The sequence below is a fragment of the Chionomys nivalis genome, chromosome 8, assembly GCF_950005125.1.
Source record: "Chionomys nivalis chromosome 8, mChiNiv1.1, whole genome shotgun sequence".
In the NCBI taxonomy this organism is placed as follows: Eukaryota; Metazoa; Chordata; class Mammalia; order Rodentia; family Cricetidae; genus Chionomys; species Chionomys nivalis.
Window position 1 is genome coordinate 1,261,988 of NC_080093.1, and position 72,089 is coordinate 1,334,076.

Sequence of the window (72,089 nt, forward strand, 5' to 3'; positions counted from 1 at the left end):
ATGCTCCCAACACCCATCAGCTCTCTCTCCATCACTTTCACAGCTCAGAGGGTCTCCTGTGAGACTCAGTAGGATGCCTCAAACCTCAAACCTATCTATCTATCTATCTATCTATCTATCTATCTATCTATCTATCTATCTATCTATCTATCTTGATATAGATATCTTGATCTTTATCAATCTATTCGTTACCCTGCAGAGGAATCTTTGTCTAACCTGCCTCTTTTTGATTACATTCTCTGGCCCATCCCCAGACTGGATCTTTCATGGAAGTACAGGCTGGCCTTGAACTTACTGCGCAGTAAAAGGCAGTTCTTTTGCCTTGGCCTTCGCATTACTTATTGCAAAACTCCGGCCATTACCTCTTTTCTTATTGTCTACTTTGAAATAGGAAAGTGGGAACTGATTTTTTTTTTTTTTTTTGTCCACATTGGCTTTCCTTATCTGAGACTCTAAGCATAGCTCACCTTGCACTGGTCTGAAACCAGAAGGTCACAAGACACTGCCAATTACTAGGAATGAGAGAGGCATAAACGGCATAAGCTGTTATCAAGTCATTATCAACCTTATAACTGCATGAGCTTGTTAAGGCATGTGTTTCCAAGAAAGCACCGGGTTTGCCTTCCCAGAACACATTTAAATTTAGCCTCATTTTATAGTTGGTTTTGCAACAGACATCAGTTTCAGCCCTTCACAAGGATTTATCTACATAGCCACCGAGTTAGGTTTTGACTCTGTAAGTGTCTTTCCTTATAAAATTGAGTGGGCTTTGATACAGTTTGAATGATGGCAAACTAGAATTTTCTTGCTTTTTAAATCTGTTCAACTCATGTCATTTTAAGCAAACATTGACGCTTGAGAAAAATGTGTGAATACCAATGCATACATATTTAATAGATACAAACCTGAACCTATGAAAAAATTTCATAGTTAATAAATTCTTTCTGTTTATAAAAGACTTTTCCATCCGGCACTGTTCTCTGTTCTGCAACAAATGTTTAATGCTGATTGAGGTGGAGGGTCTGCTTTGATCTCCTGAACGAAACCCAACATTTTTTCACAGAAGACAGTCAATTAGCATTTCATTTTTTTTTTTGTCATGGAAGCAGAAGGGATCAGTGAAGGCCTAGATGGTTCTTTTTCCATGGATAATGTCCATTAATACCCTTCAGTCTCTCTGTCATTTATGGATGCCAAACATCACAGTCCAGACCTCTGCTTTCTGGAAAATACCACAACCTGCAAATCAGTCACTTATCTTTGTTGATCTCCGTGCTCTCACTGAAGCAGAGTTAGGCCCTGGCATCACGTCAAGGATGCTCAGGTAATGTTTACAGTCAATTGAGGTACAAGAGTTGTTGAAAAGATACAGAGGAGCTGCTTTCCAAGTGTCCTGTCTTATCTTGAAATGAACAACACTGAAGACAATCTTGTGTTTAATCTTAGCTATCCAGATGGTCTATGATCTTTCTGATTGCTACAGAATGATTGCAGTTGAAGTTTTCAATAGTATGTGTTCTGAAAGTGACCCGACACAGAATGTGCTAAAAGATAAGCACGTGCTACTGAGCTCAAATATGTTTGCTATCAAATACTCAGGTGGACCAAGTCACTGTTCGGTTCAGTTGAAAATTGCTTCAGGAGAGGTGGTTTGAAATCCGACCCTGGAACAGAAAAAAAAACTTGACCTGTTCCTCAAAATAGCTTCTCCACCAGGCTATATATAAAATGTAAGAAATAAGAAAAAATGTAACAAATACCTTTAAAGATTCAGTAAATAGAAATGCAAAAAGGACCTGTAGGGCGAGAAACAAAGCCACTGCAGTTTTTGAGAGAAGCCTGTCAGTTAAAAGCTCTCCAAAATAACCCATATCCTAGAAATACATTTCACTCAGATCATAAAATATCCTGTTTATAAATTATTTTTTTTAAAAAACAAAGTACAAGAACAATGAACCAATCCTTTCAAATTTTGTCTACTTTTGGTGTGTGTGTGCACACATGTGTAGGTCAGAAGACAATTTAATGGAGTCTGTTCTCTCCTTCCACCTCGACTAGGTTCCGGGGATTGAACTCGGGTCATCAGGCTTGTACAACAGCTACTTTACTCTGAGCCATCTTGCCAGCAAAGTCACTCTGATAATAATCTTTCAGTAATAATCAAGATTCTAATAATTGCTAAACTCTACCTAAATCGATGTAAGCAGTAACATTCTGAAGAATTTAAGATGATTCATGTGAGACAGCTGAAATTGGAAGAGAAATAATTTCACTTTTTGGAAAAAACAATAATTATTACTTTCAGAAAGTAGGATTTTGAGAACTCTGCAGTTAGAAGGGCTGAGGCACAGGGAGATCATGGTTTGCCAGGCCTACACCTGATAGCATTGTAGACCCAGGAGTACAACTCAGGCCTTCTGATGTGTGGGTCTATAGGCTTTTCTCATTGTCAGTCACAAGCTTCATTGGTGTCAGGAAACAGATATTATCCATTCTTCGGTTCAGGAGGTATCTAGGTTGTTTCCAGGTTCTGGCTATTACAAATAATGCTGCTATAAACAGTTGAACAAATGTCCTTGTGGTAATGTTGAGCATCCTTTGGGTATATACCCAAAAGTGGTATTGCTGGGTCTTGCGGATTTTCTGAGAAACTACCATACTGATTTCCAGAGTGGTTGTACAAGCTTGTATTCCCACTAGTAGTGGAGGAGTGCTCCCCTTACTCCATCTCCTCTCCCTCATTAGCTGTCATTGGTGTTTTTGATCTTAGCCATTCTGGTGGGTATAAGATGGTATTTCAGAATCGTTTTCATTTGCATTTCCATGATGGTTAAGGATATTGAACATTTCCTTAAGTGTCTTTCAGCCATTTGAAATTCTTCTGTTGAAAATTCTTTGTTTAGATCTGTACCCCATTTTTAATTGAGTTATTTGATATTTTGATGTTTAATTTCTTGAGTTCTTTAAATATTTTGGAGATCAACCCTCTGATGTGGGGTTGGTGAAGATCTTTTCCCATTCTGTAGGCTGCCATTTTGTCTTGTTGATCATATTCTTTGCTCTACAGAAGCTTCTCAGTTTCAGGAGGTCCCATTTATTTATTGTTGCTCTCAGCGTCTATGATCCTTGGGTTATATTTAGGAAGTGGTCCCCTTTGCCCATGGATTGAAGGTTTCTTCCCACGTGGGAAGTTTTACCCTCTCTGAGGAGTAGATTGAGGGGTGAGATGGTGGGGGGGGGGAAGGTAGAGGGAGCAGGAGGAATGAAGGGAGTGGGAAGTGGATCTGGCGTGTAAAATGAGAAAAGATAGATTTTTAAAAATAAATTTGAAAAATTATAGAAAAAAAAACGGATACTCACAGCAAACATGATGGTACCATGGAAAAGGTATCTGTCAGACAATCTAGTTCACTCCCTGGGACCCACTTAGTAGAAGGAAAGGATTAACTCCTGCAAGTTGTCCTCTGACCTCCATGTGTGTGCTGTGGTATGTTCCCCACAAAAATAACTAGCTAACTAAATAACCAAAAATATATAATTTTTAAAAAGAGGTATTGTTACAAAAATCCATCTCTTTGCACAGTTCATAAGGAGACAAGTTGTATATCTATGGACTGTTGTTTATGATAGCTGAAAAATTGGAAACAATTTAAGTGTTCTTTGGAAGGACAAAAGATCAAATGGGGTTTATTCATCTTATCCAACACCATATAACAGTTGATATAAATACATTCCTGTCCTATGAATTCATATGCATCTATTTGGTTAAGGGAACAAAGGTTGTCCAACATAATATTTTGAGGTCATAAACAAGAAATGGAAAATCTTCTACATGAAACGTCCTTGCGTGCGAATGTGTACTCTGCCCCACAGATTCGTACAGTCCCCAGCACGTTGTTCCAGTTCAAAGAAGCTGCCAATAACAGAAGTTATATTGATGCCTACAAGAAAAAGTTTAAGACTTTTCAAACTGCTTGCCCTATAGCTGTTGGTGTCATTTCCTCATGCAGGCCAATTAATGAGAGCTGCATTTGCTTCCTTTCTCTGATCATTAACTGCTTTCATTTGGGGAGAGAATACGCGGGACATCTTGAATATATACAGACATACACATATACATATATTCCTTCCAAATTAGAGGATCCATGATTAATAAATTACATAAAAAGGAAATCTGCTTTAGTGTATTTTCTGCACCCAATTAGTTAATTAGAATGCAATTTGCTTCTCTGTGCTACAGTTGGATGAGCTGGTGCTGTGGCTTTGAGGGGATGCCCTGATGCTTGCTAGGACAGATTCTGATCTTACAGATGGCTCTGAGAAGGCGATTTCCTTCCTGAAGACAGGCAAATGTGTGATTCAGACCCAGGCTTCTGGCTCAGGATTTGCACACTACATAGCGCATTGCTTCTCATGTATCACAGACTGAGACCTCACAACCTCACAAGACTGATTAATCAGCCCAGTGATGAAAATGAAACAAAATCATCTCCTAAACTCTCAATACTACTTCCTTGCTATTAGACTTCAATTCGCCAAATTAATGTCTTTTAAAAAGTGTAGTGTATGTGTGTGTGCGTGTGCATGTGCGTGTGTGTGTTGTGCATGTGTGTATGAGTTTGTGCATATATGTTTGTGTGTCAATGTCCATGAGTGTACAGGTATATACAGGTACATGTGGAGGCCTGTGGTCAAGTCCCATTTCCTTGGTGTTATTTATCTAGCTTTCCTTCCTCTCATTTATTAACTGACAAACAAAATCAACTTGATTTTTTTAAAGAAAAGGTGTCTCTCTTTTACTTGGAACTCACTAATTGGGCTAGGCTGGCTAGCCTGTGAGTCTTCAGGATCTGTCTGTCTTTGCTGTCTCTGTTTCCTGCACTGGTTTTTAGACGTGGGTTCTGGGGATCAAGCTCAGGTACTCTATGCACAGAGTCATTTTTTCTAGCTCTTTTATTTTTAACTGTGTGAAAACTTATTTACACATTGATAATATAATTCATGGTCTTTGATGTACACAATAGGTCTCACATTCACTTCAGGTGTGTGTGTGTATTAGAAGTTTGAAGGCTTTACTAATACCTTGGAAAAGCTTCTTGCTTCCCTTTGGCTTCTGCGTCTCCATCTGGAAAACAATTAACACACCCATTACATAATGCACACTGAAGCATTAACACGCTGGACCCAGTGGGCTATTTAAACACTGAGGGTTCATAATTGTCCTACAGGAGATCTGCAAGATGTGAGCTTAGAGATGCTGATGTTCAGTGGGAAAATCTGTAGCGCTTGGAATGGACTCCCTTGTGAGAATATCCTGAAAGGCACAGTACCTGCTAACTGTTTTCATCTGTGAAATCTTCTGGTGGTGTGTGTGCATGTGTGTGTGTGTGTGCATATGCATGTGTGTGTGTGTGTGTGTGTGTTGGATAGTGGCGAACAGTATTAAATTAGAATTTTCAACATTTTTCTCCTATAAAATATGTCCTTTAACTCAAGCCCTTGTTTTTGGGATTGTACTAAAGATTTCTAGACATGTTCTTAGAAGGAAAAAAATAAGTAGGTGTCTTCAATTTGGGGGTTGTTGTTCTTCACTCGTAGGGTCTTTCTATCTTTAAAAATAACTATACACACACATCTTAAAAGTAGTAAAAATCATTTTTAAGACACAGAAAGAAACCTGAACACTTTGGTAGATCACTTTGATCTCAGTTCTTATATAAATACTACTATTTTTCCATATGAGCCAACCATATACTTGGCTCAGCTGACCTATTTTTATATTCTGAACGTAGTGATGCAATAAAAAAAGAATCACTCTAGGAAATTACTTCCCTTTTATACTGCAATTCTGGACTTTGACTCTTATGGTTTGTGTGTTTGCTTTCCCAGGGAGCAAAATGATGCTATTTTCTTATTCTGACTTAAAACTATTACCCCATGATTTCTGATCTTGCTAGATAGTATATTAAACAACTTTGTCTCTACCTAGATTTTGAGAAAATTCAGCGTTAGATGTGATAGAAGCGAGGATAACCATCTCGGTTGTTCGGCTCTTGCCTTTAGAGCATCCTCTGCATTGTGTTGGAGTTTGTTGTTGTGTTGCTGTGAACTATTGCAGCCAACTTCCACCCTAGAGATGGCTGTATTTCAGCGATGAGTTTTGGAATAATACTTGTAAACAAGTTTATATTATATCATATCATTAATAAAGCTTAACGAACATTTTAAGCACTTTAAGAACATACATCTATTATTATAATTAACTGCCTATTGCTTAATTATAACCTGTAGTAGAAATGTGAGGCCTTTAAAATATAGCTTGTAAAACTTCTAAACTTAATCAAATTGGATTTCAAGATGCTTATTGTGTTTTTCTGCAAGTTTCAGGTGTCAAATTATCTCTCTCTAGAGATGCTGGTGAAATTCCACCACTGACTACTCCAATGCACTCTTTACAAAACCCTGAGAATATTTTCCTTTAAACTTGACAGCTGTCTACTCTGGGACCCAGATGCGATGCACGCAGTGTGATGGTTTTGTTCTGTGTGATGTGTTCTTTGCACACATGGCCTTTTCAAACACTGTCTCCCAGGGTTGGAAACTCTGTCTGGATATAAGAGAAATTTTAAAACTTGCCCGAAAATAGTAAACACAATACTTTATAGTTTATGGCCATTTTAAGTTTGAAAAAGCACATTCCAACCCATCATTTGTTTTATTTCTCAAAATTAGTCCTGTAAAGGGAGAAAAAGCATTTAGATAACAGATTGGCTAGCTTGCCTACTAATGCTTAGTTCTCTGAAGGCCTTTAGGAATGTCCATCCTTTTGACATAGCTACGAGATGTGGTCATCTCTCTCCCAAGTTCTCCCTGGAGAACAAAGATGTAAGTTTATAATGTGTTTGGCCGCATTCATAGCTATTCTTGGCCGCAGGCTGGACATAGTGCCTGGCAGCCCAAAGAATTTAAGAATTTCCCTAGGATGACATGGATGGAAATAGTCAACAGAGGTAGTATCTAAGTGTCTCCTGAGATAGAAAGAGCAGGGACGGCAGACATTCACAGTGTTGGAGGGAAAGCGCCACTTAAGATCACACAATAGTCCTCTCTACCCATGAAGTAGGGGCTTGGTCTCTAGGAGCACTCAAGAATGCTCAAGGAGGGCTGGAGAGATGGCTCAGAGGTTAAGAGCATTGCCTGCTCTTCCAAAGGTCCTGAGTTCAATTCCCAGCAACCACATGGTGGCTCATAACCATCTGTAATGGGGTCTGGTGCTCTCTTCTGGCCAGCAGGCATATACACAGACAGAATATTGTATACATAATAAATAAATAAATATTTGAAAAAAAAAAAAGAATGCTCAAGGAATGCTTTTGACACCATGCTCACAACCTAGGTTGGAGACCAGGTAGAGACGTGCTTCATCGGTGTATAAAAGTGGGACTCAGGGAACGAAAACGACGAAATAGTTCACAGAGAATCATGGCTGCCGGCATGGGGGACAGAACCAGATCTTCTGATGCCACCCCAAAGAGTCTATGATCGTTATGAAGCAATGGTAGCTTTGGAATCTATATGATCCCTTCGCTTTCCGGCTGTGCTCAGGAGGTCCCTTTAGGCAGTAGAAAGTTTCCTCTTCAAGACGGATGGAGACTAGCTGGATGAAGTGTGCATCTGCCACTGAAGAAGAGCTATCTGCTAAATCACTAGCTAAGGATACCAGGGCCAGGCCAGGCATAGAGCACACAGCGTAGCACACAGCCGGGACAGAGTCCTGCCTTCCAATATGAAAACTGTTTCTCTCCCAAGTGCAGGCGTTGTGCAGGGCCCAGTGCCGCCTCCCGGAATCCTGCTGTCGGCCTGGGCGCGCTGACACATCCCGAGCTAGCTCAGCAACCGCCAGGCCTGCACCCCGGCGCCCACGGTCTAGGGCGCACGCCCCAGCCTCCGCGTCCCGCACCCCGCCGCCGCGTCGTCACGGCAACCAGGGCGGCGCTAACCCCCAACCCCTCCCGGCCCCGCCCCTCGCGCAGCCCGGACTCAACATGGAGGAGACGGCCAACCCGGAAGTGGCGCGGCCGCCGCGCGCCGGGCGCTAGGAGCCGTGGGTCCCCCCGAGCCAGGCCTCGCCCCGTGCCGCCGCCGGGGTCTCCCCTGCGTCCCGATCCAGGACACGGGGCCCCGCTCGCCCAGGCCTCCGCCGCTCTCGGGGGTGGGAGGAGCCGAGGCGAGGCTGCGCGGGCGGAGGGAGCCAGGCCCGGCGGGCCGCCGACGGTTCGGTTCGTATCAGCCGGGTCGGAGGAGGAGCCGGGCTGCTCGGGGCGGCGGCCGGGCCGCAGGGGCGCAGGCCCGGGGACCGTGGCGACGCGAGGCGGCGTCCGGCTGCGCGCGGAGGCCTGGACCGGGCGGGCGGCCAGGTGATGTGGACCCCTGTGCTTCTGCGGGAGAAAGGGACCCCCGCAGCGGCGGCGTCCCCCGGCCGTCCGCGCCGGTCATTTTGACATTAGCCCGTAGGGACCTTGGGGCAGCCCTCCCCCCCCCCCCCCAATTCCCCTTAAGCTCCTGAAGTGCCCTGAAGGATGCAGTGATCTGGGAATCGGGCTCTCCCTGCGGGAGGGGCACTGCCTGGACTTCTGAACTCTGCAGAGGAAAAAAAAAACACCCATCAACAAAACCGAAAAACGTGACAAAACAAAATCCCAGAAGGATGTTGTCCGAGCAAGCCCAAAAGTGGTTTCCAACCCACGTGCAGGTCACAGTGCTCCAAGCTAAAGACCTGAAGCCGAAAGGCAAAAGTGGCACCAATGACACATACACCATAATTCAGTTGGGCAAAGAAAAATACTCTACATCCGTAGCAGAGAAAACACTGGAGCCGGTCTGGAAAGAGGAGGCCTCCTTTGAGCTGCCTGGGTTACTTATGCAGGGCAACCCGGAGAAATACATTCTTTTTCTTATAGTGATGCACAGGTCCCTAGTGGGACTGGATAAGTTTTTAGGGCAGGTGGCAATCAATCTCAATGACATCTTTGAGGACAAACAAAGAAGGAAAACAGAGTAAGTTATATAATTTGTCTTGAATGTTGGGCACTTAAATATATGGATGTACTTGTTCTTGAACATAGTATGTTTGAGGCATTGGTCTTTGGAATTGAAATAAGATCCAGTTTTAAGCACTTCTATTTGCATGACTTTGAAGAAAAATACCCTTTGCTATGAAATGATATATATATATATATATATATATATATTTAAAGTAGAGTTATTAGTGATCCGTTATTTTTCTCATTTCTGTGTGAGGTAAGCAGCTCATCATGGGATATAATATGGTGGATTTTAAGAAATACTTTTTAATAAGAGGCCTAGAGCATGAACTAGAAAATTGGAAGATTAAATCTATGCATGTAATGGTCTATGGTCTATGTTTGCTGAGCACTGTTAAGAGATAAATTACTAATAAGGGCTGTCAAAAGATAAATTCCTGATTTTAGAACTCTGTATTTCATCATTGTAAACAGTTGGCCTTTATTTTTGCCCCACCAGTTTTCAGGGTCAGTACTTCTTGATAGAGCAGAAAGTTGTTAAAAGGGGGAAAAAGTTTTGGAAGTCTGCACAAACATCTTCAGTCTTGAGCCCACTGACATTTTTTTCCCTTTGAATCTGCAGTATAGTGGGGCTATTGTTTACTAAAGAATCAGATCGGCAAGGCTGGTGTGTTTTAGACCGAATTAACCGCTGTAAGATTGGAGACAGTGATTAAAGTCTGGCGATGCAGCGATTTAATGGCTTCTTCCATGAGAACATGGCTTTTCAAACAGAACTTTCAAGCCTCAGTTAGACAGACTTAAGAAATCAGAATACAAATCAACACTAGGATATGCACTAAGTTGAAACAAGTAGCATGTTTGGAAAGGTGGGTCTCTTGCTGCATCTTTAACGTAACATGCTTTCCTGGTCTGAAGACTCACTGAGATGAGTTTGAGGAGAGGAGGGAGGATGGAACTCACCAGAGGACTTCACTTTGTCATTGTTTTCCAGTCCTGGTGCAGGTTATTACAATGGTAATTTTAAGTTCATGTTGATTTCTTACATTTAAACAATAGTCATCTTTTTTTTTCTTGTAAAACCTGCCAGCAGACTTCACTTAATAGGAATTGTTTTTGTTTCGTTTGAATCAAGTCTTTATCTAAGACTTAGTGTATGTAAGGTAAAATACTAGGAATACAAGAAGAACAAAGGGTAAATATTCAACGAGGAGAGGAGAGAAGGTTTAAATTGTATATTTAATGACTTTAAACTTCTTGATATTTAACAAGAAGCCTTTACTTTCTTCTGAAAGGTTTTTCATCATATTTAAAATGAAAATGAGTAATAACCAAATAATTTGTTCCAAATTGTCAGTTTGGGGGTGATTTAGTATAAGCTCTATAAAGTGTTTTGACTCTGAGCTTTTAAGTTTCCACAGCTTCAGATTTCTTAGCATGCTTTAAACAGTAATTTTAATATTAATGATAATATACTACAGATCTCTCAAATGTAAATTCTCCAAATTTAAGTAGGCCCAAGTGTGTATACAAAGATCCTGAGAACGAAATAGCCTTTTACAATTTCTTGTTTTATTTCCATCTTTGGCAGCTCTGCAGTTACAATAAAGTAGACCATGAACAATCTCTAATATCACAGTCTGTCTATAAAACTAAGGAGAGCTTTTGGAGGGGGATGCTTTGAAATGCTCTCAACAGAGCTGTGATGTCTCTGCATCCAAAGGGATTTTCACATGGTATTAAGCTCTTAATATTTTGTGTGGGTGACTAAATGGGAACTGTGTATTTGATGAGGCATCTTTATTGGTAATATTTCTAGATTTTTAATATATTTAATAGCTTCCTTTTCCAGCCCAGCTGCACATGTGGCACAGTAAGAGACAGACTTGAGCCACCAGTGTATTAAAAGAAAGGTATTTAATATTCTGCACATTGCTAAATCTTGTCAGCATATTCCCAAGTGCTTTCTGGAAAAGTGGAATGAGTGATGAAGGCCACCAGCTGATTGAGATGTCCCGTGGAACTGCTGGGTGTGACACTTTGTACTTTTTGATAGTGAAAGGACCGTGTTTACACTTTCCAGTTGTGCCATGAGAGGCAAAAAGTATTGTGCTTAAAATTGTTTTAACTTAGTTTTCTACTTTGAATATATTCAAATTTATATATATATATATGAAGGGGGAAGGGCTTGAGTCAAATCCTTTGAGCAGAGAACTTTTGCATTTGCCTTCTTTTAATAGATGTCTGGGTTGGTTCTGGCATAAGATATATGGAAATAGCACAATGTTTAATCATAGAATGGGAAACTTATGATGCTATTATTGAAATATCCATTGATTTTTTAAAAATAAGCTAAGTTGGTGGTGTCTTTTTTCTTAATGCTCTCAAAAATTAATAATATCAGAGTACCTAGAGTTAGGTATGAGTTGGGCATATGTAGATTTTAGGGTGTGTGTGTATGTATGTGTGTGTGTCTACCTGCCTGCATTGCACCTGCCTCCTGGCCTCTGGCCTCCTTATTGCCAGTCCTGTCCCATTTCTGACCACACAGCACCGATTACTTGGGAATCATTCCCACATGTGTGGCAGTTTTGGACATGGACCTATGCCCACTGAAAATTGAACAGAAGCCATATACCATTACAACCCAGCACTCCAGAGGTGGAGAAGAATAGGCATTAATCCAGCAACTCCCAAGTGCTGTGTCTTCATTTGTTCCTTTGAAGCCTGGGAAAACAAACACTATTCCAGGATTCTTAAAGTTCTCATTAAGGTCAGTTTCAAAACAGAATAGCTAAAGTTACTTGTCAGGCCTGCCCTTTAAATCAGTGCGTTTATCAGAGTTCTTTGCAGGGTTTTGTTTTGTTTGTTGTTGTTTTATTTCTATAGGGGGAGAAAGGGAAAAAAATCCATGTACACTTGGATTCAAATGCATTGTTTTATTCTTTAAAGCTTGCATAGGTGTTTAGAGTTTCCCACTAAAACCAAAATGTTGCAAGGCATGCGTGTTTGGAGTTGAATCTTACTGATTTTATGAAGATAGTTCTAGAAGTAAAAAGTAGAGTGACGTTTTAGTGTAAAGCAAGCTTTCCTCAAGGAGCTCTCTTGGACGAGAGAAATCCCCCCCTTTCTGGTTAAATACAGCGTTCCGTAACGTGTGGCAGCCATGTGGTTAACCTTATTAACACGTGTGCTTCATCAAGTAAGAACGAGCTTGTATTTTCTGCAGATGTTTCTCATCGGCTTTAGATGTTTTCCTCATTGGCTTCCATCTGACTTGGGGAAATGGCTTGTCATCCTCCCGGCCTCAGTTTCTTCATCCCCAGATAAGGGTGTTAAAGTAGATAATTCATTTGCTCTTATTTCCAAACTTCTCTGAGTTTTGACCACCTTTTGCCCCCTTCCATTTTGGGGACCATTGATATATTGTCCTTGACTTGGGTTTTATCAAATTGTTGTAAACTCCACATACATGCTTTTGTTGCTTGTTTGTGTGTGCGTGGCGAGGTACATTCTTATAAAGAGTGTTTGCTCATTTTTCACATAGCCTGAGATTTTAGAGTATTTCTTGGGTATCACCCATCAGAAGCATTTCTCAGACTATTGAAAATAGCTCTCTTTTCCAAAACCCTAAGTTAATTTCGGGGTGTATAGCTTTGCCTTATTTGGAGGTGTTCTGAGAGCTCATGCTTGTGTTTGGTGTGTTCCATTCTGTAGTTCATTGCTGCTTTCTTATTCCCAGTCCTGCTTAGATGTTACCATTGTTTAACCTTTTCTTAGTTCAGGGTCTTAGGAGTGCCTTCTATCATAAACTGTTCTGTTGTAAGAAACAGCTTGTTTTGGCATCAGTATGATATGTCTTAATTGATTGAGTCATTCCAGTTCAATAAGAAAGCATGGCACCTTCATGGAGCTGATACAGGTTGTTTGTCGGCTCTCTGTCCTGTCTGTGTGCCAGTCTTTGGCTTGAGGCACAGTAAATTCAGCCATCTTTTAGCTATCCTGTTGGCAAACAACAAGAAAAAAAAGTAATATAAAATTAGGTCAGAGTTGCTTTGTAGTAAAATTCATTGCACTCTACTCGAGCTGTATTAAAACAGCAGCATGTCTTCAGAAAGGGGATCCGACTCCATGGTTCGATGATGAGAACACTGGGGAGCGTGTGCAGGTTCAGGCTGTTTGCCCTGTGAAGTGACCGCTGGTGACACCAACAACTGGAAGATTCCTGGTGGATAAAAATACTATAAACAAAACCAACATAAGCCCTGCTTCTTATATAGTTCACTTGGAAATTGGCTGTGTGATACAAGATGTTCCTGAAAGCTGGGGCCGGCTTTGTTTGTAAAATCCTTTTTATTTAGCAGAGTCAATAGCTTTCTGGCACGAATTATTTGATCTTTTTATTCTTTGAAAACTTCACAAGATTTATTGTTTATCACTTCTTAACATTTTATTCCCATTTCATAATTTATTCAGGAAAAGGCTTAGTTAGATCCATTTTATGGTACTTGGAGTTTTAATGATCAGCACACTATGTATTATACCAATTATTTATATAATTCTTTTACTATAAGTCATATTTTGGAATAGATATTAAGTAATTTTTAAATGTCATCATTATTTGTCATTTTATGGTACTCAGAAATACTAAGGAGTGACGAATTTATAAGTTCCTGGCTCAGTGTCTTTGAATGTTAAACATAACCTTAGGCCATTAGTAACACTTGTTCCATATGGAAGCATAATTAGCTATTGTTGATAAGAATTTTTGATGATGATTTTTGAATTATGAGGGGGAAGTTTATCTAAAACCCTTTATATACTTTCCAAAGGCTCATTCCTTTGGTGTGTGTCACTCTACAGAAACTAGGACCAGTTTGTTTGTTTGATTTGTTTTCTTTTTAAACAATGAGTTAAACTAGAAATTTGTGGTTGACTCGTTCTTATTCAATGTGTAGATTGATGGTTAGTCACTTTACTTAAAAATATGTCTGGATATAACAGAGTTTGCTATTACCACTGTATGTTACAACCAACTTTTTCTCTTCTTTTGAAGGTGGTTTAGATTAGAATCCAAACAAGGAAAGAGAATCAAAAACAGGGGTGAGATAAAGGTCAATATTCAGTTTATGAGAAACAATATGACAGCAAGTATGTTTGACTTATCAATGAAGGATAAGACGAGATCGCCTTTTGCAAAATTAAAAGATAAGATGAAAGGGAGAAAAACTGACGGGACATTTTCTGATACATCTTCTGCAATCGTTCCAAGCACGCACATGCCTGATGCCAGTACTGAATTTCCAAGCAGTGAAATACAGATGAAATCTAAACCAAAAAAGCCTTTCCTTTTGGGTCCTCAGCGGCTCTCATCTGCCCATTCGATGTCTGATTTAACTGGGTCCCATTTATCTTCTGAGAAACTGAAATCCAGTGCTGTTGGTCCGACACATCTTCTCAGTCGCCAGATAGATTCCTTTGGAGTTGTTCCAGAAAGCAGTAAGTGGCACTTATTTCTTTATCCTCCCTATATTTTGTGTATTTGTGTTTATAGTATAGGTGATAATGAAATGAATCCTAATCTTCTCTCATGGCCTGGCCTTTTTTTTTTTCTCTGTCATTTCTCATTTTCAAAAGCTTGTAGCAGTGCTAGGTTGGTAAAGCGCTTGCCTTGAAAGCATGGGGACCTGAGTTCGGTTTCCAAAACCCACACACAAAAGGCAAGGCAGGTGGTAAGGGTGCAGGCTTGTAATCCTGTGTCCAAGAGGTAGAGCAGGTGGATTCCCTGGGTTCCCTGCCCAGCCAACCTAAAGAAACAGGATGGGTAGTTCCTGAGGAATGACAGTAAAGGTTGCCTTATGGCCTCCACAGACGTCCACAGTGTGCATTCCATTCTGTTTACGTGTTCCTAGAAAGAATATCTATATCCCGAGGAAAGTAAATTTGATTCTAATGATGGAAAAGTTTAAGACTTGCCAGCATGGTCATTGACAGCAGGTCCTTTGGGTTGACCTTGTACTTTTCCTGTGTGCTGGTTTCTAAGCAGTAAGATACTAATTGTCTCACAATACACTGCATTACCTATCTACTTCATAATATCCCTCACCTAATTTTAAGATTGTTTTGACTATTTTGAGGGTTAATATCTTTAGCTAATTGCTCTCATTCTGAAGCAGCAGAAGTGTCAGATAGTGTAATAGCATATGTCACCCATCACCTACTAATAGCAAAAAAACCCTGTTTGTAGGGAGTCTCAAGTCTCCACACCGAAGAACACTAAGTTTTGATACTTCTAAACTGAACCAGCGTGGCAGCATTGTGGATGAAGGCGAACCCTCCTTTGGAAGACAGAGTGACCCATTTACAAACGTGACTGCTTCGTTACCCCAAAAATTTGCAACACTGCCAAGGAAGAAGAATCCATTTGAAGAAAGCAGTGAGCCCTGGGACAGCAGTGTGAATTTATTTTCAAAACCAGCTGAAGTAAGGAAAGATAATAAGAGAGAGAAAAGAGAGAAAGTGAGCCTCTTTGAAAGAGTGACCGGGAAGAAAGATAGCAGAAGATCTGAGAAGCTGAACAATGGGGGATCTGATAGCCCCTGTGACTTAAAATCACCTAGTGCGTTTAATGAAAACCGGCAGGACTATTTTGATTATGAGTCAACCAATCCGTTTACAGCAAAATTCAGGGCTTCAACTATAATGTCATCATCAAGGTAAGCTCACCAAGGAGGGGTGTGTTCCATTTGGGGAACCTTGTACTTAAAAGTAATAAATATTTCTTTTAAATGCATGAATATTTTATATTCATTTTATTTTTTAACCTATTTTTTCTAGCAATTCATCATAGACCTACACATTGTTGCTTGTATGTGTCCTTAGAATTGAATGTTTTACCTTTGGAAGAACAAAGACTTCTTCCTCTTACCCTAGTCTGCCCCCACCCATGGGAGCCCAGAAGCCACCATAGATAGCGCTTAAGAAAACAGCCTGGCTTTTGATGAGACCCAGTGAGAGTGAATAAATCATGGATATGAATTCAATCCAGAAATGTGTTTCTAGGTACTTCCTAGGGATTAAATCCTGGGTTTTCTGGAGAGTGTTAGTGGGCCAGTAACGGTCAACATGCTGTTCTTTAGCAAATGCTGGCTGGATTATTAATATTGTCGTAATAAATGTTAACTGTCCTTATGAAATGGCTGACCAAAAATAGCTTTTATTCATGAATATCTTCTGGAATCTGGTGGCCAGAGTCCTGAGGTGACAAGTAGCCATAGATGTAACCAGCTGATGAAGATTGGTCCTTCCCATATGACTGCTGCTTACTCCAGCAGTCAGGAGTTGTGCAGACATGACTGATGGAGGGCCTGGTACAGGAACCTCAAGCAAAGGTGAAGATAACCTTAAAACTTCAGTAATTGTGGAAGAACACAGTAGAAGCAGAGTGTTTGCCACATACTGGGAGCTTTTCCTCGAGTTGTAATGTGTAATATATAGACCTGAGTGGGATTCCTTGCTTTGTAATCCTATGACCTCTAGATTTCAGCATCTACATCTTCTGAGGAGAAGAACACAAATAAATCAATCTTTTGAGGCAAAGGGTAAATAATGCATAAATAAGTGCATAGTACAAAGCCAGGTGCCAAATAGAGAACCAATAGGTAAAAATCCTTGATTGAAGCCTGGTCCAGTTTTATATAGAAATATGGCATCGGTATTAATGCCTTCATTATGAACGGAACTTTGCGATTCAGATGTGGAACATTCCAGATTTAGGCTTTTTGTATTCAAAGTCTATGTAGCTGTTCTAAAATCTCCCCAAACCAGACTCTAAAGCATGTTGGATCCCAGGAGTTTTCGGTAAGAAACAGGTGACCTCTGTCTTGTTTGATGTGTTGTCCTGTATTGTTTTCTTTAAGATTAGTGCTTTATGTTCTGTCCCACTACAAACAGAAGATGAAGCCTCACAGCCACTCGGGTAGGCCTTGCTTGCTCTTGGGCCTTTCTTGCTCTTGAAAGTTTCCAGAGGGAAGTGCTCTTTTTTTTTTTTTTTTGATTTGTTTTCTTTTCTTTTTATTAGATAGGGATTTGTTGTGGTTTTAGAAAAATATTCATTCTCTATGTTTATAGACGATAATTCAGAGAAACAAATTTTTATTTTGTGGTATCAGTAGTCCATTGGAGAGTTCACAGTGTTGATGTGCTATTGTAACATGCTGATACTTAGTGTAGTCTCCTTCATATTTCATCAAATCCTAAGTACAGGAGTAGATAGAGTGTGCCTCACCTGTTTCTGAACATTTTTATTTTTGTAGGAAATTGTTGAAAACAATTGTCCAAGGTAACTTACAGATTGGCTAATCCAGGTAATTTTAGAGTCAGTGAAAAGCAACAAAAGGGGAACTAGTTAGAAAACAAAAATTTAAAATTATGCTATCATATGAAAAATAAGCCTTCTCAAGTCTTTAATGCCTTGGGCTGCCATGGGCTTTAATAGAGAAGATGGCTTTCAGTAGATTTCAGCTTCATTCTGTTCTACTTTAATATTAATACTACTTTTATCAAAATTAGGACTGTATTCTAAATTCTATGACTACAAGTATATAAGAATAGACTTTTAAAACAATTTAAGATGTTTTTCTTTGTGTTTATGAGGCTATAGGTATGAGGACAGAACATACATTCCTGAAAATCTCTTTCTGTATCAGAGTCATCTTTCTGGTAAATTAAAACATTTGTAATTAATGGGTGGCTCCAGTTAACACACAAAACAGTTGGATATAAATGGATGAATAAAAAGGCTGCAGTTCCAAGTTTACAGCCAGCAGTTTTAGCGTGGGTGGAATCTGAGAGGATATTGCCAGCAGCATGTCCAGAGTTCCTGACCTGTGGTATCAACCCTCAGCTGGAACACGCAGCCTCCAGACCAGGGCTTTTGATGTTACACTGATCATATAAGAATTATTTTTCTAGTATGTTAAGTAAAACTTACTTAGAGATCTCTTGGACTTTTGAGACCCTTAGTTTTGAGACTAATGAGTCAATTCAAAGCACAGTACCTTGTCATGAAACTGGTTGTGAACTGACGTGCCTAGGATTGTAGGATCATGGGAACCATGTCAATAGCCTCTAAGTGATTAAGCATGGGACTAGAACTGAAGAATTTTCTTTATGTCTCTTTATCTTCAGTAATTAAGAACATAATTTTTAGAAGTTAAAGGTTTTAGTTTTTGTGTATGTAACATCTGCTTCAGTAAAAGAACACATTGGAAACCACAAAATACATTTCATTTTGCATCTTGAGATTGTTCCTATAGCCTTGTGAAAATCTGATGAGGAAATTAGCCAGATTGCCTGCTGTGCTGATTCTGCAGAGTGCAAGGTTCCTCACTGATGTTCACTCTTGGAATGTTCTTCCTGGTACCTTGCTCGGCTTCCCTGAAGCCTTTCCCACACTGCTGGAGAGCAATAGTGGCTTCCAGGCTTGGCATTTTCTGCTGCAGTCTACTGAGGGAATGATGCAGTCACTTTTCCCTCCCACTCTCATGATAATTTAAGGGCAGGGCCTGCATTTCATTCATCTCTTTGACCGTAATCTCCAGTGTGCTGCTTAGCAGATAGTCCACATTAGAAACTTTGGACACACACATGGCAGCAAATCAGGCCCTAGAAATGGTTCTCGTCTGCCTGTATCCTGCTCCAGCCTAGTGTGAGCTGTGGAGATCTTCCTCATAGACTGAAAATGGATCCAAGAAGGTCAATGTGTACTTTTTCTTTTCATAAACACTCTTTAAAATCTAAGAGAGTAAGAGAGTAAGCAGGTGTGTCAGATACACCTTTTAGCCCTGTAGTCAAGGGGTTGAGGCAGCCTGAGCAACTTAATGAGATCTTATTTCATAATTGAAAAGTTTAAATAAATGTGCAAAGATGTACTCACTGGTAAGGGTTCTTGCCTAGTGTGTACACAGTTTTGGGTTAAGTCCCCAGGACTAATTTAAAAAGCTGAATTTTACACTAATTAAGATTTATGGCACGAGCAAACATTTCTAGTGTCTATGTGGGTAGGTAAGGCTAGGCTATCCTAGTAACTGCAGATCTCAGTGGCTTCGGCAGGGACGTTCTTGGAGAGGAGAGTGGGGTCTCTCTGGAGCCAGGCTTCTTCTTTCTTGTAGTGCCACCTTTGTTATTTTTCTTCAGAGATCAGTGAGGCACACATGAAGAGGTAGGGGCCATCCATCATAGTATGTTGTCACGTGCACTGGAGTCATGAGTCTGCATTTGTCCTTTGGCCAGAGCTCACAGGTCCCATCCTTACCTCTGAGGCAGGGAACTCCACAGGAGCAGGCCTGAGGCAGGGACAGCTGAGGGAGTAGGTAGACACCAGAGACCTTTATGGGACAGGGCCCAAGCAAGAGACATCTACGGATACATAACTGGTTTTTTAAAACAGATCATAAATGGTCTGAAAAGTAGAAATGGGCAAATGTGTTCACCCAATCAATGTTACTTTTCAGACCGAATCTCATTGTGTATTACAGGATGGGCTGGATTTGAGCTCCTCCTTCTTAAACCTTCCAAGCATTGAGATTACACCCGAGTGCTTCCTGAGCCACCAGTTTGTTGTGTTTCCTGCAGTCAGCATGTGACTGTTGTGGCTCTGTACAGAGGCGACGTCAGTATCTTTCTCTGCAGCTTCTGCTTGCCCCCATTGTCTCGTCACCTAGACCGGGGATTTGTGGTCACCTCTGTCTTGTTGACTCTCTCTGTAAATGTCAGCCATCCTCATCTGTGTGTGCATTTTGGTGCTAGAACGAGTGTGTTGAATATGTGTCTTATGCCCTGTAGAACGAGTGTGTTGAATATGTGTCTTATGCCCTATAGAATGAGTGTGTTGAATGTGTCTTATGCCCTGTAGAATGAGTGTGTTGAATATGTGTCTTATGCCCTGTAGAACCAGTATTTATTCTCTGGCCTTTTGTTTTTTCAACTTCCACGCCTTCATTCTGCAGTCCATGCTGGCCTCAAACACCTCTCCGTTGTTGGAATTACAGGTATGCATGACCACACTGCACTTTATCTCCTGACCTTTTCCAGACATAGGGTGCTGACGTCCATACTCGCTGAGCAGAAGTCAACCTGGATCCCGGAAGGGTTGAGATCTGAAGCAGCCAGCTGGACTCTGAAAGACAGACGCTGTCAGAACTGAATAATAAGATGCTCCCATGCAGTCACACTTACTGGTATTTGTCTTTCTGAGTGAGCTGTGGGTCAAGGTGCCTTCCGTTCTGCTTTAGAAAGCTCAGGTCAGAAATGCTGAAGAAGTGTTGGTCCAAACAGCAATTCTAAACACTTTCTGAATGTTAAGGCTTACCAGTGTTTAGCCTTTTCTTACTACCCAGCTTTTCTTTTTGCTTAGCACCCTACTCACCTCGGGAAGCTCCTTTCCTTAGCGGCTTCTCTGCCTCTACCCCAAGAGTGCTGTAAGCCATATGCCATTTCCTTCCCAGGACTCAGGCAGGAGGGGAGTCAAAAACCATTCACAATGCTAATAACTCTTGCTCTCTGGAGTAGAATCCTGGTGTTTCCCTCGTTTGGATTTGTTCAGATTTGTAGAGGAGTTGGAATTGCTATCAGATGTATGTGTCTGGGTCTTAGGGTAGTCTCTTGAGCGTCATGCCAATGGTGGTGATAGTTTATTTATGTATTAATAAATAAAGCTTGCATAAAGATCAGAAGGGCAAAACTAAGCCGCTAGAGATCAGGCAGTGGTGGCACACACCTTTAACCCCAGGATTTAGGAGACAGAGGCAGGTGGATCTCTGTGTGTTCAAGGCCACCCTGGGCTACACGAGATCAATGCAGAAACAGATCCAGGCGGTGGTGCCTCAGACCTTTAATCCCAGTACTAGGGAGGCACATGAGGGAATACAAAACTGGAGGAGAGAGAGGCTGTGCCTGCTTAGTCTGTGGTCACCCAGCCTTGGTAGAGGGAAGACTTCTCTAGTGGCTTGGCTGCTTTGCTTTTTTGGTTTTTGGGTTAAACCCCAATATTCTGTCTCTGGGTTTTTATTATTTGTGATTCAGCCCCCAACCCTGGCCTCCACTCATGTGGGCCAGTGCTAATCAGCCCTGGCTCCTGTTTCATTTTGTTTATAAACTGTGGTTTGTTGGACTTCCTTTCACATGAAGTATGAATCTTTTCATCAGTGTGCCTTGAAGGAAAATCCGTGTTTTAAGAACTTCCCACTAATGGCCAGTCAGGTTTTAAACTTGCTGAACTAAATTGTATCCCTCTAGTCATACATATTCATTCAGTTTGGACAGCTGGGAGTCAGGTGTGGAGCTGATAAACTGAAATTTGAATGGACCCTACCTAAGGTAGAGAACACAGCAGGGAAGACAGCCTGGGTAAAACAGATCCTCAGACAAATAGGAGATTCTGTGTGTTGGAACAGGTAAGAGGAACCTGAGCAGACAAGCCTGACCTGTGTCTGGTGTCTATGGGTCCATGGGATGAAATGTTTGTTGGGGACAGATGAAACTGGCATCAGCTGTGATCGTGACTCAGAAAGCATGCATAGTCAGTTGAGGAGATGATGTGTGTTTTCCTGAGGAGGTCTGAAAAATGTCAGGCTTCCTTCTAGTTATAGGGATTCTTTAATTCCATGGAGACAGTTACTTCCTGTCTTACTTTAACAAGCAAGCAGACAACAACAGAAACCACTTTCGTCTCCCGTTCTAGACAGGTACTCTACCACGGGTACTCCTCAGCCCTCTTTTTACTTTTCCCTTGAGACAGGGTCTCATTAAGTTGCGCAGGGTGGCCTTGAGCTTACCACAGGCCATGCTGATCTTGCAGTGGTGACACTTCTGCCTCAGCGTCCAGAGTGGCTGAGATTATGGACCTGTGCCACCAGGATGGTATCTTGAGCATTTAAAGACACAAGTAGTAAAAACCTGCTTCATGTGAAGAGCTAATGAAGTCAGAGACAAGAAGTAATGCGAGGCACTGCGTTTGTCCTGGAGATGTAGGTCTGCCTGCGTTCCTTCCTTTCTGCCTCACTGCAACTCTGATCTCCATGAAGCCCTTGCTCAGTTGCTGGACGATAACTTGGTAGTGAGCTTTAAATTTTATTTCTGAAATTTTTCATTCTATTAGGTCATATATTTCCTTTGTATCTGGTCATAAAAGAATCTTCCTAGCCTTCCTAGCCAATGAGCTCAGACCAAGTGTTTTTTTACAAAAGTATGGAAATAGTGTCTAAGGTGAAGATGTTTTTATCATTAATATCTTGCAGTTTTACTTGACAGGATCCTTTGGGGATCAGGTAGCTCTCTATTCCTTCCGCATTTAACTGGTCATTTCCTATTTGTGATTGGGTCACATCATTCTTAGGAGCTACAAAAAATAAGTAACTCAAATGTATGTTCAAGTGTGTCTAACTTCCATAGACCAAGAATCACCGTAAACTGTTGCATGTAGCCATTATCAGGAAGCTGTAACATGCCCATTAAAATAGACTATTTTATTTGAAAAGAAAGAAAACATAAAAACCAAGTGATCCTAAAGAAAAGGTCTTATTCATAATTGTTACATCTTTCTTTCCAGTGTCTTCTATGGACGTGTGTGTGTGTGTGTGTGTGTGTGTGTGTGTGTGTGTGAATTTAGCATTCCTTAGCATTGTAAACCTTACTCTGTATAAGGACTTACTTTCATATCTGTCTGAAGATGGCTTGCCTACTAGTCTGTACATCGTTTCTGTGTCTCGTTGATGAGACTGAGAATGACAACTTTGGATGATTTTTTAGAGCCCTCAATCCATTAGTGGCCAGGGATTTACAGGATTTCCCATGTAATAGTGACTGGGAGTGAGAGGCATGGGTGTGATTAGTTCCCACAACACTGACTGGAACTTATGTGTGACTCCCCAGAGAGGACTTGAAACTTTTCTACCCTTTGTCATCCTAATACTCATTATAATGGGTCTCATTAATTGGTGCATCTCCCATTGGGTTAATTTGCAGATACCATCCATGCCATCTTTCTGCTGACTCTCTAATGCCAGTTGATATTTATGGTCTTTAAAAATGAAAACAAAAAAAGATCTGTAACAAAAAAGACAAACTTTGCTAAGTTTTCCTTTATTTTTTTAAGTTGAGAGATTAAGATACAGAGAGATTATGTGTGAGAGAAAAGGAAGCAAACATGCCACAAACCCCCACAAAAACTACTGTAGGCTAATAAACTGATGTGAAAATTTCTCAATTTACAGCACTTGACAGGTGCTAAAAGAAAAGCATCTTTAATTTTAATGTGTTGTTAGGACCTCTTTAGAGAGACTGTACAAGTTATTAACAAGGTCCTCTGAGACAGGAGACGGGTAATTAACAAGACCTATGGAGATATAGTTTAGGTAATTAACGAGCTCTTAGGCACTGGACACAGGATAACACGTGGTGAGTCCGATAGTTAAAGAGAGCTGGTCGTTATGATATGACCGAATGCAGAAAGAGCCTGTGCATCCTCTGGAGCTTTCCAACAGGAAAGTATTAAGATTACATTCCAATGACCCCAGCCTGCTGGTTTTCATAAATCAGTACATAAGCTTTTTAGTTGAAGGTAATGTTTGAGAGAATTATTTCTTTGTAAATCCAAGAAGCAGAAGCGCTTGCTAGATGGAGGTTGATGATCTTTACTGTAGTTAGAGGGAAATCCTTCAGAAGGACATACATTGTGTATTTCTCAGTTGTTTTAAACATCATTGGTTGAGTGTGCTTTTCATTTGTGGCTTCTTGTCTAAAACTGCCTATTCTAGGTTATCTTGCTCCTCTGGTGATGTTAAGGTATGGTCAGGCTTTTGGCCAGAGAGGAGAGCATGGTGGGGACTTTTGGTTTTAACATCCTACCCTGGGTTCCTTCATTCAGCTTTCTTCTTCCTGCAGGTCTCAGAATTGCTGTCACCAGTTGCAAATACTTGGTCTGATTATTTCCATGTAATTTGATACAGGTGTCTGAGTTTTGATTTAGGAAACTCCCAGGCAAGCATTTTGTTACAAGCATGTTGTGTTCTGGTAGGTGTGTCCAGTTAGTAGCCGCAGGCCATATAGGCTGAGAGAGTATGGCCTGACACAAAACAAAAAAGGTGAAAGTTCTTGACTGTGTGGTTTTGAGCATGGCCTTTGTAGATGACGTCATGTCCCAATGTCAAAAGCTCGGGCATGCCGGCAAAGGTTAAAATCTGATGGGTTTCTGATATTTCATGACCTGTCTCAGTATGGCTCCTACAGGCCATCAAGATGAATATATTTCTGAATTCCAACTCTGGTATCAAATAATACTTTCATTATTTCTTTTCAATATTTTCCATATGAGAGAGTGTGGTGGTTTAAATGAGAATGATTTCCATTAGCTAAGATACTTGAACACTTGGTCTTCAGTGGTGACATTGTTTGGAGACATTAGGTGAGACCTTAGAGGAGGAAATATGTACGGGGGTGGGGGAGAGACTTGAAAACTTACGTGCTGTGGTTGAGATGTGAGCCCCAGCTTCCTGCTCCTGCTGAAGGAGGCTCATTGCTGTGTCACCTGAACTAACTGAATGTGCTCAGGCTTCCAGAGCAGTTTAAGGTGGGTTGTGTACGATGGGGTTAGTGCCTTAGCCCAGAGCTAATGTGGAGTGCCTGCAGGCAAACAATAGCAAGGGGATGCCTGAGGCTGGGGATTGCTGGCTAGAAATCTATGAACATTGAGCTGCTTTGGGTGGAGAAGGGGATGCTTTCTGAGAAACACTTTTGTCCATTCTCCTCCCTTTGAGTGAGACAATGCCAAAGGATTGGTAAGAGGAAAAAAGGAACTGGTGTAAGGATGCATCCCAGCCAGTGTGGTCATAATATGGTGTGTATGTACACGAGTTTGCATGTGAGCATGTGTGCATGTGTGCGTGCCTCTGTGTGTGTGTGTGTGTGTGTGTGTGTGTGTGCTGTAGTTCAGCACTGGGTATCTTCCTCAATCTCTTTCCATCATGCTTTTTGTGTCAGGGTCTCTCACTGAACCTAGAGTTCACCAATTTGGCTAGACCCGCTTGCCAGCAAGACCCAGAGATCCATGCCTGCCTTCCTAGTGGTGTTACAGGTGCACGCACATTCTGGTACTGCGCCTGTCTGTTGTGAGTGTGCTGGGGACCATAACTCAGGTCCTCATGCTTGCACGGAAGTCCTTCATCCCTTGAACTGACTCCACAGGCCATGATGTGTCTTCAATTTGACAAGATACAACATTTTTGAAACTGTTTTGTTTCATACAACAGTGTAAGGTATATGGTTTCTGAATTATACTTAGGGTGTTAGTCTTGATGGAGAGGTTTGAGGTTTTAGGTTTTTTTTTCTTTTTCATGAGGTGGTATTTCTTTGTCTTTTTTCCCCCAAGAATAGGGACTGTGTGTTTTGAATTAAAACTAGGAAGCTAGTATGAAAACATTAACAACTCTTGCAAGTCTGTTTTCCAACACTTGAATAATCTGGCTTCTTTGAACACAAGAATGCAAATTTCAGTAACTTTAAAGATTTGTACATTTAAAGTTTCTTCATCTTATTGTTATAGTGCTATGCTCATTTCTTTCCACTGGTTTTGGCTTTTCCAAATCTTGCCCTTCTAAACTCCCGTGAGTTTGTCATTGTGAGAATAGTGTTGCTTCCTACACCAAAGCCCTCATTTATTTTTGTGCACACACCGCCCAGCCTCCTCGCCAGGCCTCTGCTCTCTGTGCTTGGGACATTTCCAGCTGGGCTGTGTGATCCCAGCACCTGATACTGTTTGCATTTTATTGATGATAAAGCTTTACCTTTTGAAATGCAAGCAATGTATTTATGCATTATGTATTTATGGTAGTAACTACTGTAGCCAGGTTGTCTAAATATCTAATCGTGATGTATAAAATAGACCAAAAATTGTTACTGTATTCATTTACTGTTTCTGAAAATAGTAGTATCTGAGCATATGACATAGATGTCTTTGAACCTACTATTTAAAGATGAATTGTTCCTCTTTGAATTATATTGAGTATAATATTATATAATTATGAATAGATAGTTAAGTATCTGTTAGGTGTTGAATGATGTTTTAATGTGTTTTATATACTTATTTTACATGTGAAAATCTTTCTGATGAAGGAACTAATACCATTTAAATAACTGTTGCTTGAACATGCCTGGTTTTCTTAAAATTTGTATCTCCAGATTTTCTGTATGGTTTCACAAGCATGTGTAAATCTTCACTAAGGTTAGGAATGGAGGTTTGAGGGTATGATTTGCATGGTTAAGGTCCTAGTACCCCAACAGCTGGGAAGGTCATGAAAGAAACAACCTGTTACCAACAGAATAGAGTATATCCTATGAAAGTACAGGAATCTAGCTATGGAAAGGGAGAGTAAGAGAAATTCAGTGTGCTGAAAACTTGGGAAAGGTTTCCTCAAGACAGATGTCTCTGGCCTTGCCCTTGACAGTTGAATATGTACTTTATAAATTGGGAAATGAGTTGATAGAACTATCCACTTTAGTAAACAGTAATGAAGATCATATAGAAAGTGTTTAGACAGCCATGTGTGGTGCTACACACCTGTTATTCCAGCACTCAAGATGCTGAGGCACAGAAATCAATTGTTCAAGGCCATCCTTAGCTACATATCGAGGCCCTGTCTCAAAAACAACTAAACAAGTATAGCAAACAGGAAAAGAGGCTATTTGGTAAGTTTCACAGGAATAGTTTCTAAGTAGTGATTTTATACTATTACATTATTAGTTTTTCATTAGAAACTGAGCAATCTCACTATTTCTTTTCTAGCTAGAGTTAGGGAGCCATATTCCATGTCTGTCCTCTGCCTACTACATTCCTGAGGAAGCATGCTTGCTACTGCAGACTATCAACACTCCACTTATTGGTGCAACAGCTCAACTTTAAACACCATGGATGCTTTGTTAGGGAGCTTGGTATAGAAAGTGGGTGTCCAGCCAGTCATGTATTTTGTTTATGAGAGACATATAAATATGGTTTTCATATCTTTTTTTATCTTCAAAGAAATGAATTGTCTAAAGCTATGAGAAATTAAAATCACACTGAATGTGATTTACATTTTGATTCAGGGTTATATTTGATTCTTCAGCAAAGGATTTCACAGTGTACTATGAAAATAGAGCATTTTGAAGGGACTATGGGACAGGTACAAGTTCAGAATTGTAGGTCAGGTTTGGGTTTACATCTTTGGTGGGAAGCTGTGGGGCCTTGTACGTTAGCCTTTCACTGTGAAATAAGGTAACCTGATGGGGAAGAGATTAACATGGGACACAGAGTGCTGAAGCCAGTGCTGGACACGTAACTGGAAATGGGCACTCTGGCCTTGATCTCATGACACAGCATCTCCAGAACACATACTGACTGTGCTACCTAGGTTAGATGGAGATACTCCAGGTATAATGTGTGCTCCACCTGAAAGAATTATTAGAGTTTATTAAAGAAGGCAGCTCCAGCTGTCATAATAAGAAGGATAAAGGACATTTATTGGGAATTTGCAACATTTCAGAGTTCCTTTTGAGAAGAGCCCTGCTTTAGGAAATCCATGGAAGTGCCAATGTGCCCCCTGCCACTGTTCTGTTATTGTTGTGGTTTTATAAATAATAAGCATTTGTCATTGAACAGAAAACTTACAAAATGAGAATTTGAATGTTAAATATACTTATATTGTTGTCATTTTACAGGAATCATTAGGATCTTAAAATATTATTCCCTTGGGAATATTAAAATATTCCTTTAGACTACCAGGGTTCCAAAAGAAAGTGCTTGTTTTCACGCTGGATGAAGGAAGATGATTGCCCTTACTTGGTTATGGTTGTTCTTGCTCCTCATGCATGTACTCCATTGCTACTGAGAGACAAAGGCTACGTGAGAAGTCTAGCTGCAGCGCTGTAGGCAGGTAGATTCAGAATGTGGAATTGCCCTAATGCATGGTGCCGTTGGGAAGTGTTACTGGAAATGAAAACTGTAGGCAGGCGAGATGAGCCCAGGGCTGTCCCTGTGTCAGCCCAGCATTCAGGAGACAGGAGCAACAGGATCGTGAGTTCAAGGCCAGTGCTACTGCCAGAACCTGTGTCAAAACAGCAACCGAAGGTGCAGAAGTATGGATGAGCAGAGTTAGTCAGCCTGGGGACAATGGGCCGGGAACGAACAGTCTTAAAGCATAGGTGAATGGAAAGAGCTGGGGGAAAGGGAGAAGCTTTGACGGCTCTCAGGGACCCAGTGTGTCTAAAGTGTCAGCGGTTGGAGGTGGTGGTGGCACGGGCCTTGCTCACTGGGAACTTGGTGTGTTGTGGTTTGATTTTAGCACCTAGTTCTCTAGAGAGCCAGCATTCTTGAGCACAGGAGTAAGGTTTCCAGATCCTATTTAGGAAAACTCAGGAAATTGCCACCTGGGCCTGAGTAGGAAGAGACACAGGAACTCAGAAGTGCCAGAGAGGCCACATTTCAAAGGCACTGTTAGATTCTGGAAAACAAACCCAACATTGTGTGACATAGAGCAGTTTCCATCGTAAAACCTAAAGGAGCCCAGCAGTGGGAAAATTTCTATAGCGTAAGAAGCTTCAGATGTCAGCATTGGTGGGAACTCGTGTTTTAACTGCTTTCTAAATGAAGAAGCATATAGGAAAATCTGAGTGGAGTAGAATAATGTATAATTTCTAGTGAAATTATCCATATGTCTGTAGAGGCAAAGAATGTTTTTTATTGTTGTTTTGTTTGTTTTTGTTTTGTTTATACGGGCAGACAGCGAGTTCTACAATCCTGCTGAGGCAAACTCGGTCACTGTGTGTGCCTTAGAGCTGGACTTGTCAGCCTGGGAGCTTCTGCCAAGTTAGCAGAGGAGCCCATGGCTTTGTCACCAAGGAAGAGGCTCTGAGAATTCACTGCTGTGGACGGTCCTTCTGGAAGACTTTGCAGAGGTGGCAGGGCCTGGAGTGCTGGGCAGGCACCCTCCCTGCATGCTGCTCTTGAACACCTGAGCCCTCCTGGGGACCAGGGGACCACAGCTTTGCTTCAGATAGGACTTGTCTCAGTCACAGCCATCAAATCTGTGTCTTGGCCAAGAGTGGAGAGGATGGTAGAATGCCCCTCCCGCTCCTCATGAGTTCAGATTGTCTTCGAACCTCCCCAGAAGAGCAGGCAGCTTTGGTTCCTTAGGCAGATGGAGATGTGTACCCGCCCAGTGAGGGGCTGTTGGTACTTTGCTTTCATTACTGTATCTGAATTCCCTGTTGTCCTTCTGAACAAAGGGGACAGCTTTCCCTCCCACAGCCACTACTAGTGGTGGATCTGTGGCACTAGCAGTGGCAGGCTAAGGTTTCCTTGGAGCACGGAGATAAACCGTTTCCTCAGTGACAGAAGGGTCTTCAAGAGAGGCATGATAAAAATTATGGAGTAAAATGTCTGAAACTTTCAAGTTCATCTTAACACGCCAGGGAAGTTGTGTGAGTGTTGCTGGATTTGTTCTTCTCCTGTATTAAGGGTACTTAAGAGAAAACAAAACAAAACAAAAAAAACATTTGAGAGGCTTAGCTTTAAAGGAGTGGGGTTTGGCCTCCACGGGACTTATATGTGGGAGCCAGTGAACTGTTGTACTCACATTTTAAAGACATAAAATAATTCCTAGTACTTTTCTCCAACAGGAGAAGATAATTAGTTAATAAACTTGATTGAAGCCTGCCTTTCTTTTGCAGGCGTCTTCAGGTGTTTGTGTTCTGGCCATTCTCCAGCAGCACCTAGTATTCGCCATAGAAAAGCTGCTGTCCACGACCTTTGGCATTACTGACCGTGGTTTTTAATTGTCCTTCCTCTGAGGTCTCCTAAAAGATATCTCACGAGAATATTAATAAGCAAATTGCTGTTAATCCCCACAGACACTTGTGCATTAGCTCTGTTTTGTCACTGGAGTGTTTGGTGTGCCCAGTCCCAGGAGAGAGCATGCAGGGAACATGCAGCGCTGTTCCGTCGTTAATTTGACTTAGTCCTATATTGCTTGCTGTCTTCCAATAAAGAAAGAAAGAAGGAAGGAAGGGAGGGAGGGAGGAAAGAAAGATGCTGTTCATCTTGTCTGCTCAGCTTTATTTGCCTGTGTAACAGACATAATTATAATGGAAATACATTTACTAAAGAATCTCTTTGGCGGGCTGGAGAGATGGCTCAGTGGTTAAGAGCATTGCCTGCTCTTTCAAAGATCCTGAGTTCAATTCCCGGCAACCACATGGTGGCTCACAACCATCTGTAATAAGGTCTGGTGCCCTCTTCTGGCCTGCAGACATATACACAGACAGAATATTGTATACATAATAAATAAAAAAAAAAAGAATCTCTTTGGCTACTTCAATTAAAACTTTTTTGAGCTTTGGGAAGAGGACTGTTACAAATTTTTTAGAACTCCTTTAGTCTGAAACCACTTTGGAACATGAAATAAGAAGCCCAGGAATAACTTTTAGAATTTACCCAGGTGGAGGTTGTCAATTAACTTGTATTGTGGTCAAATAGCTACAGTTGTGGCAGGTTGTGTGTCCGTAAGCCAACGGTTGAGTTAATTTTTTTGAAAGTCCGTTAATTTGAAACTTATTTTAATTCTCATTCGCAGTCTTTCTTGGTTTGCTTCTCTGTTGCTGTGATAAAGACCATAACCAAAAGCATTTAGGGAGGAAGGGGTTATTAGTTTACAGTTATGATCGCTCATGAAGGGAAGGCTGGGCAGGAACTCAAAGCAGGAACCTGAAGGCAGGAAATGATGCAGAAGCCATGGCTGTTTGCTGCTTACTGACTTGCTCCCTGTGGCTTGTTCACGCTGCCTTCTTATGTACCCCAGGGCCACCTGCCCAGAAGGCAGCACCACATACAGTGAGCAGGCTCCCCAAGATTATTGTTAATCAAGAAGGTGCCCACAGGTTTGCCTACAGGATGGTGTGATGGGGCATTATCTTAGTAGAGGTTCCCGGTTCTCAGAGGACTCTAGCTTGTGTTAAGATGACAAAAACCTACCAGGACATAGCTATAAAGCCAGAATATTTCTCCCCATTTTGAAAAGAGCTGAAAACAATCTACTAGTGTTCTCTGAGATATGAATATAAGTAACTTTTGTTATTTATAAAAGGGTCTTCTCCATTCCTTGGGGATTTGCCGTCTAGTTGGCAGATATTGTATTGACTTACTGTTGATTTCCTTAGCCGACCACCCTGACTGGAAAGATGGGTGAGTAAAATGTGGTGGGATTGAAAACTTGGCTTAAGAATTTGTCATTATTCAAGCAGAATATCCAGGCCAGAGTTTTTGACAGTTAAATCATGAGGTTAGACTTGTATCTGAGATACCACCATTGCCAACAGAGGCTTGGCTAGATTGGGTAAGATGGGGTGAACAGAGGTGCGACCGTGTTCCCATGATCAGAAAGGTAGCACACGTGAGCAGCAAGGAGATGTGATCTAGGCTGAGTCCCAAGAAGGGTGGATTTATGGGTCTGATGCTTCCCTTCGGGTACCCAGGAGATGGAAAAGGCAAAGGGGTAGTTAGTTTAGGCACATTTACCTTGAGGTGCAGGTAGTAGTCTTGTTCTGAGTCTGTAGCAAGACATTTGTAAGCCCAGTGTTCTAGAGGATAAAGAAGTTGTGTTTGTAGAGAAAAAGATTTTCAGCCATTCATCCATGTTGTGGTAGCAGCTAAAGCATCAGGAGAGGTGAACCATCTAGGTGGAGTAGAGAGAGGTCTGGCCACTTTCCCAGGAAATAGCTGGCATTTCCCAGGACAAAAGGAGGAAGGTGGCCAGGAGTGGGGCATCGGGACTTCAGGAGGAAACTTAGGCTGGTTTGCTGAACAGAAAAAAAGTCTCAAAAAGAAAGGGTAGCCATTGATGAAATGGAAGGAAAGTTTGGCAAGCGAGGTAATTGCCTGGTAAAAGAAGTTCATCATCAAAGGAGCTGTGTTGGAGGTGTGGTGCTACAAGGGCTGGAGTTCATATTTGCTCTCCAGTATACCAGTCCAGTGCTGTGAAGCATATTTCTTTCATAATCTCATACATGTTAAAGTTTAATGATGCACATGGCTTCTTGGAGCGCTTCCTCCCACCTGCCCCTGCCACTGAAGGAAGCTGAGCTTCCTAGAGTCTTCTCCTATCACTTAAGGACAGGATCAATAGGATACTGACCTCAGAAAATAATTGCTGTCAGAAGTTCTCCTTTGGTGGTTTAGAGTTACACTTGCTTCCTTCACACAGTAAGGTTCTGACCAGTGTCTGAAGATACTGCTCTTCCCCGTGCCAGGTGGCACATCTCTGGACTTGTCAATACTTTGGATTCACATATTAAATGGAAAATGCACAAAGCTGTCGGCCCAAAATAAATGTTATTTGAACAGTGATGGTGTTTAGAAAGAGAACTAGGAAGTGTGAGATGTTCCCTAAGCTTTGGAAGAGCAGTGTATGCAGTGGTAACCTCCTGCTTGGAGGGTTTCCCATCCTGAAGCCTGGCAGTTACAAAGTTGTATCTGCTTGTGATAGGCCTTTGTTCTGAGGTGTCAGTTGTCTTTCCAAGTGCTTTAGCATTCTGAATAGTTCTTCCCCTGTCTTAGAGCTTCCTGCTTTACAGACTGTGTTTGCTTTAGGAAGGAAACATGTTGAGTACCACCAGACGCGTGAGTCTCCACTGTAGCAATCAAGTTGGTCACTTCATAAGGACAGGTTTGTTTCTAGTGCCTATGTGCGGAAGACTAGTATAAAACAGACTGTAATTTCTACCCAGTTATTATTTACTCATTACTCTAAGATACATTAATAAATGATATTAAAGTTAATGATTTCTATAAAAATAGTATTTAAAAAGCACAATAGTTTATATTTTAAATTATATAGAGTTTATTTGTAAACATTTTTCAGAATTTTTAAATGAATTTGCAGATAAAAAAATATTGATGCTTTTACCTGAAAACTTGAGTGTGTTAAGGTTAAGACACTTTATCCCTTTAAAATATGTTTACACACATGAGTTAAAAATACTTTTTAATCTGTTTAAAAAGTACTTTAGGATCCTGTGGCTCCTTCAAACTTCCTCAGGTCTTCTTCTAAAATTAAACTTAAATTCTGGAGTTTAGTTCATACAGACTCCCTCTTCTCCATGAGCATATCCAGGTTTATTTTCTACCTGATTGAAAACACCATCCCCTAACTCGTCAGCAGCTCAGTTGAGCAGTCAAACTGTATTATTCTTATCTTGTCTGACATGAGGCCACCAGTCCAAAGAAAGAGATATCACAAATTGGTGCCACACTTCAATAAATAGAGACATTTAATTTTGCACCACACTAATTCAATCCAGTTCAGTTAACTCTTTTTTCCGCCATGTAAGGACAGATTTAAAAAAGGCAGCCATGAATGACTGAGTTGGTCATGTGTTTGACACGTCAGTATGTGTATACAAAGCAGACCACAAAGGAGGGCTTAGCCTTTGGATTTCAGACAATACCAGTGTGGGAACCTCACTCAGCACATGGTGCAGAGTGGGAACAGAGTGGGGACCTCAGCTCGCAAGCAAGCTCATATCACATGTGCTAAGGTGGAGAGCAGGGGCTGGGCTGGGCTGGGCTAGAACAGAGCAGATCAGAACCTCAAATGTGGAATGTCGATATTTTACTGAGAGGAGACTAACATTGTTGGGAAACATGCTTGCTGCTTCATGGATGAGGTCTGAGGTCCTTGAGTTTGGCCTTAGAACTCCTGCAGTTTGTCCTGTCCCCAAGTGTCCACAGAGCGTCTTCTCGACAGCCAAGCCTCTGTCTTTCATGGAGTCTCAAATTCTGCTTCTCCCATGGAACAGGCCTTTTTAATGAATGCTGTAAGAGATCATGACTCCCACACTTGCTCTAAGAATTTTGGGATACCCCACCCCTCCGTCCTGGAACGAGACTTTATCCCACAGTGAAGTGAGGTTGGCCGTTTCATCTAAAATACCCGTGTTGAGCTTTCAGCTGTACTCAGCACTCACAAAGATTGGTCTGCAGGAAACAGGCATAGGACTGGTGGTGTTCCAGTTAGGACAGATCTCGGAGCCAGAGTCTACCAGTCAGTAATGGAAGAACTTATACTAGTTGCCTGATATCCCTTATTTTTTAAAATGAAGTTTTGGAAGATAGAAAATGTTATCATATGACCCTCTTAATTGGCATGAAAATAACAGTCAATTTTGATGAAGAGTTTAAGAGTGCAGAGAAAGTACCTCAAATGTTCATGAAATCATGCATGGAACATGCTGTTTCTACTCTTGGTTTTCCACGCTAGTTCATTCATGTTCTCTATCCATACAAGCAGTCTTGTTTGAGGGACATTTTTACCATCATGGTTTACAGGTGAAAGAACCAAGATGTAGTCAAAGTAACTTGGTCACAAGACAACAGGCTCAGGGGTGGAGCCACCGCTCCAGGGCCCTCAGCCCCTTCTCTGCTCATGAGCACTCTGGTCCTCTGGCACCGTGTTACCCTGAGACTGCGCACCAGTGGACATACGGATAGTGAAGTATGCTGCTTATCAGGAAGCATACACAAGGTCATGGAGCAAGGGAAACGAGTCTCACTGGCCCTTTCATTCCACTAGCTTACATTGAGAACTGGAGACAGCAGAAACCACCCATTAGCAGTTGCTACCACAGTACAACACCGTAGGTACAGGGGACTCTAATGGGGACTTTGTTATTATCGTTTAATTTCTTGTCAGGGCTTTGAGGCATGGATGAGTCGACACTAGTGTAGGACCTTGAAGAAAACCATGTAGATGGTGACATACAGGGACGGGGAAAAGTGGCGGACACATAAGCCTGCCAGTGGTTCACTGCAGGTCGCAGTGTCTCCTGGTTGTCTGCCTAGTCACCCAGCCTACTGCGATGTTCAGGTGCTTCCATGGGCTCTCTTCCCAGGAAAGGTCCACACCCGGTTCTTATAATCTGGCTGTGCAAACCTGAGTCATTATAAGTGTGCCCTGACTGCACAGGAAATTCTCTTGCTGAAGTCCTGCAAGCATCATGCCTTTTAGGCTTTCCAGTGTGGGACATGACATGTACCTGTAATTAGGGATGTGTTCCAGACAAGATTTCCAGCATCTACACTTTCACACAGTCCAGATTTTAAAAGTGAATTCCTTGACTCTTCAGAGGAGTCTATTTTTTATGTAGTATGCAGATAATGGAAAAATATGACTTATAGTTAAGTCTTCTTTTTAATGTGTGTATGTGGAACAAAAAAAAACAAAACCCTAGGACATTAATATGCTTTGTAGCTGTTCCAGGGATAAGTGTCTTAAATGCTGGGTACAATTTAAAGTGGAGGAGCACTGATGAAATATTTACTCATCAGATGGCTTTGAAGTTGAGCTTCTCTGGGGTGGCTGTAGTCTCCTTCCTAATGGGCATGTTTCAAAGGAGAAAGTGGCGGAGGCATTCTGCTGTGAATTCTCCAAATGAACACGATCTGTTTTGTTTGGGTCTGTTTTCTGACTAAATTTTGGAAGCTAGCTACTTAGGAATCACATTAATGACAGAAATAGTTTTAGCCCCTGGACTCATTCTTTTTGACAAGGTAAGATTTGAAAGTTAGTTTCTCCAATACAGCTGACATTTTAGACAAAGGGTGGCTGAGCTCTTTTATTTTGTAACCTTTTCAAACCTAAATTTGCTTAGCTTTCCATAGTAATATATCAACAGGGTTGAGGTATGTCTATATAAGATGATGAGTATATTATAAGAACTCCTTTCATGATATATCTTGCTGGTAAAGTCACTATGCTTAAGGATATTTAGAAACTGAGTATTTAAGATTGATGGTTCTTTGATTCTGATAGCTGGAGGATTTTCTTTGAGGGTTTAAACCTGCAAATGCTTTAAGGTTGTTGAGTAAATACTGTTTTGCTATTTGAATTGAATTTCACTTACATAAGCTAGGACTTTAGATAGACACGTTTCAGTATGGCTTAAAATATTTCTGTTTCTTACTGTATAGATTTGCACATTTAACCTTTATTTTATGCTTTTCTTACTTAGTTTTCATATGAATCCAACAAGCAGTGAAGACCTCAGGAAAATCCCGGTAAGTTGGCAAGGGGTTACGCAATCACCAGAGAGCAAGCCTGGCTTCTCTGTAGCACATTTCCCAAATGCCTCTGTCTCCTTGACCGCCTTCATGGCAGAAGTATCGATCAGTGTGATGGTTTGGGGAGAAAAAGGAAGTGAAATTGAGACTGCCTTTAGTATACAAGTGAGTGTGACTTCTGTTTGTGCTCAGAGACAGTTCAAGCAGATGCAGTTACAATCGAAAACTACCTGTAGTATACATGTTTGTTTCTTACTTGTGACCTTAATGTGAAAGCTGTATATCAGAGTCCGCACTGGAGCTGTGAAAGGAGACTGGCGTTTGTGGTTTGTAGGAGACTGGAGTTCACCCGGCGAGGCTTTGGAAGGACACTTACTTTCCAAGTCAGACAAAACCAGAGCCATTCCAGGACTGGTTGGTGGCAGTCGGTTAAATGGATGTGCGTCGTTTGCAGGGATTGCTGAGATGGCTTAACTTTGTCTTATTGTTATCTGAATCATATATCAATATCATATCTCAATATCATATAGGAGAGTTCAGTTACATCTGAGTCTTCTAAATATGTTGACCTGGAGAAAATTCACTTTATAAAAATACAGGCAGATGTTCTTGGGGGAAAACTATATCAGAAAGTATCAGAAAGAGGCCACTGGCTGCCGTTTCAACCATCTGTCCTTAATGCGAATGATCCAGATGTGTTTGGTTTATTCTAGCAATTTCACATCACAGTTTCTGGTATGTGGTTTGTCTAAAAGAAGTTAAGGTAGGGTTACAGTTTATTTTATAAGTCATTTTAAGTGCAGATATGTGTCTAAAGAATGGTAGAAGACACTATGGATGCACAGGGCTTTAGATAATGCTTTTGCTGTTTTATGTAAATGACTTTTAAGTTTTGATGTTTCAGAAATACTCAAGTCTTTATAATATGGCAGTCTTGAAGCAATGTCAGATTATATGAAGTCAGCCTTTGATCAGATAGTGAAATGAATTCTACTGGGTTGTTACTTAATCTCAAACAAAATGCAACATCAAAAATCGATTTAATATGTAGCTATTGTTTATTAGGTAACCTTAATTACAATTCCTGTGTGCTTGCAGATGTACTTTTCCAAATCTTATAATTTATTGCTGTTAAAACATCCTCAGAAATCTTTAAAGAAATAAAATGTGAAAATTGTTTTAGTTCAAGGATTTAAAGGTGATAAAAGAATCCTTGATGTGTGATTATTTTCCTCTGGAATCTAACTATTCTAAACGACAGTTAAAGGATTACTAGGTGTTGCTAATGTACTGCATGATACAATTAAGAGGAGAAAGCGTCCTTACAGACTAGTTTTCAGGAGAAGTATTTGAACAATTTTTGTGTTGAAGATTATAAGATGTTTGAAGTAATTTACATGAAGTTCTCCAGTAATAGCCATCCACCAAGTCATTTTCTCTCCTTCTGGATGGAGTATTGTGTAATTAGGTTCGTATGTCGGCTGTGCTGGTGCCAACACCTGTCTGTGGAGGCTCGGTGTTTAGGCAGGAGCAGTAGCCAGTTGAAAGGGCAGTGTGAGCTCTTTAAGGCCTAATTAAGAACTGAAAGGGAGATGAAGAGAGGAGGACAAAAGATGTGAAAGTAGCTGGGATGATGTTCCCAGAGCAGAGTCCCTCATTATACAATAATGAGATGATCCGCGAACGCCAGGCCCTCCTCTCCTCCCTCGCTCCCCTCCGGTCGCCATGCATGTCAGTTCGTACCCCACCAATATTTGGTTACCACGACAACCTTTCTTCAAATCTTCAGTTATTTTGAGTCATGATAATTTGCTTTTGTCTGGATTTAAATATTGTAAAATTTACATATATATATTTCCTAGTTTAGAAGACTAGATTGTGTGTAAGGTAAAAATAGCTAATAATTCTGAGAATCTTGTACATGAGTCTTATTATTTAAAATTCTGATGGAAAACGTCATAGAGGACTGTTCTTCTCTTGCCAGTCCCTCGTCTTTGCGTCTGCATGAGGGACTTGACTTTTAGCAGATATGAAGTAGAGAAGGGAAGAGATCAGTGGTGAAAGGAAAGAGATGAGGAAAATTTGCATTAAATTTCAAGATAGGAAAACATCTTAAAATTGTGTGCTGCTGATGAACTGTGGGGGCAAAATCCTGAATTCATGGCAGTCCTATTGCAGGCTGCATTTACCCTCTACCGGTTTCAAGGTTGCAAGGTGGCAGTTTTCAGTTTTTCCTAGATATGAGTAAATACACCTTTGAAAAATATTTTTTGTATTTGTTTGAGAATATTCCTCTTTAAGCAAACTACTTTTTGTAATCAGAAAACCTTTCAACATTGTTTATGTTAGTTAATATTCTTGTTTATTATTTCCTTTGAAGTTCTAAATGTGTGTGTTAATATATCAATTTAAGAATTGTATGCCTAAAATTAGAAAATTTACATGGTTCTCAAATACTGAGTAAAATCTGGAGCCAAGGCTGAGCTGTATTAATTATTTTTATTCTTTCCCAGAGTGTAGTTTATGGTACATAGGTCTATTAAGATGTTTTCCTGTTCAGCAACCTGATGCTGAATTTTGGGTAAAAATACTCCTGAAAAGAAGATAGGAAAGCCTTACTAAGGGCAGAACTTCATTTCTAGGAAGTGTAGATCGGGGTGAAGGAGATAAGGAATATGTGTGTATATTGTTCATTCTGACTGTAAAGTCTTGAACAGTATTCTGAAATACTAGGTAATCTTGCAAGACTAAAATGATTCCTATCATGGTATTTAGACCACTTATAATGGAATCTTTTTGGCATGTCATTTAGCTTCCTTATTTTAAGGTAAATGTTAAAATATTAACTACATTAACAAGTATTATTGGTTCAGTATTAAATATAACCCCCACACCACATGTGAATGATTTTTACTTATTTTTTTAAAAAAAGAAAAAAATCTTTTTTCATTTTACATTCCAATTCCAATTCCTACTCCTCCCCTCCTCCCATTTCCTCCACTTCCCCACTCCCACCCCTGTGAATGATTTTTAAATGTGTGCTATCACTTGTAATTTTAAAAAATATTGTATTTATATATAATTTGATTAAAGTTAGAGAGTCTTAATGGATGTCACTATGTTAAATTCATTAAAAGAAAGCAGGAGCATAAAGCCGGCACCCTGTAAGTAAAATAGCTCGTTCAGTTTAATTTCATAATCCCATGATTCTCAGATTTTCCAGTAAATATTTTGTTAGTAAAATAAAATCACAGTAGTTGGAATTTATTATTTTAAAATGCAGTTCAGGGAAAAAAATCAGTGAATGGATAGAAGAATTCTGGAGCTGAAGGGAGTTGGAGATGCTTCATCAGATGAGGGGTGTGAGACTCAGCCTGATTCCTGCCTCGTTTTTATATATTATTACTTGTGCTAAAGTACAAAGGTTAGTTTATTTCTAACAAAGTAAAAATATCTCTATAATTTGTCTTGTTTTTACTATAGAACAATTCATAATACAATGTATATTTTATGAGAATATAATTAATAAATTTGTAATATACCTCTAAACATCTGGTACCAATATTCTGTGTTACAGGCTTAATTGACCCAAGAGGGAAGGTCACAGCTAACACTTAGCTCCAGAATTAATCTTACAGGATTTAAGAGCAACATTTGAAATGTTAGTACATGAGTAATTTAATTCAGAAAGTTTCGATTTTTTTGTATTTGCTAATGGAAAATAAAATGAGTTGTTTAAAGTATTTATTTCAGAATTTAAACTCACTTTTCTTAAATATTATGTTTATTGACTTATGTTTAAAATAAATTTATAATAAAATTCAGTATCTAGTAAAGGATTTGATTTTCCTGTTTGAGGTCTTGGTAATTATTTTTTAAATGGTACTATTTTAAGTTAACATTTATTAAATGTTAAAAAGTTATTGGCATATTTTATCATGGTTTTATAGAGGCTGTTAAGGCTTTTGTAGCATCCAAATTCATGCTTTCATTATTTCAGTAGCTCCGGAAGTAGCCTCTGTTCACTCAATCTTACCCACGGTTGCCGTGTTAGTTTTCTAGATCATTGCCTCAAAGATATTTCTGCTTACAGTTGACCATAGCAGAAAAGCTAAGAAGTGATTCGTTTCTACTTAGAAACCTTAAGTGGTTTCTCATTTTCTGTAGGAAAATGCTATCAGTCCTCAAGGGTGACGCTGCCCGGGCTGGATGGTGCCGTGGGCATCACCCCCCACCCCCTACTTGTTTTCTGGCCACACCTCTCTGGCCAGCAGCAGGCCACTGGACCTGAGACTGTTTGCTAGTTGTCCACGCTCATCACACTGCCCATTTCTCCTGGACAGTGTGGAGCGTCCTGCAAGCTGTCACTACCCGAGCCCTAAGGCCTGGGGTATGTGAGAGACTGTAGCCTAAAGTGTGCACGTCCAGAAAGAAGGGTGTCACTCTCACTTCCGCTGGGGTCTTGCGGTGGGAGCATATGGTGAAAAGCCGGCCTTGGCTTCAACTGAAAAGTTCCGATGCTGAAGATGGGGGAGACACAAACTTGCTGTGGGAACAGAAGTCATTCTGACTCCCCAGTGGGACAGATTCTCTGAGTCCTGCCTTAGGAACAAGAAAACTTAGAGGGATAGAACTGTGTTTTCAAGGCATAAATGTGTTGCTTTGTGTCTAGACATTTACGTAGTGACGATCTAAATCCCAGGACCTTGGGATCCAGGGAGTAGTGCAGGCCCATCTTTGTTCTCACAACACTGTAAGAATAAAAAAAGTTAAAGCAAGACCCTCTTTTGGTTATATTTATGCTTTTGCTTGTCCCCCCCCCCATTATTGGCCACTAGAATATCGTTAGATTAGTGAATAAGTGGGAAGAGAGGGTGTGCATCTGTCCTGGCTGTAGCTGAGCTCTGAGCGTCCTGATAACAGGCATCAAACAACTGGATGCTGTTTATGAGAACTGGAACAACCATTACTCGGGGAGAAAAAGCTCACTTGCTGGCCAGCTAAGACAGAAGTTATACCCGTGGACCATGATCATTGATTTAGTTCCAGGTGCCTTCATCATTTTTCAACAAATTAGAGAATCAGACTCGTATTTCTGTATCTCATAACCATCATCAATAAAATGTACAGACGAAACTGTGAATCTGAATTTAGTGGACTGTTTCTTTGAGCACAGCATCTGGATATGTAGTGTCTATAAATACAGGGTCTATCTGTGTGGTGTCTCGTGTGTAGTGTCTGTATGCGTACTGTTTATAAATACAGGGTCTATCTATCTGTGTGGTGTCTGTATGTGTACTGTCTATAAATACAGTGTCTATATGTATGGTGTCTGTATATAATGTCTATATGTACAGTGTCTATATGTGTGATGTCTCTAGGTGTTGGGTCTGTATGTAATGTCTATAAATACAGTGTCTATCTGTGTGGGGTCTGTATGTAATGTCTATATGTACAGTGTCTATATGTGTGCTGTCTCTAGGTGTTGGGTCTGTACGTAATGTCTATAAATACAGTGTCTATATGTGTGGTGTCTATAAATACAGTGTCTATATGTGTGATGTCTCTATTGCAGTTTCTATAACTTCTTGGTAGTTCTTTGGTTAGATACCTACAGATGTTTAGTTTTAACTTATTTTCATTACATTGGTTAACTTATAGTCTGAAATTATAGAGCATGTCCCATCCATTTCCTCTAGCATGCTGGGGATGGAGCCTAGGGCCTTCTGGAAGCTAAGCAAGTGCTCTGCCACCGAGCCACACCCTCAGTACTCAAGTTGTGGTTTAGTCCTTACTGGGATTTTAAGAAGGAGCTTCATGTGCAGAGTCAAACCAGACTTTTCGTCTCTCTGCCCTCCTTCCTGTCTGGATAGCTGGCACCTGGCAACTGGCACCCTGCTTCTTTCTATGGCTGGAGAGAAGCTTTATCAGCCTCAGCAAAACCAGAGATGAAATTCTGACTTAACTCTTAATGTCGGTCACTGGGTCCTGCCTGCTAAAGGACGTCTGCATTTCATTCCAGGACAGCAATCCTTTCGATGCCACGGCTGGGTACCGGAGTCTGACCTACGAGGAGGTGCTGCAGGAGCTGGTGAAGCACAAAGAACTTCTTCGGAGGAAGGACACCCACATCCGGGAGCTGGAGGACTACATTGACAACCTCCTGGTCAGGGTGATGGAGGAGACGCCCAGCATCCTGCGAGTGCCCTACGAGCCATCCAGGAAAGCTGGCAAGTTCTCCAATAGCTAGTGGAGCCACAGGACAGTATTTATAGTTGAGAAGAGAGAGTGAGAGAGAACAGGAAGGAAGAAAGGGAGTGTGTTATTGGAAGAGACCACAGTGTCAGGTTTCACCTCCTCTCCTCCATCATTGGGAAGAAGTGTTGATCCTGTACGTTTTCACAGGTATCATCTAGAGTGACCTTTGGAGGGCATAAAGTGCTCTGAGTCCTGACACTGAAAACGGGCCATGCCCTGGTGAGTGAGCATCATTCGGGTGCTGGTTCTGGACCCCGGTCTGCCATAGGCCTGGAGCCATCTTCAACAGCCCATGAGCTATTCCTCAGGAACAGATTCCATAAAGCAGAACTGATACTATTGCTGGATTCTTAGGAGTCAGTCTAGACACAGTTAGTGTCAGGAGCACTGCTCATTATGAACACTACTAAAAAAAGCAAGTTCCTCCTATATATGACTATGTGTGTTCAAGTGTCTCTGTGTATACAGTACATGCATATACCTCATATACACGTGTGTTTTTAAGACATTGAAAAACAAGTGGTTGCCCTAAGGTTAGGATACCAATCTCATAGTTTAAAATGTGCTTTTGCAGTATACATCCAGGATTGCTTGTTACCAGGACCGCTCCACCTCAGTGGAGAAGCTGCTTCAATCCACTCCCAATTCTCTGAATCCTAATTTTGAAGGGATTCATTCACTACATCCAATTCCAGCCTCCAACATTAACCGCCACGCCCACCCCAAAGCCCTGTGCCCAAAAACGTGTCGAGTCTTTTCAAGTAATGGCAAAGTTTAGGGCTCTTTATTCTTTCCACAGAAGCAGTGTTCTCCTGGTATTTGAGTTTATGGAAGTGTAAGCAGGAGATGGGCTAGTACAATTTGCTCTACTGTAGATCATCGCAAAGACAACAGCAAAGTCGTATCTGAAAGGGAGCTGAGGGTGGGGAGCTGATAACTAACCCAAGGCAGCAGTGAGTTCTAGGATGAAGGGCTTGGTTTCAGTTTCATCAGTAGTAGAACAGGTGGTTGCCTTTGAGCCCTGACCAAAGACTCACTGCCTAGTGAGTGTTGAGAGCAGCCCTCACCATCATCACAGCAGGGGCACCCCACGGCCACCTTGAGGAATAGATTTGTCACCAAATTATGGGGTCTTTGTTTAAGCCCACCTGCCTAGAATGGCAGTTCCTCTGTGGATTCGCTTTATGTATTTGTAGAAAATTATTCTCAAATTTAAAATGAAAAGCTATGAGATAAGATTATTGCTGATCTTCTGCTGGTATTTCAGCCTTTCAGCTCTAAACACTCTGAAACAGGCTGTCTTTCTGAATTGAGAGTGAAAGATTGCTTGCACATAGAGACGGATGCGGAGAATGTTCCAAACCCCGTAGTGAACTGCATTTTTCTGATACTGTCTCTAGTGAGACTTCAATGAAAGTTAAATGACAGCAGAGATTATAGTTTTGCTGATTTTCATATTTTTAGTCACAAAATCCCTTGTTATCTGTATTTTCTGAGTTTCTTTGGTTTTCTAGAAAACATGGGTTTTGAAGTGAATTATTTCCCAAATACAAGCTTAGATACTTTTCTAAATTTAAAACAGAGAAGGAAAAATGGCTTTTTAAAACCAAGTTTCCTTCCACTTATAATTAAAGTGATTCTATAGTAAATGTCAAAGTCTAGGGAGGATTTGATTTTCCCATGTGAGGTCTCGGTAAATTATTATTTTTAAATGGTGCCATTTAAAATTAACATTTATTAGATGTTACCAAATTCTTAAAATTCTTAGCATATTTTCAGCATGGCATTGCTGAGACTCTTCAACTTTTTAAGTCACCCAGATCTGTGTTTTCAGTGCTGTGACAGATATCTGCAGGTGCAATGACATGCACTAGCCAAATGTGTCCTTTCTAGAGTGAGCCTGAGCTGTCTGTCGGTTTTATCCTAAGAATAAGTTTTACATAAATCTCATCTGGAAAGCATGATTCAAATGCTGCGGCTCCTTTTCATGAGAAGTAAGTTACAAGGCACAGTTTTTGCCTTCATAAGAACTCGTGTACGTGGACTTATCTGCCCTTAGTGACTGGCCAGGCTGAACGGGTGTGCCTCTTCAGAATCTGAAATGAAGCTTTGTCCATTGGCAGTCTTATAGGCAGTGAGGTTTATCTGAGACACAATTATTGTTCCTAAATTAAAAACAAAAGTCTAAGACAAATAAAAAGTATCCATTTACGCTCTGTAAAATGTTATTCACTTGTGAACTTAATGTTTTTGTCATCAATCAACATAGCAAACATAGAAGTAAAGCAAATGAACATGGCGTGCGGCCGTGCCTGAGTGTAAGTGGGAGCCACACACTACACTGAGAAGCCGAGAAGGCGATTGGTTACTTTCCAAATGGCACGCGGAACTTTCTAGTGGTTTATTTTTGTATTAATTTGTAGTGGAAATAAAATGTATGTTTCAGTAAACAGTGCATGCACAATAGATTTTTTTAAAGGAAATTTTATTTCTACTTGTAGTCTAAAAATACATGCTCAAAACCACTTCTACTGAAAGGAAGATTTTTTAAAATCACAGAATCAACACTTCCCTCAAGCCTGATTTAAGCTAACACACTCTGTTACATAATTCAACTATTTTTTACAATAGTATTTTACGATCCGTCTCTTCCCAGTTCTAACCTCAGCTTGACAGTATTGCACATCACCTGGCTGCTGGGCCTTCGGTGTCGTTCCTCGAACACCAAGGTCCTTGCTCAGACTTGTACATAAGATGCCGTGTAACCCATTAGTGGTAGTGTTGGGAGCATTGCCTTTGCTGCTGTCGTCTGCATTGACCCTAGTTTTTCCCTCTTCCCATGAACATAGTATTATTCATAGATTATACATAACTACGTGTATTGCTTTTGGCAGTAAATCAAGATCTAGTTGTAATTTTCCAGCTGTGAAAATGTCACCTTGTATTTAAAAGGGTTTCATGAGTGGAAACCTAAGTAAATAAGCTCATTAGTGACAGACCTGCTTTTTCATGTCCCTGTTACCATCTCCCCACTCCTGCTGCATCCTACTTCCCACCCCCATGTGAGTGCTTACTCTTGAACAAGGAGTCTTAAACAAAAAGTAAGAAGGCAGACTTGCTGTCAGTAAGTATCTGTAGTAACTGTTACACTAAAGCTTTTATTTTACTGGATAGCTTTATTTCCCCTAAAAAATAAAAGCAGCTTACCTTAGATTGGGAAAGCAGGCCAAACTCTTTGCCATCTGTGTGTTCATCTTTCCCAAAGGTGCAGTAGGTGTCATGCGCATGTGTGGGTGAGGTGTGAGCATGCCCAGTCACTTGATCTGCTCAGCAGAGGGCAAGACTACACTGGGAGCTCGCAGTGGTATGGAGAGGGTCTGTCAGTGCATACTGAAAGCCCCCATTTTCACAGATTTGTAACTTTAATAATGCAGATGCTGTCCTTGGAAGTATTTAATATGCAATAGGTAGCACCTTCACTAATTAATCTGCATACGAAGGGCTTCCTGATGTATTTAATAAGATGTGCAGAAGCTCTTCAAGCATTAAACTAAAGTTGACATTTTATTTCATTTACTTTTCTCTGTCAAAAAAAAAAAATCAACCCTTACAATGAAATTGAAATCTGCTACTTAATGGTACATTTGGGCTTTTTAATTTCTGGAGCTTCTAGATTGTATGTATTGTGAGGAATAAAAAATGCTGCAGATCTAGAAATGTATGTTCTTAGCAAGTATTTGAATGATGTAAGCATTGTTTATAATTGAAGAGTATTACCCCTACCTTCTTAAGTAAATGCTTAGTAATTCATATACATTTTTGCAGGTACAAAAGTATATAAACATTGTATAATGTGACGGTTGTATAATTTATGTAATCTGGTGCATGAGTCAGAATTTTTATATATGACAATTGATTTGTTATAGTTGATTAAAGTGTTTAAACTTAATCCAGTAATCAGAATATCTTATTGTACATAAAGCTGTCCCTATCATGCATTTCTAAAGGCTTCTTCATTGTCTCTTAATAATGAGACAGGTTGTGTTCAATAGGGCCTCTAGAACTGTCTGCAGGGAATGTGTTTCTGAGCAGTTAGGTAGAAGTCAAATACAAGCACCTTTTCTTTTTACTCTCTCTCTCTCTCTCTCTCTCTCTCTCTCTCTCTCTCTCTCTCTCTCTCTCTCTTTGTGTGTGTGTGTAGAGAATATACATAGGTCCTTCCCTTCTCTCCACAGGGGCATGTTGATATTACAGATACTTACACTACTGTACCCAGCTTTTACATGGAATCTGGGGATCAGACTCAGCTATGAGGTTCTCATAGCAATCATTTTATCCTCGAGCAATGCTGACATTCAGGCCGAGGCCATGGCAAGAGCTCTCTCTCTCTGTCACTTCATTCATTCTTCACAGCCCAGGCAAAGAAGACCCAAGGCTCCAGAGGAAATTGTAGTCAAGGAAAAGTAAGTTGGGTTGGCAAAAACTCATCCTGGACTGATGGCTGAGGCCACACATGCCCACGGCTATTATCATGACCATCTAAGAGCATACGTGTCCATCTGAGGTTCCATCTGAGAGAGACTGGTTCTTACACCTGCAAATGCACATGTGTGTCTGAACATGTAGATTGCGGTGCATTCAGCACTTGTGTGGCTCTGGATTCTGAGATATGGATCATGTGTATTCCTAGGTGTCATTGGGTCCCTATAGAACGAGAGCTGTCTCTACAAAGAGGTGTACCTTCTTACTCTATAGTAGTTCTTAGTGTTTGCACAGTCTAACCTGCCCCTTCTCTGAGATGGTGTTTTCTCTAGTCTGTTTCCATGCTAGCCAGCTCTAGCCTAGTCTTAACTCTCAGTCTGCAGAGACAAAGGCATTTGAGGGCAGTTTGGAAGCTGAAAGTCAGTGGCATGAAGTGGTCATTTTTCAGGGTAGTTTTTGACTCAGTTCCTGTCTCAGAAATGATATATTCAGATGGGCTTGTGATCCAAAAGCATCACATTTTACGCTTTCCTCAAAGAGTCTTGAATAACACATGTTCACACTTCTTTTTGTGGATATACACTTGCTTACAATTACTATTTGAACCCAAAGTGCTCCATATTCTCATATTTCTTATACACTAAAGTTTCATGCTTGAATGTCTAATGGTTTTATCACTTGGTAATCCCACCGTATGCCAGGATTCATGGCAAAAAAGCACAACAGATTGTAAATTTCTTAGGTGTTTTCAACTCTACTGTGTGGTGGTCAAATTCAAGACAATGTCTGAATAATACTATTAATACCAAAGTTGGTGAATTTTTTAAAAGAAATGAACATAGCAAATATTATAGCTGCTGCAAAGCCACTTGAATTCTGCTGTACCCTCATTAATAGTGGGAGCTGGGGAGATGGCTCAGTAGGAAAATGTGCTTGGTGCGCAAGCATGAGGATTTGAGTTCAAATCCCCGGTGGGTGCTGATGTAAGTATGGCCACACACAGGCTTAGGCTGGTGGGGTGGGCGGCGGCAAAAGGATTGCTGGAGCTTGCTGGCTACCAGCCTCACTCTGTGTTCAGTGAGAAGCCTGTCTCCAGGGAATGGACTTTAAAGTGAAGGAGCAGGACACCCAGTGTCTTCTGGCCTTTTACACATACAGAGAGAGTATTACTGCACACACGTGTGCAAATGCCATTTAACTTACCTGATTTGAAGTAAAATACTGCCATCAAAATGAACTAGAATTTTGCTTCTGAGAGTATGTACTTCAGTGATAGTTTCAGAGGACGCTTCAGTCCCATACAGTAGCCATAAGAAATCACTGTATTCTGAAGCCAAGAGGGAGGCTGCGGTGAGGGTTCACTGGGAATGTTCTGAGGCCATCCTTTGGCCTTGAAATGCTGATCTGAGTACTGTGACTCACTGTGGGATTATGGACCTCAAATAGTGGCAAATAGCCCCTATGAGCTTTTGTCTTTCCTATGAATTAAGAGGAAATAGAGCAAATTTAATATCGTGGGTAAATTCATGGAATAATCTTGTAAAAAACTAATCTGTGTGTGTGTGTGTGTGTCCCCAGCCATGTATGTATCCATATGCCCATACGTGAATGGGTCTAGACCAGAGGTTGACATTAGGAGTCTTCTCCAGTTCCCTTCCACCTTATGTTTTGAGACATGGTCTCTCAGTCATCCGGGAGCTCACCAGCTCAGCTATACCAGTTGACTGACATGCCTCAGAGACATTCCTGTTTCTGCTGCCTCAGTGATGGGTGTAGTTGTTTTTAACTCTGACTCTTTTGGCTTTCTATTCTTTGGGAGCGCTTCATGCAGCTTCCAAATAAATCACACTGAAGATTTTCTCTTACTTACAAATACCCAGCCTTAGCTTGACTTATTTCTAGCCAGCATTTCTTAAATTATCCTGTCTATCTTTTGCATCTGTTGCTGGTTGTCTAGCTGGGTGACTGGCCCCTGATCTCCTCATATCCTTCTTCTTTGCTTGCTCCTTGATCTTCTCTTCTCAGATTTCTCCTCATTTTTATCCTCTCTGTCCACCAACCCCACCTATCCTTTCTCCTGCCTTCCTATTGGCCATTCAGCTCTTTATTAGACAAATCAGGTGTTTTAGACAGGCAAAGTAACACAGCTTCACAGATTTAAACAAACACAACATAAGAAAATGCAGCACATCTTTGTGATAAGTATTTTGAAAATCCCTGGTTTCTCTACTGATGCAATAAGCCAAATTCAGTTAAATTAATAAAAACCAGGGGGAAGAAAGTAGGAGAGAAATCACATGGCAGGTCTATGGGTTGGTCTGAAATACCATATAGGCATGGTCTTGAGCATCTCAAGGGGAGGAGCCAACACTTGGCAGGCTTTCTCTGGGGAGGGGTCTGAAGAGAAAGAGTTGGGGCTGAAGCAGAGCTTCCACCTAAATACTTTATATCATTAAACTAATGTTCCACAACATAAATAAATGTAACACATCTTAAAATAATATTCTACAACAGTTGGGATTATAGATACAGGCCTTGCACCCAGGTTTTCTACTTGGTGACTGGGAATTGAACTCATGCTTGTGTGACAAACACATTTCCGACTGAGCTATCTACTTAACCCTGGAAATTGAAGTTTGCTCAGCCATGAGAGACACCTGGATTCACCCTTTCCAGCAGGAGTAGTTCTAATGAGCCCACCCACATGGGCACATAACTTGATGAGCTGTAACCTATCAAGACAACTTCTGGAATATATCAGATTGATACGCACCTGAGTCCAGTTTGACCTCCACTAAACCACGAGAACTTCCAGACGACTGCAGTCTCCTATCCCAGAATCACCTTGAGCACTGAGTTCCTTTTTAAACGTTTCCGCTTATTTTATTTTATGTATAAATGTTTCATCCACACTCATGTATGTACACCACTGCACGCAGTGCCATGGAGCCTAGCAGATCGCATAGATTCCGGAATTGCAGTTACAGATGACTGATAATCCTGTGAGTGCTGTGAACAGAATCCAGGTCCTCCGCAAGAACAAGTACTCTCAACTCCTGAGCCTTCTCTCGGAACTGCTTTTAATCCTTGTGTTCTGGTGCCCAGACCAGATTAATCACAATTTTGTTTTGAAGTGTCTACTCCTGCTAGTCTCATAGTAGCCAGTGACACACTTGTGGGTGTGCCAAACACATTCCCTTATCAAAAACTGTAGAAGACCACATTATTATGCCATATGCTAACTTGTCACTGGCTATTCCAGACCCATCACCGCACTGAGGTATTATTCATATTATTTTATGTTTCCCTCCAATTATTTTATCAGTATTACCAAAGCCACTATACTCGTTTATTACTTTCCACCCAAGATAATTTGCAATTCTATCTCCCCTTGACTCCCCTAGATTGACCATTTTGTCATCAAATCGACTTGCCCTGAGGTCTTCCTGCTCGTGGAGAGACTCGATACATTGAGTCAAAGTCACCCAAGTTGTTACCCTGGTTTTGTGTTTCCATTTCCAAGAGACTTCATGAGCTTCCATATCTTTGCAAGTCTAAGTGGCAAATTTACCAAACTTTTAGTATTTTCACATGTATATTACACCATTCATTTATTTCATCATTTCTAATTGTGTATAGTTTCAAAGTTTTAGCTTCCTGGAACTAACATTTAGAATCCCACACTTCGTTCATCTCTAGCAAAGTCAAATCTTATATGCTTATTTGCATTTGATATGATTCTTTTGAAGTTCACTGTGGTGATTTGAATAGGAATGGCCCCATAAATTATGTGTTTGAACGCTTAGTCCATAGGGAGTAGAACTTGTAGGAGGGATGGCCTTGTTGGAGGAAGTTTGTCACTGTGGGGGTGGTTTTGAGGTTTAAATTCTCATATTCTGAAGCTGTGCCCAGTGTGAGACACAGTTCACTTCCTGCTGCCTGCAAACCAAGATGTAGGACTCTTCAGCTCCTTCTCTAGCACCATGTCTGCCTGCAAGCCACCATGTCCCACCATAGTGATAATAGATTAAACCTCTGAAACTATAAGCCAACCCCAATTAAATGTCTGCCATTTATAAGAATTGCCATGGTCATGGTGTCTCTTCACAGCAATAGAAATCCAAACTAAGACACTGAAAATTCCTGGCAAGGGATTTTGAGTTTCATCCTTGGATTTCTAAAATGAACACCTACCATGGGGTCCATATTTAAATACTTGTTGGACGAATGACAGTTATTAAGATCTCTATGATTTCTAAAGAGTCTGTTTTAAAATAGTTTTGTTATAATAGAGCAACCTCTGAAATGAGTAAAAATAAGAGGCTGTGGGGATTCACACAAGACAAATGATTGGTATAAAACATTGTCAGAGTGAACTGCCAACAGGCAGACATACTCAAATCAGACTCCACGTCCCAGGATACCAAGCTTTGATGGGCATATGTCCTCAGCTTTTTAGTCATCCCATTATTGTGGCAAGCACTTATTCTAGCTGAGTAGAGGCCTGTGTGTCTGTACTTCCTGCTCCCTGACATTTCTGAACAGAAGGAGAGTCCTGTTCACCTTTGCTACCATGCTCAAAGGTCGCATGTTACATCCCCAGTACTCAATAAATGTATGCTTGAGAAGGGAAAGGAGGCAAGGATAAGAGGCTAGAGAAAACAGCCAGTCAAGTGCTTGAATATGATGCAACAAGTAAAAACCAAGAGATTACTCAAAATATTTAGTATACGTTGATAAGGGGAAGGGAAAAGGCCACAGAAAAGTGTATTGACAGTGAACCTATGATTTTACCGGCTAGGGCCTCCTAGAAGAATAGAAGAAACTGGTAGAGGGATTTCTTAAAAAAGTGGCTCGCCCTTTGGATGAAGACATTAACTTTCCCGTACCCCTTTGAATTGTTTCAGGGTTTTCTTTTTTACATATCCAAATACTAGTTTCAGAATTAAATAAAGTAGATTTCTTGACCAATTTCTAGGCAATTTCACTATTATCTGGCTGTAAATATATAATATTATCATACATCCATATTCTGTGTATAATGTGTATAATATTATCTGGCTTCAGAAGTATATATGTATGTTCTGTATATAATGCAGAATCTATTTGCAAAACCACTGTAGTACAGAAGTAAGAAACTCACATGTGGCCAAGAATCTAGAGTCCAGCATGGTGTGGTGGCACTGGTTGCCGTCTCAGTACTTTGGAGGTAAAGGACAGCCTGGGCTATCTAACACCTCCAACTCAAAATGTGCGAGCAAGAAAAAGGACAGCAAAAGCAGAAGTTGGGCGTCTTTGTTGTCATGTGGTATCCAGGACATGGCTTCTCTGGCCAAGGCACGGAATGCTGTGTGTCAGGTTCTTCATAAAGACATGTGCTGATGCCCTTCTTGTGGGAGGACCATAGTGCGGAGTCCTGCTCCTCCAGGGTTCTCAGATAAACACCCCATGGAACCAGGACAGGAATTTCTTCTGTCTTTTCCTATGTGTTGGGCAGCAACTTTCTACAGTTTGCTTTCTTTACCATATTGTTTTCCTTGCCTTGCATCAAATTCAATGACCAGTATGTGACTAGGTGACTATTAACTGATTTAACTATCTGCTTATAACCAAAATAATTTGTAAATTGACACCAAGACAAGCACGTATATTTTAAAAACAAACAAACAAGATTCATGCACTCATAGACAAGTGAGGTGCAGCTTCTCCCTGAAAACACAGTATCTCCTAGGTAATTTTTTAAACTAGAGATATTTAATTTTAATCTATCAAAAGGAAATTTTCAAATTAAAACAGAACCAGAATAAGGTGGATCCCATCTTCAAGAAAGTCTGTGAGGGGAGGCAAACAATAAATATTCAATAAAGTGTTCCAAACTAAAATAGGCCACAGAGGCATACATAAATGCATTATGCAGATATCTCTGGATTTTGGATTCAAAGTGGGTAATAGAGTTTTGGTGGGTAGCTGAAAATTGAATATGAACTACTTAATGAGTGAAATGAATGAAAATTTCCTAGCTATGTTCATAGTTATGTAATGCAGTGACCTTGTTCTTAGAAACAGGGTGTGTCAGAGTATCCACCAGTGAAAACTGTTGCTGTATATGCAATTGATAATTCAAATGGCTCTAAAAATGAATGTGGAACTCAAACAAAAGAAGCAAAATGTCCTCTCTTTGCAGTCGTGGTGAAAAGAATTCTTGAGGACAGAAGGTATTCCTAGTCTCATTCTTCTGTGAGTCTACCATTTGCAAAATACAGAAATGAGAAAAGAGAAAATCTAATTTGATCTACACAAAGTCCCAAGGTTATTCAATGGATGCTTAAGGCAAACAAAATATAAAACACCGGTTCTCAACCTGCTGGTCGTGACCCCTTGATGTCAACCCTTCACAGGGGTCACACATCAGATACCGTACATATCAGATATCCACATTATGGTTCATAACAGGAGCAAAATTACAGTTATGAGGTAGTAACAAAAATAATTTTATTGTTGGGCAACACCACAACATGAGGAACTGTATTAAAGAGTTGCAGCGTTAGGAAGGTTAAGAACCACTGATCTTGAAGAAGAGAAAGACTCATTAGGCTGGGTTCAGTGCTCTATCATCCCCCCGGCTTGGCATTTACCCCATATTATATCCAGGGCCCAATGCTTCAGAGTTTCCTAGGCCTTGAGACCTCTGTCAGCACCTGCTGTCTTCTCCATCCTTTCCTCCCTCCCAGCTTCTATTTCCACCCTTCATTTGCCATAACCCCCTCCTTGCCTCCCCATCCTGCTTCTTCACAAGTTCCCCCAGGGATTGCTCCCATCAGGGGTCCCAGATGACTTGTTTTGCTCAACCTTTGCCCCTGATCTACAGCTTTCACTCCCCAGGTGTCTCTGCTCTCAGGCTTCAAGCCTCCCTCCCCCACCTAATTAAACCCAAGTGGTGCCACCTGGCCTTTTCCTTCCTTCTTGGGTCTCTTGGTCTCCTTCATGGATTTTTTTTTTGTCAGTATCTCTGCCCTTGCCTGCCCTCCTGTCTCTGAAGGTGCCTGTGGGTCCACAGGTGTCCAGGGCTCAGCTGTCACTACAGTGGCTGATGGCCCTTGAAGCAAGCAGGAAGACCTATCTGAGAAGGCCCCTGCTCCTCCAGGCGCTGGCTCTTCACAAATGCCGTGACAGGTAGGTGGCTTGTCTGTGACCTTCTCTACTGAGGCTACTATCTTGCCACCCCATCCATCCCCAATCTTTCTTTGACTCTTCATAGTCTAACTTTAGAGTTGATCTCAAAACCAACCCCTATCATTCCTCCTGAACCCCAGGAATTGCCAAACAACCCACACAGATTATTACTACGGAGAATGTGATTCTTGTTCTTTGTTCAATCTAGTAGGGAAGAAAAAGCTCAGGGATTGGTTCTTGCCTGGCTTTCCCAGATAGAAACTATAACCTGCCCAGTGAAGCTGAACAGGAAACTAGTGATTCTAGCTGCAAATATATATTCTGGCACAGAAAGTGTCCTGACACGCTGATCTTCCCTGCGACATGCTACAGTTGTCCCTTGATGTCTCTAGGAAATCATTGCCAGGATTCCCGTGTACCGAAATGTGCAGATGCTTGTGTCCCTGATGTCCAACACTATAGCAGTTTGCATAAGCAGTCTACAGACACTGCCCATTCAACCCGCCACAGAGCACTGGACATACATATCAGCTGCTGCTGTCATGTGTATGGCTGCTGTCCTACAATATATAGGGAATATTGACAAGAGAAAACATCTAGACGTGTTCAGTACAGATAACGAATATTTTCAACCCAAAGTTGGTTCAATTCACGGAGCAGAAGTAGGAAAGGGGAGGAATGTGTATTCAGCTGATTACAGAACATGATCCCCCCTCTAGTCAGGTCACTGGGTGACATCCCCACTACCTTCTGTTTTTTAATCTTGAATGTTCTCTATACTTTTATAGAGTTTGAGAAGCAGAGGAAAATAAAGACGGAGGACTACATATATAAATTTGATTTGATTACTGAACTTTTTTGCATCTATTTCTTCATTTGATAGAAAGAGGAAGTGATTTGATGTTATAAAGTCTCCCACAGCCCTAAAACACCACAGTTGCAAAGTGGTCTAGGATTTTATACTGTTCACCTGCATTTTTTAAAAAAATACCTTTCAGGGACTGGAGATGTAGCTTACTTGGCAGTGTTTGCCTAGGATACAAGAAGTCCTCTGTTCAACCCCCAGCATTACACATGCCCAGTGTAGTGGTGCATGCCAGTGCTTGAGAGGTGGAGGCAAGAGGATCAGAAGTTTGAGGTCATTCTCGACTGCATAACTAGGTAGAAGCCATCAGGATCATGACACTCTGCCTCTAAATCAAAATCATCAGTTTCAAAACAGGTGGTTCCATGTTTACCAATTCTAGCAGTTTGGTTTTGGCTATGAAAGCTGAGCTGAACCCAAGACTCCACTAATGTCAAAAGCTCTGGGTGAAAATCAAAGAGCAGCAGCTGGCAGGACACCTGCCGTGCAGGAGCACCCAGCGTCCCCCCCACATCACCTCTCTGAGGAGCCTTGTGCTTGACACCCCAGGACACCCTGCCTGCTGTCTGCCTTCTGCACTACAGAGCCACACTGGGTTTCATCACCTGTTAAGTGTTTGATGATGGTACCTTTGATGTGAGCCTGGATCGCCAAATCAAAGTGATGGTTTGTTTCGTGTTTGTCACACATCCCGGTGATTCTGAAGCCAACACAGGAGAGGAGGCACATTACAAGAGGGACTTCTCTCTCTAGCCAATTAAGGTCATTCAAGAAGTTTCCCAATTTAAATAGTTGCCCAAGCAGAGAATGACTGAGTCTCCCCAGCAACAATTTACTAAGAAGGCACATCAAATCATTGTGAACAGAACGAAAATGCATACATAAAAGGTATGAGCCAGCAATTACTTGGACAATAACAGTTTACATAGAAGGCACACTTGAGACCTGGTGCTAAGCTGCGTGATGAATACTAATGTTAGTTAGAAGTGTATTCACCCTCAGGTTTTACTTTGGTTATCCCACCAAGAAGAGATTTGAGAATTAACCCTAGTGAGGCACAAATACCATCGTAAGACATGATTTTGAAACCGTGTCCTTCTCTGACATTTTAATTCCACGACTGTATTTCCATTGAAGGGCATCAGTTTCCTCTCTATTTTTCAGCAAAGAAAGCCCTGGGGACGGTCCTGCTCTGCCCAGACTCAGGAGTTGTACCTCACTGGATTGGCAGGATGGGAACCTTGCCTCTGAAGCACTTGGTCCTCCTTGAGGGGAGCATTTCTGCATTCTGGGATGTTCTAGCGACAGTGTGAGTGTGCTGGGTAACCTCTCTTTGGGTAAGGGCTTTGCTAGTTGGCTAGAACTGTGAATGACTGGGGACCAGTTCAGTTTCATCTAAGGTAGGACGAAGGATGGAGAAGCCTACTTCCAAGGGATGAGGTATCAACACCCAGTCATATATATAGTTTTACCTCTAATAAAATAGGTATCTTTCTTCAACCCAGTTGATCCTACATGCCTCCCAGGGTGGGAAGAATGGGCTGTTATTAAATGTGACTACAAAAATGTCGTAAGAGTAAGTAATCAACATTGACTTCCAAGAAGCCCTGTTCATTCCGTTCCTTCGAAAGGAGACCATCTGTGGAAAAGGGAACACGCAATATAGTCAACTGCAATAAATGTTATTAATTTTAATTGCACACAGGATTCTTTGATGTCTTTAGTATTATTCTGCCTTACAAATGAATAGCACTACCTCTCTGGTATAAGTTTGGGGAAAGCTATTTTAGTCCACTTAGTATTACTGTCAGGCAGTGGGCTTTACCAGCACACAGAACAAATTTGATTGTGTTTATATTTAAGCTTTCTTAACAAGGAAAACAGGAGGATTAGCTTCAATAAAAACAGGAGCAGCATTCTGAATGTGTTTTAACAAGTTTTCCTCGACCAAAAAAAAAAAAAAAAGAAAGAAAAAAAGACAAAACATAGACCTATAGCATATCATTTTCAACTACACTAGAAAACAAACAAACAAACAAAAAAACCCAAAGGTTCCCCTAAAGAATTTGGACCATGCTCAAGGCGAGTTACAGCTGGATCCTATTATAGAAATCAATCTTTTCTCACCAATGCATCGTAAGACCATTTATATCTATGAAGCTTTTCAGTAAATTCATTCAATCAAAAGCAGTTTTAGATGCTTTGGTAAATATTAGATTACACATAATATACTTGTAATGTCAGCAGGGAAGAGAGGATGAGACCCACCCAGACCATTCTTCAGAGTGGCGGCTGCGCTCCCCCCCAGCCCCAGGCATGTCTCTGTGTAGATTGATGGGAGTTACTTTAGTGCACTAATGCTGACAAATTTACTTATCATTCATGATAATCACCCCTGTTGCTTTAGGGAGAAATATTTTTAAGTGCCTAAGTATTGGAGGATTAATTATGGTATGCTGAAAAGGAAGAAAGAACTTTGGGGTGACAGGCCAATGTTTGTCAAGACTCTGGTCCAGATAATCTTTTTTATTCTCTTATAAAGAGTAGCTTGTCTATATCGTTGCTGGTCTGGTCTCAAACTGGAGCATTGATAGTTTCTTTTTTAAAAAAACATTGGCTAGAGAGATGGTTCCGTAGGTGAAGTGCTTGAGTTCAGGTCCCCAACACCCAGGTGTAAAGCTATGCATGGCCATGAGTATCTCTAGCCCCTGCATTGAAGAAACAGAGACAGGATCCTCTCCTGAACTTGATGCCGAGTCAGCCTAGCCAGAATGGCAAGTTGCAGGTTCAGTGAAGAGACGCTATCTCATAAAATAAGGTGCACAGGGATTGAGGAAGACATAATGAAGGCAGCCTGTAGCCTCCACAGTCCCACTTATTCCACACTCACATTATCATGTACTTATGCTTAAACCACCACACACGCACGCACGCACGCGCACGCGTGCTCACACAGCCACACGGGAAAAGTCATTTGGAAAACTTCACTCTGCCAACTATGCTTTACATGTCTCATCATGTAGCTCTTGTTTCTGCTGTCCCCACGCAGGGAGTGTACCCTAACGGTTAGAACAGTGAGCCGAATAAAGACCTACCGTGGACAGAAAGACTGGACTCCCCCTTCCTTCCTCAGCAGTCTCCAGGTGGAAGTCATGAGATTCAGCAGCATGATCTCTCTGGGCACCTCTGGGAAGGAGCCGATGCTGGCTCTGCCTTTTGGTGTAACGGTCATTATTCAGGTTTTGAAGGTCTCAGGATCAATCCAGCACATTCTTAAGATCTGAGGATTCCAAGAAAAATGACTGTGATAATCTATAGCACAAATAATAAAAACTCAGAGGCAGATATTGGGGTTCAACATGAAGATCAGAAAAGCAAAGCAGCCAGCCAATTTCTCTTACCTCTACCTCAGACAGAAATGGGCAATCCTGCCTCCATGAATTCTCAGACTGAGACTGAATGTCAGACCTGTCTCTTCCTGTCTTCTATTCCTCCCTAGTGCTGGGATTAGAGGTGTGCACCACCACTGCCCGACCTCTGTGGCTAACGAGTGTTGCTGCTGGGATTAAAGGTGTGTGCCACCACTGCCTTGCCTATATGGCTGACTAGTGTGGATCTTCAGGCAAGCTTTATTTATTCAAACACAAATACTCTACCACCATCATAATCCAGGAGGTACTAGGTTAGATTTGTAGCATGAAAGCCTGGTGATACCCAGTGTTGGCGAGGTGTAGGAGTCTAGGCACATTGTTCAACTCTGGGGAGCATGGGTACAGTGAGTGCACAGTGATCAGCATAGTGAAATGCCTTACAGCTTGGCAACTGTGTCTTTCAAGATGTATCCATGGGGATTCTCTGACAGTTTCCAAGAAGGCTGCTATGGCAGAGTTCACTGCAACAGAGGTTTTCACGAGGGTGGTGAAACACAGAGCACATGTACCATAAATGCTTTGCCCCACTTGAGAGTCCCAGGATAGATGCGCATATAATAAGACGGACTGGTGAGAAAACATAAATGTGACTCTTTCCCAGCATCTGTATAACAGCACTGCATATGTAAATGAACAATAACATTGAACAAAATCCTGCGTTTTTCTAGAACACATCACATTGAAAGATTAGCCAGGCCAACCACAGTGGTTGCATAGGATGGGAGTGAGAAAGGGTGGGTAGAAGGAGGACACCAGAAGATAAATAAGTATGCAATTTAATAATATGAAAAGAAGCCTTGCATGGAACAATAACAGTGTGTCAAGAGCCAGACAGTTGTTGTAGGAGGCAGCTTGTTTGTTTCCAGCTGCTTAGACCTGAAATAATCACACATAAACTATATTATTTAAACCACTGCTTGGCCTATTAGCTTTAGTTTCTTATTGGCTAGCTCTTACATCTTAATTTAAACCATTTCTATTTATTTGTGTATTGCCACATAGCTGTGGCTTACCGGCAAGATTCCATCCAGTGTCTGTCTCTGGCAGAGCTACATGGCTTCTCCTGACTCTGCCTTCTTTCTCCCAGCATTCAGTTTAGTTTTCTCTGCCTAGCTCTACTCTACCCTATCACAGGCCAAGCCAGCTTCTTTATTAACCAATAAAAGCAACACATACACGGAAGGACTTCCCCACACCACAGAGTAAATTCAAACCTCTATATTTCAAATGTAACCCTTCCCTAAATTACTCCCCTTCCTTACACACAAACACACACACAAGCTTGCAATTTTTCCCCCTTGATATTTAGGGAGGGTTTCAGGGAGATTCATACTATCTGATGAAAACCCATAATGAAAAACATTTAAGATGAGAAAACACCCAAGAATTTCTAATGGGGAAGCCTTGTTAACCAATTATCTTTAAGAGGTGAGACCAAGTTAGGGTGTGGCTTTCTGGGACCCAGAGCACGGCCCAGGTGCTCTCTCTCTCTCTTTCTCATTCCCTTGCTGTACAGCTGAGCTTGGACTTCTTATTCCGGTTTTGTGAGTTTTCCCCTCATAATAAATAAAAATATAATTGTTTATCTTTTAGCTAGCCTGGTGATTTCCCAGATCAAATTAACTTCTACAGTTTCAGTTCAACAGGTCAGGTGGATACTCAGGAACCTTCCAAATAAATGGAATAGGTAAAATGGATTTCTTCCACTTAGCCCACCATCCCCACTCCTTTGTCAGAGTCCTGTCTGATCTTCATCCTAATTTGCTGGCAGGTGGGTATCCCCTCAAGACAGGTAGAACAGGTGTGGGTTACACTGGTTTGGCCCCATACCTTTTTATGGAACACACTGAAGTTCAAAGTCTCTTCTAGATGCTCACCAGACAACACCACAGTATTGTTGGCTGTTTTTAGTGAAGCAAAGAATCAGCGAAAAAAGGAGACTTCCTGGTGTTAAATCCTTATGGAAGATAGAAAGACGAGAACCAATCCAGAAGACTTCTGGAGAATTCTTTTCTAGAGATGAGTAGGCATGAATCGACATTGACTATATTCCTTACAGCTTTCAGCACATGATCCCAGCATCCCAGAAACAACTCCCATCTACCAGAAAGTGCTAATTTCCAAAATGCATCTCAGATTTTGCACAAAAACTGTAGGCCCCCTGCCTCTATGAGGTAGTGTTCATCCTGCCTTAAAAGCCACAGTAAATCTCAATCTCTCTTCCCCCTTCCCTCCCTCCCTCTCTCCCTCCTTCCCTCCCTCCTTCCCTCCTCCCTCTCTCCCCTTTCCCCTGTGTGTGTGTGTGTGTGTGTGTGTGTGTGTGTGAGAGAGAGAGAGAGAGAGAGAGAGAGAGAGAGAGAGAGAGAGAGAGAGAGGATGTGGTATGGAGGTCAGAGGGCCACTTGTGGGAAGCCGTTGGCAGTTGTCTCCTTTGACTCTCTGGGTCCTAGGGACCAAGCTTGGGTCCTCAGACTAGGCAGTACTGCCTTTACCTGTTGAGTCATTTCACTGACTCATTTTTCATCTTTGTTGGTGGATGATGCAAATTGGTACCATGAGAAATTGATGGCATTGGGTATCTATTCCAATCTTTCTGCTGTAATGCACAAAGTAAACCAGGTCCTGAAAACAAAAGGTCCTCGGGTATCATTGCTCTTTGAACTTCCTCTCTGGCATCTTGACAAATGTATTCATGGGGACATCAGGTAACTTTTAGTCTCCCTTTTTTGTTTTCTTACTGACCTGAGCTTTTCCAAAGCATCTCTGTAATCTGTTCTGATCAAGAATTTGAAGCTTCTTTTCTGACATGCCTCTACTAGATCCCTCTGTCTCTTTTACAGACATCAGAATTCTCTGTACTCTGAACTTCTGACCTGACCTTCTCTCTCTGGGGGCATCTACTACAGAGCTACAGTACTGAAAACAGTCTGGTATTGTCATGAAAACAGACAGAAGGACTCCAGGAACCTAATCAAATACCCAGATATCAATCCACACACTTAAAAACATCAGATTTTTGACAAAGAAGCAAAAAATATAAAATATTAAAAAGGAAGCATATTCAACAAGTGTTGCTGGCATAACTGGATATCAACATGTAGAAGAATGAAAATAGACCTATATTTATCATCATGCACAAAAGTCAAGTCCAGCTGGATCAAAGACCTCAACATAAAGCCAGCCACAGTGAACCTCATAGAACAGAAAGTGGGAAGTATACTTGAATGCATTGGCACAGAAGACCACTTCCTAAATATAACCCCAGTAGCACAGACACTGAGAGAAACAATAAATAAATGAGACCTCCTGAAACTGAAGCTTTTGTAAAGCAAAGGACATGGTCAACAAGACAAAACAGAAGCCTACAGAATTGGAAAAGATCTTCACCAGCCCCACATTGGACAGAGGTCTGATCTCCAAAATATACAATGAACTCAAGAAATTGCTCATCAAAAGAGCAAATAATCCAGTAAAAAACAAATGGGCACACATATAAACAGAGAACTCTCAACAGAAGAATTTCAAATGGCTAAAAGACACTTAAGGATATGCTCAACATCCTTAGCCATCAGAAAAATGCAAATAAAAACAACTCTGAGATTCCATCTTACACCTGTGAGAATGGTCAAGATAAGAAACACTGATGACAACTTATGCTGGAGAGGATGTGGGGTAAAGGGAACACTCCTGCATTGCTGGTGGGAATGCAAACTGGTACAGCTCTTTTGGATATCAGTATGGCGATTTCTCAGAAAATTAGAAAACAACCTTCCTCAAGACCCAACAATACCACTTTGGGGTATATACCCAAAGGTTGCTCAATCATATCACAAGGACATATGCTCAACTATGTTCATAGCAGCATTGTTTGTCATAGCCAGAACCTGGAAACAACCTAAATGCCCCTCGACCAAAGAATGGATAAGGAAAATGTGGTACAATGGAGTACTACACAGCAGAAAAAAAAATGATGACATCTTGAGATTTGCAGGCAAATGGATGGATTTAGAAAATATCATACTGAGTGAGGTAACTCAGACCCAGAAAGACAAATATCATATGTACTCACTCATAAGTGGCTTTTAGACATAAAGCAAAGAAAACTGCCCTGTAATTTACAATCCCAGAGAACCTAGACAATAATGAGGACCGTAAGAGAGACATACATGGATCTAATCTTCATGGGAAGTAGAAAAAGGCAAGATCTCCTGAGTAAATTGGGAGCATGGGAACCATGGGGGAGAGTAGAAGGGGAGGGAAGAGGAAGGAAGGAGAATAGAGAAAGATAGAAAAGAAGAAAATATCTGGTGTGGGAGTCCCCTTTGTGTGTTGTGATTACCATTAATGAATAAAGAAACTGCCTTGGCCTGTTGATAGGGCAGAACTTAGGTAGGCGGGGAAGACAGAACTGAATGCTGGGAGAAATAAAGGCAGAGTCAGAGAGATGCTATGGTGCTGCCAAAGTCAGGCATGCCGAATCTTTGCCGGTAAGCCACTGCCACATGGCAATATATAGATTAATAGAAATGGGTGAAATTAATATGAGTTAGCCAATAAGAAACTAGAGCTAATGGGCCAAGCACTGTTTTAATGAATATGGTTTCTGTGTGATATCTATCTATCTATCTATCTATCTATCTATCTATCATCTATCCATCTATTTATTTATTGGTTATGGGCAGCCGGGACAAATAAGCGGCCTTCCTGTTACAAATATCAAAACACTCAGTTCTTTAAAAAATAAAAAAAATCTGTTCTGACCCAGAGTTTGAAGCTTCTTTTCTGACATGCCTCTACTAGATTCCTTTGTCTCCTTACTGACATCAGAATTCTCTGTGCTCTGAACTTCTGACCTGAACCTCCCTCTCTGGGGACATCTATATATCTTTCTCCTCCTGTTTTCGTTTTCACTGGTTTTCTCATTGGAAAAGGTGTCAAAGTATCGTTAATGCTGCTCAACACCTAGGCTCCTCAATGTACCATTGCTAAATTCAGCCACATTAAGGTCTAATTACAAAGCTAAATCTAGGAACGAATTGGGACAGGAAAAAAGGATGCTATTTCTTCAGTTAAAATCATACTATTTATTCATTCATTGAATGTTTATTGAACTCCTAGTATACACTAAGCACTTACTTCTCATTGTATTCTAATTATTGAATAGATGTTGATAATTAAAGTATACCTAGATCCTGTTTTTTGAGAAGCTTGAAGTCTAGGTGATGACAGAGACAGCTTAAAGAAATGTGAGGACCGCTAAGAAGAGCCACAGAGCAATGCCATGGTGGGGAGAGGAAATGGACCTGGGAGAGCCCAGTTTGGGATAGCTTACTCTAGATTTAAAGATCGAATATTCCAACTCCTGAGAGCAAATCTATCTCATCCTAGATAGCCTTGTAAGCCCTGGCATCTTTATCAGGAATAAATTCATGTGTTGTTCAAGAGTGACGGATATACAGTAAGCTTGTGTTAGTGTTCACCAATATTTCAGGATGGACAGAGTCAGTAGGCAGAGAAAATGGAAGTTAAGTTGGAATAATAGAATGTCAGTGAGTTTGGTGTGTTTAAGATCAGAGCTATGGGAATTCCTTGTATGAGCTGGATGTTCAGTAGCATTTAGATGCTGTCTTAGTTGGGGCCTCTGTTGCTGTGAAGAGACACCATGCCCACAGCAACTCTTATAAAGGAAAATATTTCATTGGGGGCTGGCTTACAGTTCAGAGGTTTAGTTCATTATCACCATGGCAGGAAGCATGACAGTGTGCAGGCAGAGATGGTGCTGGAGAAAGAGCAGAGAGTTGTACAACCTTTTTGTTTATTTTCTTATGTATTACATCCTGACCACAGTTTCTCCTTTTTCCCCTTCCATGAGGCCTTTGCTCCACCTGCCCTGTCTTCCAGATGCACCTCCGTTCAGGAAAGAGCAGACCTCCCAGTGACGTCAACCAAATACAGAATAGCAAACTACAATAAGGCCATGTACATACTGTCACATCAAGGCTATGAGGCAACACAGTAGGAGGGAAATGGTCCCACAATAGTCTAAAGAGTCAGAGACAACCCATGCTCCCATGATTAGGAATCCCACAAGAACACTGAGCTACTCAGGCATAACCTATATGCAGAGGACCTAGGTCAGAGCTGTTGTGGGAGCTGCAGGCTGCGTTCCTGCCACCCCAGCTCCTGGTCGCCTGGCTAGCTTATGCCCCGAAATAACAACACACAAACTGTATTCTTTTAAACTCTGCTTGACCCATTAGCTCTAGCCCTTACTGGCTAATTCTCATATCCCGATCAACCCATCTCTAATAATCTGTGTAGCACCAGTCTTACCTGGCGGCTTGCTTCATCACGTCTGCCCTGGAGAGCAGAAGCATGGCGTCTGAGCTCACTTCCCTTCTTTCCAGCATTCTATTCTGTTTACTCCACCCACCTAAAGGCTGGCCAATCAAATGACTCAAGGCAGTTTCTTTACTAGCCAATGACCTTCCTCCATCACAAAGCCCTACAAGATCCCTGATTTCTGTGATCCCCATGAATCTTGGTCATCTGTTTATTCTGTGAGCCATATTCTTGTGGTGTCCCTGACCTCTCTGCTTCCTCAGGTTCTTCCTCAGCCTCCTCCACAAGCTCTGCCTTATGTTTGGAAGTGGAAATCTGAATTTGCTCCCATCAGTTGCTTGAAGACAAGCAGGACAAACTGTAGGTCAAAGGCTTTGGTCTGAGTTGGTGTCCCAAACCCTCCACCCGAGACCTTGACTAGATACAGAAGATGGCTGGTTCAGGCTCTGTATCACCCATTATTAGGAGTCTTTGTTGGGGTTACACATAGATTTCATGGAGTTTCTATTACACTAGGTTCCCACCTCACCCTGAAAATGCCCACCAACCTGATCCCTGCTGTTCCTATCCCCACCCATCCCCAGTCCATCCAGGAAATCTATTCTATTTCCCCTTCCCCTTTAAACCTTCCTTGTTACTTAGCCTCTCTGGGTCTGTGGACTGTAGCATGATTATCTTTTACTTTGGAGCTAATGTACACTGACAAGTGAGTACACACCATTTTTATCTTTCTTAGTTTGGGTTACCCCACTCAGGATGATTTTTTTCTAGTTCCATCCACTTGCCTGAAAATTTCATTATGTTATTGTTTTTAACAGCTGAGTAATTGTGTAAATGTACCATATTTTCTTTATCCATTTTTCAGTTTGGGACATCTAGGTTATTTAAAGTTTTTAACTATTATGAACTAAGCTATTATGAACATAGTTAAGGAAGTGTCCTTGTGATAGTTTGGAGCCTCCTTTGGGTATATGTCCAGGAGCGCTATAGCTGGTTTTGAGATAGACGGATTCCCATTTTTCTGAGAAACTGCCGTATTGATTTCCAAACAGCTGTACAAGTTTGCACTTCCACCAGCAGTGGAGAAGTGTTCCCCTTGCTCCACATCCTCTCTAGAATGTGCTGCCACTTGTGTTTTTGATCTTAGCCAATCTGATAGAATCTCAAAGTCATTTTGAATTTCCCTGATGGCTAAGGATGTTAAAAATATCTTTAAGTGCTTTCTCAGCCATTTGAAATTCCTCAAAGCTGTCCACTCTCTCCATATATGTTCAGTATAGTACTTGAAATTCTATCTAGAACAATAAGACAACTGAAAAAGATCAAGGGGATACAAATTGAAAAAGAAGAAGTTAAAGTATCACTATTTGTAGAGGGTATGATAGTATATACAAAAGCAACCCAAAAAAATTCTACCAGGAAACTCTTACAGCTGATAAACACCTTCAGTGATGTGGTAAAATACAAGATTAACTAAAAAAAAAAATCAGTAGCTCTCCTACAGACAAATGATAAATAGGCTGAGAAAAATATCAGGGAAACAACACCCTTCACAATAGCCACAAACAATATAAAAACATCCTGGAGTAACTCTAACCAAGCAAGTGAATGACCTGTATGATGAAAACTTTAAGACTTTGAAGAAGGAAATTGAAGATGATGTCAGAAGATGGAAAGACCACACATGCTCATGGATCACTAGGATTAACATAGTAAAAATGGCTGTCCTACCAAAAACAATCTACAGATGCAACACAATCTCCATCAAAATTTCAACACAAATCTTTACAGACATTGAAAGAACAATATTCAACTTCATATAGAAAAACTAAAAATCCAGGATAGCTAAAACAATCTTATACAAAAGAACTCAAGAAACTAGACACCAAAAAAACAAATAATCCAATTTAAAAGATGGGGTACAGATTTAAACAGAATTTTTAACAGAGGAATTCTACGTCTTGATCAGCAGGAAGAGAACTGGCATCAGTTTCTGAAACCTTAAAGCCCAACCCCTAGTGACACACTTTCTCCAACAAAGCCATACCTACTCCAACAAGGTCATACCTTTTAATAGTGCCACTCCCTATGGAACAAGTATTCAAATGTATGAGTCTATGGGAGGTCATTCATATTCAAACCACCACAAATACATTTTCTAAATTATTTTATTTTTTTATGTATATGCATGTGTGGTTCTCATGGAGGCCAAAAGAGGGATGCAGATCCCTTGGAACTGGAGTTACAGGCAGCTGTGTGTTTCCCAAGATGAGTGCTAGGAACTGTAGTCTCTACAAGATCTACAAGGACTCTTAACCACTGAACCATTTCTCCAGCCCCCTCATTTAGATATCTTGAAATTTTCAGTTTTGTGTTCCCGAAATCAAATAGAATCCAAAGTACAGATGAAATCTTCAGTCTATAGAACTCTGTCCCAGGGAGATGGGTGTTGTATCCATCAGGGTCAGCAAGGTTATGCTTTAATAATAACTATCCCCTAAATCTCAGTAGCTTGGAATAACCAAGACTTATTTCTCACGCTTCATGTTTACTACAGCTTGCCTGGGGGGACTCTTCTCTGAGATGTCTCGAGTGCCCAAAGGATAGAGTTGATGTTCTTTGGAATCTTGGTGGTACTGAGAAAGATCTCTGAGGAGAACCTAGTTAAATCCTCAACTGAGAAATGGGAAATTATCTTTTATAACAAATTTCTGACTAGTACTAGTAAAACAGCTCTTTATCAAAGGAAGAGGGATAGAAAAAATGCAACTTTACCATGTGCCTGAAAGGAAAGAGCGAGAAACATTTGATGAAGACCTAAAGACTTTTACCTTGGCCTTTGACCCTGCTGTTTGGGCTTCCCAACTTTGTTTTGATTGTCTCATAATTCATGAACATCAATAGATTCGGTTAGGTTGCAACCCAATAATAAAGCCCTAAGAGGCCTTGTTAGATGACATGCATATCTCTGTTCTGACTCATCATTACAATACAATAATATAATCTTCCAAATTCTTGAAGCATGAGAATATGATTGATTACATCATCTGGCCCTTTGCCTGTCTAAAACTCTGCTATTGTATTTTTTTTATCTCACCCCTCTTTCTTCTAAATAGTTGAAAAATTATTTCTCTGAAGTGCAATTATGTTAGCTTGACCAATTGTCGTTGAATGATTTTCCACACATTCCAAAATGAGGAATTGTGAAAGACTACACATTCTCACATAAAATTCCTGGCGACCGAGCATAATCAACAGTCACTGATGTTATGTGATCTGAATTTGTTATATAATTCAGAGAAACCGTAAAGAATGGTATTAACACAATGTAGAAAGCAAGCAGTACCATATTAAGAAAGGCAGAGATCCTACCCCTTCCCATCAGAATGCCTCATCCACATGTGTGTTTGTCGAGGTAAAGGCTGAGTCTCCATTCAGGCAGAAGGACTCTCCTGAGAAGGAAAAACTGAGCTCAAGTAGTACATGGGATGTTCAAGCACTCAGTGACTTCTCCCCAGCCCTGTTCACTGAGGTTGATGTCACTGTCTTAAACACTCTCTATTTTCTTGAGTCAGGTTCTCCAACTGAACCTGCTGTAGCTGGCTAATGAGTTCCAGGGATCAGCCAGCCCACTCCTCCCCGGTGCTGCAATTATAAGCCCTCACCACCAAGCCTGGATTGGATGTTGGGGATCTTAATTTAGGTCCCTATGTTTCCAAGACAGGCACTTTACTGACTGAGACATCTCCCCAGACTGCTTTTGCTATATTTTAACAATTACTTTTTAATTAAGGTATTAGCTTTTATTGATGAGTTTTAGGAGTGTTTTATATAATTGGGGGGCAAATATATCCTTATTTACAAGATGTTTCTTTTGTAGATCCTCCCAACTTCATATCTTCATTGTATTTTGTTTGTTGTTTTAATAACACACATTATTCTGTTTATAGTGTCTTTTACAAAGTACATTTTTTATTTTTAGTAAAATTCAGCATATCAGTTATTTCTCTCATAGACAGCACCTTTGCTATGACTTGTAAGTCATCCCATAGCCATGACCATCTGATTTTTCCTCTTTTATCTTTAAGAATTTAATTGTTTGTATTGCAAATTTAGTTTATGGTCCATTCTGAGTTAATTTTTATGAAAATCCTAGGTCTCAATTAACTATATATATATTATATATATATTAAAGGCATGTGGGTTTCTAGCTGTTCTAGCAGCTTATCTAAGAGAGACATTGGCCCATTCTCTGAACAGATGTATTGTGCCAGTCTCTGAGACTCTGGACAAACTCATCTCACGTAATAGATAATCAATGTGGTCATTTGATAAATAACATTGAATCTAAACCATTTTTCATCTTGGACAAACTACGTTCAGAGCCCATTAAGCTCAGAATCACATCCTGTATCCCGACATTAACCCCACTGTCTAAATTAGTGTACAAAACTTCAGTAATTTAATGTTAACACATAAGGAGTGGCAATTGAATCGCCAAACACAGTATTTCAAGGTCCCAGAACATAGGATCCTTCCACAGTGAAGCCAATGTGGCTACTAATGATCTTTTGTATCAAGGATGCTCACTCTGATGTCAGGAATGATGGATATGTCGGCTGGAATGGACTCTGTCTGGAACTCCTTTCTGTTACATTGTTGCAAAGAAATGTGAGGGAGGGCAATGTAGATATTAAGCCATCAAGTTCAACTTCACTTAGGTCACTTCTTACAGATTCTGTGGCTGAGTTTGAACCTCCTTTGGGCAGTGTTTTACCAGTGTAAGGCATGCTGATTGTAGTTTAGATTTGGTTCCTTTCTATGACAAACCTGGAGGAAAATTACCAGCTCATAATATTGAATTTTACTTAAATAATTCTTCAACGAGCTCTTTGAGTCAGCCTGATGTTTTTCATGCTTCTTAATTTCATGAAACCAGGATTGGGGCTGAAGTAGGTGATGTTTCTGAAAGAAACAGACCACTTATTGGTCCCAGGTGGCACTGGAGCTTTTGATCCTAATACAACCATTTTTAAGCAATGCCCGGGACTTGTAAAATTGGTCATTTTATTAGAGAAATACATTGGACTTGAAGTCAGAAAATGCCCTCCTTAGGAGCTGCCACCTGATTGGCTGATGATGCAGTGAGTGTTTGCAGTCACTTTCTCGTCAAATAATATTAGATTTTAGAAATATCTCTGAGTAGGCACTTTAGGAAGGGAAGGCCATTCTTTCCTCACAGTAATACATGTCCTAGCACATTTGAAAAGGAAACTTATTCAAACCATTTTTTTTTATGAAATACCATTGCTAGTTGATAAATTACAAATGAACACCCACCTTCCCGTGTCTTGCTATGACAACTTGTTCACTGTCTCCCTCTCCTATCTGAGTCTTGTGATAGCTTGGCAGGTCAGGGATGCTCCTGCCATCAGTCTGCCTGAGGTCATACGATGACAAGGTTCATGAACAGATGTGATCAATTTCCTATGGCTAGAGATAGAACTAGGTCTAGAGATGATGACCTTGCTTTTCAGGGATCTTTCCAGGTCACTTTTTCTGGGCTTTTCCCATGCCAACCATCTCTCGGGAAGGGTTCCCTAGTCTCATGGTTTCACTGGTTTCTGTAGTGAGGGGACAGAGGCATTGTATGGGGATACAGGCAAGAAAGAGGCAAATGGATCATGAGATTCATTCTTTCTCCTTTGCTTTGCTAGCTGATGAAAAGGTGGTGAGACTTGACCACCCCACAAACACACCCTCTCGTCTGTTATTTTGCTTATAAAGAGTCGATCTTTTTAGTGGCCAAATCCACACAGTCACCATCTTTACCAGTGGAAACAGTTCTGTTAAGAGCCACCCTACTCTATGAACATACCTCTGTGGAGCAGACCAGAGGGAAAAGTAATTGAATTTAATAAAAGCTGTAGCCAATATAAAGCCACAGGGAAATCCATTTCACTTCAAAGCTGAGATGCATGGTTCCTAAATAGAATTAATTGCCTGGCTGTTTCTTCCATCAAATCTCAATCCAGCAGCAAAGAGGTAAGTTCCTTGGTATTTCTTATTTCATAGTCCATTGATGGTGATGACTGGATTGAGAAAAGTCCTTCTCAGAAATGTCCTTCCTTAGACTGTAACCACAGCTGGAACGTTCAGGGCATTGTGCTCAGGAGAGCTAGAACCTGTTCTAGGCTACTTTAATGAGACTGTCAAAGTGAGACTTGTAAGGACAGTACTTTCTGCCTCTGCATCCCCTTTAAAACTTTATTCCTGAAGAAACAAAAAGAGGGAAACTTTTTCTCCTCTCAATTCCCCAAAGAGACTCTTTGATGTCCTTGTTGGCTCACACTAAGATTAGTTAAATGAGGATTTTAAAGTTTTTACCTCAATTCCTGAATCCACATGGGGACCCATCTAACATAGCAAGATGGAGAAAATATGAGGTCTGAATGTTTGGTCTCCTCCCAAACTGATATTTTGAAAGCTTAGCCCCCAAGGGGTCATTTGGGAAGAGGGTCTTTGGGGAAGTGATGAGGACAGAGCCTTCATAGATGGCATTAGTGTCTCAGGAAGGTCTTGTGACCTTCCTTGTCCCTCTACTATGTGAAGACAAAGCAAGAAGGTACCACTCATGAGCCAGAAAGTGCACCCCTGCCAGACACGGTGCCTCGACCTTGACTGTAAATTCCAGCCTCTGTCACTGTAAGAAGTTAATTTCTTTTGTTTATAAAGCATCCAGTTTTGCGTATTTTGTTATACTCACCCGAAGGGGACTGAGACCCAAGCCTGACTACACACGGCTTGCTGAAGGGACTTCTGGACTGTATGTTAAACCTCTCCTCACTGTGCCCTTTCTAGATGAATTATTTAAGGAAAGTCCTCTCCCTCCAAAGAGTGCAGCTTCATGTTCTCCTTTTATAAAACTGCATCTGGAGAAGAGGTAGGGAAGAGAGAGACAGACAGACAGAGGAGGGGCTGGGGTAGAGGAAAAGGGCCTACTCACTCTTCACAGATAGAGCTCTCCCTTGGTGCTGGGTTTTCTAGCCACCTTGTCCAGGTGTGAGTATTTGCTGCCGTCATCCTTGCTCAAGACACTCGATTGAAACCCTATTAGTTCTTTCCCACGTTTTTCAAAAAATGCTTTCTTTCTTTCTTTTTTTTTTTTTTTAAAAAAAATCTCTTTTATTACCTGAGATAGCTCAGTTGATAAAGTGCTTAGGGTACAAGCATGAGGACATACAGCAGAGTACATCTGCAATCCCAGTGCTGAGAGGGGGCATGGGGTAGGGGTAGCTCCCTGGAGCTCTGGCCAGCCAATCTAGCTGAACTCAGGGGTTCTGGGTTCATCG

At 41.0% G+C, this 72,089-nt stretch overlaps 1 protein-coding gene across 3 annotated transcripts; it reads left to right on the plus strand.

The window, feature by feature from the left end:
- The first annotated feature begins 8,051 nt into the window (after positions 1 to 8,051).
- Rab11fip2 (RAB11 family interacting protein 2) lies at positions 8,052 to 46,387 on the plus strand. Of its 3 annotated transcripts, none has more exons than XM_057778348.1 (6): positions 8,052 to 9,057; positions 14,101 to 14,543; positions 15,292 to 15,760; positions 20,054 to 20,095; positions 36,138 to 36,183; positions 42,209 to 46,387. In XM_057778348.1, the coding sequence occupies exons 1-6, from the start codon at positions 8,708 to 8,710 to the stop codon at positions 42,434 to 42,436; spliced, it is 1,578 nt and encodes a 525-aa protein (XP_057634331.1). In that variant the 5' UTR covers positions 8,052 to 8,707; the 3' UTR covers positions 42,437 to 46,387. The 3 variants fall into 3 exon arrangements, with proteins under 3 accessions (XP_057634331.1, XP_057634333.1, XP_057634332.1); XM_057778350.1 differs by lacking the exon at positions 20,054 to 20,095 and having other exon boundaries at positions 42,209 to 42,416; positions 43,019 to 46,387; XM_057778349.1 differs by lacking the exon at positions 20,054 to 20,095.
- Positions 46,388 to 72,089: the final 25,702 nt, after the last annotated feature.

What these genes read in the sequence shown, in the direction of transcription:
- Rab11fip2 (XM_057778350.1), top strand. Translation starts at nt 8,708, where the DNA reads ATGTTGTCCGAGCAAGCCCAAAAGTGGTTTCCAACCCACGTGCAGGTC. An exon ending in ACTATAATGTCATCATCAAG is followed by an intron (nt 15,761 to 36,137) that starts GTAAGCTCACCA and finishes TTTCTTACTTAG; the next exon opens with TTTTCATATGAATCCAACAA. An exon ending in CGAGCCATCCAGGAAAGCTG is followed by an intron (nt 42,417 to 43,018) that starts GCAAGTTCTCCA and finishes GTGCTTTTGCAG; the next exon opens with TATACATCCAGGATTGCTTG.